The 67,541-nt window shown below is 34.3% G+C and overlaps 1 protein-coding gene across 1 annotated transcript; it reads left to right on the forward strand.

The window, feature by feature from the left end:
* Positions 1-2,192: 2,192 nt before the first annotated feature.
* fancc (FA complementation group C) lies at positions 2,193-29,390 on the forward strand. The gene is made up of 15 exons (XM_041041408.1): positions 2,193-2,324; positions 5,256-5,483; positions 9,194-9,281; positions 9,476-9,570; positions 14,976-15,083; positions 15,183-15,247; positions 15,876-16,040; positions 16,581-16,737; positions 20,342-20,397; positions 20,584-20,683; positions 21,926-22,001; positions 23,823-23,922; positions 26,267-26,441; positions 27,104-27,316; positions 27,923-29,390. The coding sequence occupies exons 2-15, from the start codon at positions 5,289-5,291 to the stop codon at positions 28,112-28,114; spliced, it is 1,785 nt and encodes a 594-aa protein (XP_040897342.1). The 5' UTR covers positions 2,193-2,324; positions 5,256-5,288; the 3' UTR covers positions 28,115-29,390.
* Positions 29,391-67,541: the final 38,151 nt, after the last annotated feature.

The following is a 67,541-nucleotide window of genomic DNA, read 5'->3' on the forward strand; positions in this document are numbered from 1 at the left end:
CACACAAACACACACACACACACACACACACACACACACACACACACACACACACACACACACACACACACACACACACACACACACACACAGAGCACCCTGCATGTGGAGAGATCTAGCCCTGGTTGACCTACATGTTGGCAGCCAGGGTGGAGCTGATGGTGAACCTGGACCAGTGCCTTATGAATTTAACTGCTGCCTTCACTGGACATTTACTGATGCAGACACCAACATAAATATGTTATGTGAAGGTACTTAAATCCAACGTCAGGAACAGTTTAACATATTCAGATAAAATGCAGATAATTAAGGTTAAGTGCGTGTTTATGTTCATGTATGTGTCAGTTTCAGGCCAAGGATGTAAATATTTTCACAGAGCCATAATTTTTTCATATTCCTCCACAGTTGTTTGAGGAGCACTTGATAAGAGATAAAAGGTTTACAAAATAATCTTACATTATAAAAGACAATCACACTGCACACATTTTTTAAAATGAATTTAGAAGCATAAAATATGAAAAATGAAATCTTTTTACTGTGAAATGTTAACTTTAGGCATAACTTCACTAACTCAATGCAAGATTAATAATGGCAGGAGATAATGTGAATGACACATTTCTTTTCCATATAACTCTGAATCGAAGTGTCTGCAAGTAAATATAAAGGTCTAACAGACCTCACATATGAATCTGAGAAAGCTAATAATGACTGCTTACAGTTTCAAGCAGATGTGGTGGAACATGTTTTAAAGGAAAACTTCAGAAAATTAAGAAAAAAAGATGCTGCACCTCACAGACATTGGTCCACACAGTTTCCATGTTCTATTTGGGAATCAGGCCACAAGCGCCAAACCATGAGAGCGGAAACCCACACTCACACAAACACACATGTTTGCACACACCTGTACACAGACTCCCGCCAACTCTTACACACACATCCACAGCGCTGGGTTTTCCTACCACAGAAATTCTGATGTCTAATGTGGAGCCACTAGACCACTTTAAACACATTCCCCATCGAACAGACTGCACTGCCTCACCGTAACGTTCATACTGTGCACACATACAGTGCATACCATGACATGTGTGAGTACATTCAGCGGTATTCAAGTAGTAAAGGCATGTATTAACAACCATAACCACACTTGACCACACGCAGACACATGTAGAAGAGGTATGTTCTCATTAGAGACACAGAATCAAAGTGTGTATGAACGCAGTACAAAAACCCACACTTTACTTGCATATAATCTCTTTCTCATGCAGGCACCCATGGACACATTCACACACACACACACACACACACACACACACACACACACACACACACACACACACACACACACACACACACACACACACAACATTACGTATGTTTGAACAACCGTTTCCTGGTGCAGTGTACTAGGCTGCTCTGGGTCTGGCTGGAGCCTCTGGGTGATTTGTCAGTTCGAGCCATGCAGGCCAGGAACCCCTCAAAGTTTGCTTTGGGTTCCAGAGGGACACGCTCCGGGACCCCTGAATTCCTGGCCATGGTATATGCACTCTGCTTCACCCTCTGCACCTTCACCCCTGAAATGTATGACACACATGCACACATTCATACAGATTGGAACATAAGCATATGCATGGAGTAGATGTTCATTTTCAAAAGTGGACACATTTGCACATTACATACACACAGCACAGTCATTGTTCCAGGCATTCACAAACTCCTTTTAACCCATGAACTGCTAATGAGTGGATGACAGATTAATCTCAAACAAAAGCCAGCTAGATAAGTCAAACTGTTATTTTAAAAATTTGTTATTTTAAACAATGGCAATGTGATAACACAGATGAAATCATTTTGTTACAACGTCTTTACTGTTTGTACTCCGTGGTGGTCAGGATATGGTTTAATACAGGTCAACCAAACAGATCTTTGTGTATGAGATACAGAATCTCACGCACATGATCATATTTGAATGGACTGCAAAATTATTTTACATCATTACTTTACATCAACAAATGTTTTGTTTCGGACTCGGAGCACTTCCTCCACGTCTGCAACTACTTGGCTCTCAATGCAGCCTTCCTCCTTAGCTGCTTCTACAGCCATGTTACTCAATTTCCCAGCAGGCACTGCCAGGAGGACGTTGACGCGACTCTCAGCCAATAGTCTTCTTCCGTACACGGAACTCCGAGAGAAGAGGGAAGTTCAGTTTGTTGATATCGCGGGAAGACAAGCTTCTCTTCTTGTCGGAAGACATAAAGAATGAATGGATATAGCTGATTTCTGCTCTGTGAAGACACTAGTTTAATGACCGAACGTCTTATTTACATGTAAGTCCGCACTTGAGGTTGCTGCTGTTACACGACTGTAGAGGGATACACTTGCTAACAAGCTAAAGACCTGAAACAACGGAAGCTCCTGGCAAAGACGGATGAAAATGATCAAAATGCAGAGTAGTGAGCGTAGTTCGACACCGTCTGACACAACAGCAGTTGTATTTTGAAGTTTTTTGGTATCTTTAAATTGAACTGATTTAGTGTTTCAGCGTGTGCAACTGCAGTAAAGCGGAGGAAATACTGGCATCGTGTGGTGTGGTGTTGTTGTTGCATTCAAACGTTTCTCTTAGGAAGGTTTGAACTCTATCCAGGAACACCTGGATAGAGTGAGATTTCTTGGAGCTGTCTAAGGTATAGTCATAAAAGAAAAGGTTTTGTTCAGCTCATTTAGGCTAATGCTATTACACGTCTTCGTCATTTGTTTCTACAATGCAACATTTGACACGTTCACTTGTAACCATTAATTAGTACACACCTGAATAAAGGGCACATAGGTTTACTGAATGGTATGGAAATAGTATGGAAATGATGTGAACCATATTCTGTGGCTTTCCTATTCATCAGATCTCAACTCAAAAACAGCAATAGAAGATTTTGGATCAACGTGTCAGGCACTGCTCTCGACCAGCATCATCGAAACACCAAATGAAGGAAAAAAACAATGGTGTTTCAACCCTCCACTGGAGTTATGGGGATTGATGATTGATTTGGAAAATAATAATCAGTTGCCATCTTTGTAAGGGTTTAGTGAGTAAGGTGTTGATTCTTCATGTCTCTGATCTCTGGTGAAACACCATTCCTTATTCATTCATTTAGTGTTTTGATTAAAGTGGTCAAGAGCAGTTTCTAAGATGTTGATCCAGAGTCTCCATTAGCTTTTAGTTGATGTCTGATAACTAGGAAAGCCACAGCATGTGGTTCACATCATTTTCTTACTCATCAAACGGTTCGGTGACCCTTTGTGCCCTGTATGGATGCATCTGTATTGGTTATATTTCTCCACTCATTTATTCATGTGGTTGCATGTGGACATGTGATAAATGTTTGATTTTAGGAACAAAATAATGGTGAAATATAAAATTACATTGGCCTAAATTAGCTGAACCAAACTGTTCAGCTATTATTGAGACAGCCCTTACATTTAATCCAGGTGTTCTTCTATAACATACTGAAGAAACATTCAGAAGTAAATTTGTAGAAAGTGATGTTTAACTGATTTGATTATACTGAAATAATGTCAACAATCTCATAATTGGTACAGCAAACTTACTCTTACCCAAAGTCCACAAGCTTAGTTTAACAAATCTTCAAAGATAATATTTGACCAGTCACATCTCGTTCCTGCTCCAGAAAGTGTTCAGCCAACACCAGGGCTGCTGCTGAGCGTGTTTGTGTACATGTACATATTTCTTTTCTGCCTGTGTGACATGCGTTTGCACTAACAACTTTGTGTAAGTGCAGTATATGTGTGTGTGCGTGTGTATATGTAACTGTGTGTGTGTGATGGAGATTGTGGACCGTCTGCTACTTAGGTATTCAGCAAGCGGTTCTTTTCCACTTGTGCTTTGCTGAAAACTAAGCCCCCAACACAAGTCAACAAGAAGCGTTTGTTCCTAATTTGGTTGGGCTTTTTTCCTCCCCGAAAATGAGTATTTATATATTCACATCAGCGAGCCATAGGGGCTTTCCAGCAGAGATGATGGCAAGACATTAAACAAATCGTGTGTAACGAGGTGATCATAAAACACAACCCTGTGGTGTCCCACACAGACCTGTCATTATGGCAAAAAACAACAAATACACACACACACCCACACACACCATTCTCAGGCTATATACAGACATGAAACACATCCTTGCACACACCCTTGTGATCTGCCCCCCCACGTTTTTCTTTCTATCATCATAAAAGGTGAAGAATGTACTGTTTATTTCTCAGTAGGCCATCATGGATCTGTGTGTGAGAAGGCTTGATCGCCTAGAGCTTAGAAATTTGATTGTTAGATTGCTGCCATTTTGCTTCAATTTATTTTCCACTTATTATTACTTCCACTTATTATTGCATTATCTGCCTCTGCTTTCATAGAAAGTGGTGGATGATGTGGGCCACACATGCACGTATTAAAGCAGAGCCCAGCAATTACATTGGCAGACTCATATTATTAAGTGATGATGGTTTATCCAGATATATTGGTATCACTGTTTAGTTTGGCAAAAAAATGCAAAGAGATATTTGATCCTCTTTCTTCTTAATTCAGTTTAACTAAAAGTTTAAAACTTAATTATGTAATTTAAGTTTTTTAATTTATGGTTATAATTTACTTAATAGTAAATGCACATTTAGTAATATTTATTTAGGGTATGAATGTCTTCATAATTTTTGTTAACAATCAAACTTTCTTACCAAAACACATTGTGTGTATCTTCAAATTCAAACATTTGCAAAGCTGTTTTTAAAAAAAAAAAATTTAAAATACTGCATTGTTTACATCCATGTTTACTAGATAGCAGTCTTCTTCACTGCCTTTGTTAGCACATTGCTGTGTTTCTTTGTGTGTGATTGTGTGCATGACAAATCAAATGGGACCCACTCTTAGAAACATTGCTCCAGAACTATTAGTAGTCAAAAAGTCCACAGGGCATCTTATATATTCTGTTTCATAAAAGGTCACCTTTGTTTCAGGCGAGGTGGCCCACCTCTACTACAGAACACCTTGGAAAACTGAATTTATTTAAAACGTATAGGGATGCTGATATAGTACATTGAAACATGTGAAGTCAAGATCACAATATAAAGTTTAACAATTTTCCAGCTCTAACAGTCACAAAATAAAAGTGATAAAGAACAGATAATAAGTTTCTTGTGTTTGTCTGCATAATCCTTGGACTTGTCTCATTGTTTATCTCACCTTGCATCTCTCTTAGCTCCTAAGTAGATTCACCGGGACAAGAAGCCCAATGTCTCAGTTGCAACCACTGATCCAGCTCCAACAAACGACAGAGTCCTTGCTGAATGTCCAGGAGATGCAGTTCTGGCTGGACAAAGCAGTGGCTTGGGGCCAGGCTGACAGTCCAGATACTCAGAAGGACACTGGCCCGCACTTGAGTAGACTAACCAGTTACCTCCGAGATCTGCTTACACATATCAACATGGTAAGCAGTTAGCGTGAAAAGCTGAGCTCATATCTTCACAGCCATTATTTTGTGAACTTTGTTACAATGCAAGGTAAGCTCTGTGATTTATATTCTTGAAAATTCAGGTTGTCTTGGTTCTGCGCTATTTTTTCCCAGATGCCTGTTAAGTCTAATTAAATGCTTTATCGCCAGTCTGTTTTACAGGCTCAACACACCTTGCCTAATAAATTAGAACCGATAATCACTTAGGCCGACCAGTCTAACAGCCGTCTGATTAATGAAGCACTAAGTTAATTCAAACACCAGCACGTCTGGTACACAGACACATACACATACACAAACACAAACACAAACACAAACACACACACACACACACACACACACACACACACACACACACACACACACACACACATACACAAACGCACACATGCTCACTCTCAGTCTGAGCCAGGGCATGAACAGTAAGTCCAACACTGGTAGAGTCCCACTAACAGAGGCTGCTCTGTGCTATGCAGAGGCTGTGTATGTGTGGCTGGCAGTTCTGCAATGTTGAGTTAGTCAGGTAATAGCCGCAATGGGACTTCCAGCGCTAACCTAATGTATCCCCGTATCAGGCCCAGCAAATTTGGGACGGGGGCAGAGGACAGGAGTGGTGTAGAACTGCGATTTCAGTGTTACTACAGCCAGACCTCCTCCTCCTAGCTCTTGCTCCTCAGGACTCTCTGTCTCGCTACTTTTTATAACCATTTTTCTCTCACACTTCTCCCCCACATAATATGCTCTTTTTCTCACATAAGAAATATATATATATTTTTTTAGTCTTACAGTCATGGTGTTTTTGCAGGTTTTAATTTGTGAGTCCCTAAAGTCCATATGTTTTACTGTAACACTCTGGTTAGAATGAGTCTCAGTGTCTCTGTCTGTTTTACTTTCTCTCTACTTCAGCGACTAGCTATATATTTTTATAGATTGAGCATTGACTGGCTATTATTTTTTTTCTGTCTATCTCCTCCTCTGTTAGCATTATTCGGGGGATACGTCATGCAGAGGTGTCAGTGTGTTTAGAATGATGGAACGGATTCAAAGAAAGAGAAAAGAATGGTATAGCTTAATTGGGTTTAAATTCTTTTTACTGGCAGTGGACTCATAAAACGCACGCCGAGGATAGCCTGCTTCTTGGCAGTATTTCGCATCCTTTGATGACTTAACTTTCCTGTGGCTTATGCCCTGAGATGAAAAATTCTACTAGTTATTATTAATTTCCAGGTTAACACATTTATGCAAAAGTGGAGGAAGTTCTCTGTTTGAGTAGCGCCTTTCTTTGTGAAATTGTTTGACATTTCTTTTGAGAGATTCACGTAAAGACCAAGACCACTCTCTTGTCTGTACATTGAATATGAACCTGAGGCCAGCAGCCAGTTCTCTTAGCTTAGCTTATCTTAGGATAGTTGAAAGAGAGGGAAGATATTCAATTTACTATATTGCAAGACAAGGAAAATCAGTTAATTGTTAGATTTTAGGACCTAAAATCCGACAAAAATCTATTATGTTTGCTTAGAAAAATGACCTAAAATGCATCATCACAACAGTTGCCAGTTACGTTTTTTTCTCAATTGACTGATTAATAGACTAATCCTTGCAGAGAGTTATCTGTGAAAATGTGCACTTGCCATTTAGTTGTACACCTATTCACCTTAAAAGTCTCCTACTTTTTTTTTTTTTTTTCAACTGTGGTTGCTACAGCAAAGATGGAGTATTACACCACTCCTCAAAGGAACTGTTAGATGGATGGGGAGTTTGGGGGATTCTGCAATGCACTCAAGTGTATATTTATGTTCTCACCATAGTAACTTCGCTATTTATTGTTAGGGCTACTCTGATTGTGGCTCAGTGATGTCAGGGACAGAAGTGTTTCCTCACTGCTCTCTTCATTGTTGTCTATAAACTTGCCCCATTTGCCTCCCTATCTAGTACATTATCAGTCAGTTCTGTCGGAGGTATCTGTCCCTAATCAACACAAGATACATGGTCTCAAAGCCCATTTATAATTAGGGACAATGTTGACAAGGCTTTGATGGTGATTTGGCCCTGGTAGTCAGTGATAATTGCTTTCTATTGCGATGGCTCATTCTTATAGGCCTTCCTGCAGGAACACAGCGCTGTACAGTTCCTATTGTAAATGAAAATTCCTTTTTAGCTACATCACTAACAAACAAATGCACATGTATACTCACACACAGGCAAAACGTTTACCATGTGTTGTTAGATTGATAGGAAGGCTGAGTGTGAGGGCTGTTTCCAGACAGCGTTGGCGGTGTTGTGGGGGGGTGGGGGGGGGGGGGGGGGGTATAGTGGCGGCATTAAGAGAAACTACTTGGCACATTACGATTCTGCTTTCCATTAATGGTGATCTCATCCACTTGAATGAGTCAAGTTAGACTCTTTGTCTGTCTGATGCTCTTTTTGAGTCTATAGACTTAAAGCTACCTTAACATTTCCTTTTTCTTTGCTCCATTACTGCTTTCTAATTGTTTCTGATGAAAAGAACAGCACTGATGCATTGTTACTAACACACGCTTGTAAATTTAAGTAATACGTCACTTCTTTGATGTGTATTCTTTATGTCCAACTGTAGTCATCATATTGTAAAATATAATGGGGTCTGTGTTGATTTATTAAAGCCAGGAAAGCAGTCAGGTGGAACAAAACAATATTGTACACCTGTGTTTTTACGGAGTTATGTTGAATCAGAAATTATTATGAAAGTCTTCATTCCACCTGACTTGAAGGTTTGTGTGTTCTGCACTGGACAAGCACAAAAAAAGGATTATGACATACTCTCCTCTTTTTCACATTGGCAAGATCCTTGATGTACTGGTTTTGGTATTCAGTCACACTCAAGATACTGTAAACCAAGTCTTGATTTTCCATTAATTTCAGCAAGCTGCCTTGATATACTATTGGAATCTTTCCAAACAATAACTCAAAATTTATACAAGTGAGGGTCATCTGGGGAAACTGAATGTTTTCAAAACTGAAATGTTCAGGATGTCAGGATTAAAGGTTAGTAAAGTTCTTAAATGCAGTGTCTGCCTCAGCTTGAAGCTTTGTGGATGTTTTAATTGGCTGTGAGGTTAAATAAATCACATGGTCTGCTGTTTTGAGGTGGATAAACAAGCACACACACACATACTTAAACTCTAACAGGTATGGCACCCTTGACCAGAGCCCTGTTCTGCACTCTGTTCTCTGTATCTCTCACTATGGACTCTGGTGAGAATAGTGACATGATCAAAACACAGGAAGCAAAGGTGATGCATGAGTAATGTACTGTACACCTGTGGATGTGCCTGCTATTGAACCGTCATTAAGTAGACTTGGGGATTGTTTGGATCTTCTGATGTTTGGTGTTGTGGCAATAGCTTATGAGGAAAAGGATAAAACAAACAAGGACGAAACAGATGAGGAGGTGTAAGTTTCTGTGATACAGTGAAACAATGAAAGAGACTTTTTTTTATTAGCTTCAGTCATGTTTGTTTATGTGCCAGATGGTTAAAAAAAACAGACATTACTATATGTGCCTTCCACTCAGAGGAATAACCCACTTAAGTTATAAGTTCAAGCTAGCAGTCTCATAGGCGTAAGAACACTCAAAATAAAAAAAAGCACATAGATCATTAAATCCATTATCTCTTGTCTGTGTCTATCTCTGATCTTTCCCTAAGAGTTCCACAACAGAAACCATGAAGAGGCTGCCCCTCCTAGGCCAGTTTCTTGGCCGACTGTGCTGGAATCCTTATGTCACTGCTGATGGTGAGTGCACCTTCTGGACGGCTTGTAACTCCATCAGTAGCGGAGTACAGTGGTTGGACCAGGTCCAGAGTAATGGTAGCCTATTAATCTGAAGCCAGGTTTTCAGAACTCCCAGACAAACAGAAGTAATAATGATGGTAACAACGCTGAGATCACGGTGTGTAATGCGTTGTGTGGTGCTGTGTTGCCTGCAGATACAAGCAGAAAGCTGCTGTTCCAGTGTCTGTGGGGACTGTACTCAGAGCAACCAAGCAATGCTGTGGAGAGAAAAGCCAACCAGTGGATACGGGTATGGACCTGACATTCTCTATCTCTCGTAATACAGAACTCAAGGTTAAATGATTAATGAGCCACAGAGACTCAGGGACATTAGGTAAACTTACAGTACAGACATTTTTATTTTTTTTTAATGAGGGAAAAGGTTAAACAGTGATCCATAATGGCTTTTACATACCACCTTCAACCTCTTATTGTAGCCATTTCAGTTTAAACTGAAATTCAGGGGTAAACAAGGTAGAAATACAGCTGGGATGCACTGGTGGCTGCAGGGTTTAGAGCCAATAATTTTTTTGTTGCCTCAGGCTGAAGAAAACGTTTTCTAACAAACCAAACCAAATGTTGTTGTATGCAAGTGCAAATTATGCAAATTGTATTATGATGTGTAATGTTAATATTTGACAATGGCAGCAGAAGCCTGGATCACCTGATACAGAGACTTTCAAAGCCAGATATGGACTCTGCTCCAGTGGGTCTACACAGAGATTTAAGACATAATCATAATTGATGAAAGCTGGAATAGGTGGAGATGAAAACTCATTCAGAAAATCATATATAATATTCAGAAATCAAGCTGTGGTTCTATCCATTCATAACATTATTTAGTTGTTACTGTATATTCTCTTCCAGCCATTCATCACATCTTCTCTCTATATTTTCCAGCCTGATCTGTTTGCTGTTTATGTCCTAATTAGTTCTGGACAGACTTGACATACAGATTAGTTGCCAATTACAGATCATCCCTTTAACAAACACTCTTAGAAGAATGTCTCTTTGACTGCCTTTGGGATGCTGAAGAGATTTTCTGTCTGATTTACTTTTAATAGGAGTTCTTTCGCCAGCTCTCTGTGTCTCCTCTCCAATGGGACATGGATGATGAATGAGGGAGATTGGGTCTCTGTTAGTCTAAGCCTTTTGTGCCCAAAACTGTAAAACATATCTTGAAAGCAAATTAAAATTGACTGTTTCACTGCCTCTTGTCACCAGAGAAGGATCAGCCTTTTATATTATGGTTAGTTGATCCTACTCACAGTGTGTTTTCAAGGCGCACACACAAAGGAGGGAAAGAGAACAGAGGGAAGTAAATATTCTGCAATTTTCAACTCTGAGAGGGTTCACACAGATGGCTTATAATAAACAATGTGGGACCTTCACATTTTTGCCAGATTAACTGTGTGTTTGTGTTCTTTTGATTAATTTCTCATCTAATAAAACATCTTGCTAATTAAAACAGTGCCTTGAAAGTAAACCTTGAATTTGCCAGATGGTCTTTGACCCATAAGAGGGGAAGCTGAGTGCATGTGTGCAAGGTACTGTTTGCATCTATATCTGTGTGTTTTTGTATGGGCATGTGTTTTTGTAGGCACTGTTGTATTTGCGTATCAATTTTATTTTTTGGGAAAATGTGGCTGTCATGGGTGTGAATGAAAGACAGCATGGTAACACTTGATAACTAAGATGTAACTACTTGTAATGGTCTTTTATTTTGAAATCAATTAGTCAGTTTAAGTTTTTAAGCAAAAATGTCCAAAAAGTCAGTGGTCCCAACTTCACAAATGTGAACATTTAGTGGATTCCTTAGTCTTCTGTGATTGTAAATTGATTAGAAAATTACATTTAAATTGATTAATTTAATTTAATTAACATTTAAAGACATCACCTAGGGCTTACAAACTCTCATGGGCATTTTTCTCTGTTGTCTGACATTTTGTACACTGAACAATTAATTGATTAATCAAGAGAAATTATTTGTCTGATTAAACAGTAATCAAAATAATAGCTAATTATAGCACCACATTGATACTGATCCTGATAGATGTTTAAAATCAGTCTGTGTTCATGCTGTGTTTTCAGCATTGTATAAAAGTAGTTAATTTTCATTCAGTGGTTTAAATCGGGTTCACTGGGGCCACTCATACTAAAATTGCATGCATGTATTTTATACTACAGGGCACTAGTTGAAAGTGTCCAAAGAGCACAAGTACAATAAACTGCAAAACCGACTCTGCAGCCTCTCCTCACTCTCCTTCTCTTCTCCTCCAAAGAAGCTTCCACTTCCCACAAATGACAGGAATGGCGGGAAGCACAAAAAAACCTATTCACCACAGCTCAGCCCGTCTGGGGGAGCAGGGCAGATGTATGGTTTTAGGCCAGAGATGGTCTGTCTCTGTGTCTCTCCCTGTGTCTGTGTTGTGTTGGAGTGCTTGTCCTGGAATGCAGAATGCTGCCTGTTTTCTGTTAGCCCCGTCTGATCTTGCTCCCCAACATTGTTTTCTTGCTGTCTCCATAATAGACTGAGGGTCTGGTGCTAAGTGCCACCTAAATACTGTGTTTGTGTAAGCTTATGCATGTGCTCCCATATGTTTGTCAGCATTTGTGCAAATACATGTGTTTTAATGCTACTGTATATACTTTTATTACCCACATGGATTTTTTTCCCCCCTTAAATTACGATAGCACACATATTTAGTAATTTTGCCTTGTCTCCCTCATGTGTTCACTTCATCCCTCCATGCCTGCTTTTCCTTTCCACATCTGAGTGTTCTCACTGGGTTTGATGAATGCTGGGTACAGCCACATAGCTGCAGGCTATGTCAGATAGTCATTAGCTCAATCGGTCTGTTTCTCGACATCCTGTACTAGCAGGGGGACCACACAGTGCTGCAGTAACATGGCATGATCTTTGAGGAGATGACAGATAAGTAGAGTATGAGAGTGTAATATTAGAGGGCCAGAGGATGGATACTTTGATAGCTTAATCTTTGATGTGTATCTGTACTGACTCAAACAGGGAGAACCACAGGTAGGCCCTGGAGCTGCTGTGGCTGCTTTATAGTTTTAAAACATATTTCTAAATCTTTTCTCACATTGGTTGCTCATATTATGTGATTTTATTTGAAGATGAAAGTGTCTTTGTCACCATAACACATCTTCATCTTCTCTTTCTTCTTGGGTGTTATCCCTTGACTCACTGACATTATCTTTTATATTTCTTCATTTCACTTCAAAGGACTAGTTTGAAATTTTGTAAACTTTGCTTATTTCACACCTTGTTTGTTTAATCCATACACAAACAGAAATATAAAAATGGCAGTTGGTGCTTTTACAGGAAAATTTACCTGGTTTAACTACTTCTTGGCTACCAACAGCCTTGGATGGTGTGATGGATGTATAAACTGTTTTTCTTTGGCTATACTTTGTCACTCCTTCCAAATTGTCTTTTTTTACATTTCTGTTTATGTACGAGTATGTATGAGATAATAAATGAAATACAGTGTCTTCATTTTTGAGCTTTAGATATACTGGCGGACATATTGAAGTCCGGGTTAGCTGTGATTCCATTCATTATGCTAAGCTAGGCTAATTGCCTCATCCATTATATTTTCAAACTATCCCTTTAATCTCACAGTTTTACATTTGGGATCAAAGTAATTGTAATTGTGTGATGGTATTTGGACAAAAATACGTCCAGACTTTGCAGTCAAATATAAGAGTTTTTCTTTGCCTTTATTTCAAAGCACCATTTGTGACCCACATGTAAACCAAAGGATAACTCCACCTAAAATAAATAAACACAGGACTGGAAACTAAACCAAACTTTATCTGAAAATCTGATTCTCATATTTGTATATTATTAAACACCTCAAATTCATGTGGTCAAAAAGAAATCTGGTGCTTAAATTGGGCAGGAAAAGGCCCATACTCTTATTGTAATGTACTCTGTGTCAGTGCACCAGGTTTGAGCTTATAGCTCCATTATTTTGCATGATCATCCTGCCTTCTTCTGCACTCATTTCCCTTATTTTATCTTCCCTCTTTATGTTTCAGCTGTTTTGACCATCTCAGGCTATACTTGAGTCTTTCATTGGTTTTGAGAGAATTCAATCATGGCCTAGTAATTGTTAACAGGCACCCATCAAAACCAACCCAAGTCTTTGCCTTGTGCATTTTTCTACATCCTCTGATTTTAATTTTAGATTTATAGAGGGATAATTTCTACGGCAGCAGCATGTCCAAGCCCCCAAAGCCAGCTCGGTTGCTGTTTTCTGTGAGAGAAAGATGACTTTTGACCTAAAGTATTTGCCATCCATCTATCCATTTGCCCTTCATCCCATTCCTCTGGTGACCACACCCTTTTTCCCCCGCTCCAAATGCAGCCATCGCAGCGCGTTCCAGTCCCTCTCTGCCATTCCTTCTAACCAACCTCTCTTCCATCTCTTATCCCCCAGCCCCACTGTGCCTCCTTACCATGGGTGGGATAAGTGTGATTGGTTTTGTATGTACTCAATGTGCTGGGTTTGAGGGTGCTCAGATGGTAGTGATTGGGGTTGTTTTGTGAGACTGTGTGGAGGGTAAGCATCTTAGCGTGCTGTAGGGCCTGGCCAAAGAAACCACACAGCTCCACCAACAGCACTGCAGCGCTCCTCTGCCTGAGATTTTATGTTTTTCCTCTCTCACTTCTTGTTTTTTGTCCTCTTTTTCTACATATTGTGCCTCTCTGTCTTTTTCTCTCCTCATCTCTTGTTGATCCCCTTTCATCTTTAGTTTGAAAGGGATTTGTACTTTTTTTATTCTACTCTTAGTGGTGTTGATGTTTCTCTATTTGGTTCATCTGAGTTGTAAAAACAGATGTGTGCTGAAGATGGCTGTTTCTGTTGGATGACACTTTCCAACTTGTACCAGTAAATCAACTTATTGTGGTTGAATAGAGACGACTGTTCTTAAGGTTTAAATCAATCCGTAATTCAAAATTATAGGTCTTTGGGTTTTCATTGCGCTTCTGAGTGAATACCAGTGAAGAAAATTCTTGTCAGACCTTGAGTTTATTAATCATTAGACTGCTGAATGCTGTGTGGCATCGTTTTATTTTTTTGAGAATGCCAACATTGAAAGTAAAATAAGTCAATGTTTCTCAACCTTTCTTCTGCACGTTGAGAAAAAAAACATTCCTTTTTGTAACTTTCCATTTTTTTGGAAGGGGTTTGAGAACAGCTCCTGTAACATTATAACTTATAGTATGAGTCTAGTGGTCCCTCTCTTTGTTCCCTCATTATGACTAGCGTTTTTCACAGATGAGAATCAGCTGAGTTTATTAGTCTCGTTTTATCAGTGTATGATGAGGCCCCTTCTGAAAAATCCTTGTAAAACACCAAGCCCCTCTGTAACAAAGAATGTTTATTTCTGAAGTTTCTCATATGCTGTCCATACATTCTCACTTACTGGAATGCCTGTTCTGCACTCATGTGGTTCAAATGATATGACGCCAAACAGAGTCATCCTATATTCCAGTAACTAATTAGCTTTGATGTTATGGATCTGGGGGTCTGGGCAGGTTGTATTAAAATCTTGTCCCCTGTTATGGATATACACACAAAGTGCCAATAATCTGCTTCACATTGTGCTGCCCCCCTCCCACAGAAAGTGTTGTGTCAGCTTGCAACAGAAGAAGATGATGCTGCAGCGCAGGTATTAATGAAGCACATGGGTGTACCACCTAAAGACTACCATCTCCAAGTCCTGAGAAAGGTACTGTTTCTTTATTCCTTTTAGTCTAAATCATTGATTTATACTACTGTATATGTAGCTATATGACACACGGTGTATGTGCTTTTTCCTGCTTTTCAGATGGTGGCATTGCTGCAGGAAAACATTGGAAAGAGCTGCAATTCTCTGGGAAACATAAATCAGAGGTACAACACAATAAAAACTAGGGCTGCAACTAATGAATATCTACATAACTGATTAATTTGCTTACCATTTTCTGATTTAATTGTTTGGCCTACGAAATGTCAAGAAAATTGTGATCAAGTATCATCATTTCAGTTTCCCAGAGCCCAAGGTGATATCATCACGTCTTGTTTTGTCAAACCAACAGGCCAAAAACGAAGACATTCAGTCTACAGTGATGTACAACAGTGAAAAGCAGCTAATTTTGACATTTAAAAATCTGGAACTGGAAAATGTTTGACATTTTTGTTTGAGAAAAACCCAAATGATAAACCAGTTATCAAAATCGTTGCTGTTTAAGTGATTAATTGGCTGATTTTTGGCAAATTATCAGCTCTAATAAAAAAAATAGCTTCCATTATAGATTAAGTCTGACCCACCAATATTATACTTAGTTTTCAGAGTGATACATAATAATAAGAATATACAAGTCTTAAGTCTATCTAAATCATTTTGTTTTTAGAAATACACAAACAGTGCCTTAAGCTGGAAAGGGTCAAAGCACATTAATCCTTAAGGAGGTATGGATTCCTATGTTTCCTAACTTTGGTAATATTTTGTCCATGTTCAACATTACGTGACTCCGTACAGGTGTTCATGTGACAGCATTCTGGCCACATCAGAGGCTTGTGTCCCTCTGGTCACTTGTCCCGAGGCTGCTCCTCTCATTGGTGCACTGCTACAGAAGTCAGCGACTTGTGTCAGAGCAGCTCTTAATGAAGATTTCCTGGATGCTCTGAGCTCTGCCTATTCAAGGTAGGGCTCCTAGAGGGGACTCAGGTGTGAAGTCCCTTTTAGACTAGAGCTGTGTGTGCAGCCACTCCCTGTTTACTAATATAGTGAACTTAATTTGTTTTATTTGAGTGTCAAAATTTGAGTGTGAAATTTATGGACTATGTAGCGCACTCAAACTTTCCCACAACTGAGCAGTTCATGGCATGTACGCTACTTTCTGCTAACAATTCCATACTGCAATGCATTGTATTTTACAGTTGTGAAAATTACAGTGGTGGGTTGCTACAGCTGTTGATGATGATGCAAAGTGATCATAACTCATAAATATCCAAAATCTCAATTTACTGCTCAGTATGGAGTAAAGTGTAGAGTATTTATTATATAGAGAGAAGTGATTGAGTGATCAGAGGAGGGGTTTCAGACACAGATGATGACATACTTTTGACAAAGCCATATCCAAACATGTAATCCAGCATGTAGAATAAATATATCCAGTGATATGAGATATGTAAAATGATGTGGTATGATACAAATTTATCAGTGTTGTTTTTTTTTTCCCAGCCAGAGCTTGCCATTGGAGGAGCAGGCAGTTGTCAGTCTGTGGTATCACAGCCTGTCCAGCCTGGAAGAGGCAGTGCTCAGTCTGCTGGAGTCTGTTCTTACCAGCACAGGGTCAACACCACAGAAGCTGGAGCAGCAAGTAGCACAGTCACTATTGGTGGGTAATTTTTACAATGACAGCAGGATAAAGTCATGATTTTCACAGATGTGATCAGATTCAGCTAAGCACTGAAGGACCCAGTTCAAAAATTGTTTAATTAACAGTCTAAAACCCAAAGATATTTAGTTTACAATGATATAAAACAGAAAACAAGAGTAAAGCATTTCAGAAACTGGAATCTGTGCTGTTTTTGCCCTTAAAAACAGACTGAAACAATTAATCAGTTATCAAAATAGCTGTTGATTAATTTCTGTTTATCATCTTATCGGTTAATCTACTAATCGTTTCCGCTCTCCTTTATAGGTGAAATGTCTTATTTTGTTTCAAACCAGCCTGTGGAGCCCATGGTTTAAATTTTATATTACAACTCATTTACCTCTATGAGCAATTCCATGGCAGCACCTCGCAAACTACTATGGGAAGGAAGGATTCTATGGTAGCCAACCCAAAAGGCCAAACTGCATTGTACATGGAAATGATCAGTATTGGTAGTAAAGTGTGCAGAAAATGAATAGTATGTCATCTGTGAAACCGTTAAATTACTAATGATGGCTTCATTTTTTCATCACAGTCTGAGATGATGCGACATTGCACTATGGTATTTTATGCAATTTTACTGCTGCGTGAATTGGCAGCGTTTAAGACTGTTGATAAATTGTTGACATATTGCTGCTGTTAAATGGGTTTGTTATGTACATATTTTGACTCATCTGCCCTGAATTATAGAGTCTCACATCAGAAATCACTGCTCACTCCATATGTTTTTAACTCCTAATGAACAGCTCTGTAAACTGTGAAACCAAACAGTTTGAATATAAGCCCTCCTCATTTTAATTGTGAGATATAGAGTTGTAGTGTTTTCATATGCATAGTTCTTGGAAGCATTCCATCGCTTTTTTGGTGGATCTTTATTGACTGTGTTTGCCTGGCTAACTCACACCATTTGGCTTTGCTCTGCATGCATCTCACATCATTTGGCTAGCTCTAAACCACATCTCACATCATTTGGCTTGTGCTACACAGCCTTTACTGTGCTCTGTAAGTACTGAACTCTCCGTCCTTGGCCACTGCTCACTTCATATAACTTAAGATCATGCCCAGTTCAAAAGTCAGAAGTGATTTTTGATTTATAGATTGTTGCAACTAGCTATTGAAGGCGATGTGCTCATTACTACACTGCAATCACAAAATAACAATAGTTGTCTTCCTTTCTCTTTGCCAACAAGGGCAGCTTTTTATACTGCAATAACATGGAACGTTGGACAAATTAGTGCGACCACTGGGATAAGCAAGGATAACCATAATAAAGTTAAATGTGACACTGAAAGTAGACATTTCAAGCAAACTCAGACAAAACTCTGAAATTAGACACAAGATATGTCTACCAGAATTTAGACCTATCTCTGTAGTAATTATTCACTGAGTAAGCATGACTTAAAAATAAAGTGGAGGGAAGTAGATTAATGTATGTAGACATGCGTTCTACAAATTGTTTGCGCCAAAGGTCTGTGCCCAACATAAAGCACCTTGTGTGCACAGTTATGAATGGCATCCTGTTTACCTAAGTTCCTGATTGCATTGCCCTTGGTAGCTATACATGTCAAAGAAACTCGAGTGGGAAACAAAAATGTACATGCCATTTTGCCTCATGTTAACTTTGGTAAAGTTTGTCAGTTGTGTCACTCTTGTTTTCCCAGAGTGATGGTCCACTTGAGCTGTGTACATAACAGGCTAGCAATGCACACTTCTTTAGTTTAGGGACTGTTCTCAAAAATTAAGATAGATTGGAACACACTGGTGTATGAATTACTAACTCTGCATGCACAGGAATATGCCTGGCTGTTGATTGCACTTGATTTTGTAGGAGCTACTATGTTGGTAAGAGGAGTTCTGTAAACAATCAGACTAATTCTGTGTATGGGTGTATGAGAGACTGGCAGAGAGACCACTTCTCTTTCCCATCATGGATCTTTTGTTTACCCTCTCATCCATCTCTGATTGACCTCTGTTTTTATCACCTTGCTAGTTCACACAAACACGTATGCATACAAACCCTAACACACACATGCCTTTAGTCACTATGCTTTTGTTTATGATATTACATCTGGTGTAGTGTGTCTGTCATTAAGAGCGTGGGCGGCAAACGTTTAGGTTTCACTTGGCCTTCAAGTTGTTTGGATGTCAGATGGGTGTTTCATGCGAGTGTCTGTGGAGACGAGTCTCTGTTGCTGTACATGTGTTCAAGCAAAAAAAACCCCCAAAAAAACGAGGGGCGTTTGAGCAGACTGGCTTGTCTCTCTCCTCGCCTCCCTTTCACTCACTTGTTTAAACTGCAATCAAAAATGGGAAACATGAAATTAGGCTCACATTCCTCGTTCCCAATAACAATAAATACTCACTTCCTGGGCCTGACTGCCAAAAACAGGATGTTTGTTGTGTGCTGTAATTGACCCTCCTTGAAGTGTTAGTGGTAAGGTATGGAGGAGGACGCTAAAAAAACCCATCTGTTTTCACTAGGGGGAATCATGACAGTTCCCACACATGCATGCATGCTGGCATGCAACCCACGTACGCAGATGCACACTGACATACATGAACCATATGCCAGCGTATTGCTGTTGTCCAGCCAAACAGTTACATGTAAAACAAGTTATGTTTGATTAATGCAGTTTTCTTGCCTGAGAGGACAAAAAAAGAAACACATGTCAAAACTGAGAATGAAAACATGTTGGGACATTGTAATGACACCATATAAACACTGGGTGGGGCTGTTTGTTCTTACTGTGGCTGTAATTGGTCTGGTATTCTTACATTTAGTCAGTGGTGCAGTTTCAAGTGTACCTGGACTGGAGGGAAAATGCCCCTTTATAAACCCAGGCTGTAGCTTACATATACTAATATAATGCCGTTGTAATGTACCATTTACAATTTTTAAGTACTCACACCAGTGGCAGCTTTTAAATTGGCTGAGTAAAGTAAATGAATAGAAAAGCTTGCTCATGTCTGATTGGGGCTCTCCTTTTAATGTTTCTATTTCTATATTATACCTCATGATTAAAGCCTGTAAGGTCGACTACATGCTCTCCTCCTAAAGTGAAGCACACATCCCTATATAAGAGTGTGGGAGGGGGGTGCAAGGAAGAATAATTAGGGACTAGAAGATATAAAAAAAGGGAGAGGGAGGCAGACATGAACAGTACAGCTGTTAAATGTTTGCACTGGGGCGTTTTAGAATGTGTTAAATCCAAAACACATGATGAGTGTGCATTAGGAGAAGATGAGAGAGTAAGTGGGGGTGTGCGAAGGAAGGGCTGACAGAGTGGTGAACTGAGTGGTTAATGGGGAGAGAGTGAGAACAAGGATAAACTGAGGCACCAGAGCAGCGAGGTTAGAAGACGATGCATCAGTGACACCCAGAGGTCAGTATTTTGGGTAAATGATTCTGCACTCTTTAATTGGTTATAATAGAAGCAGATCTGTCTCATCTCATGGTTAAGATCAGTATTTTCTGTACAATCTGGATTGTCTGTGTTGTATATTAGTATCTGTGAAGCAGTGTAACGCTATTGACTTGTAAGATTTGTGTTTTTGTGTCTTTCAGCCTAAAGCGTGTGCTCAGCACTGCTCGATATTCTTGGTAGTAAATGACATCTTCAGGTGAGTGCTGGTTTGTCGTTTGAAGATTGCTGTGATGGTCGTGTGTGTGTGTTGTTGTATGTTGTTAAATTGTATGTATGCTGCTGAAGTAGGTATTTCTGCATGTGTGTTTGCAAATTCTATGGATGTGTTGTGATTGTGTACACCATTTTTGTGCCTGTGTGTTTGTGTGTGTGTTTCCGGCAGGTCCATCCTTAAGCAAGCTGAAGGAAATGAGTGTGTTAAGTCTCTTGTCCAAACCTTTACCAGCTGTTTCCTCAGGGAACTGGCACTGCTGCAGCCTCAGGTATGCCCTGTCTTTGTCCTTGTTTCTTGTATGGGTTGCAACTAATGACTGTCAATTAATCTGCCTATTATGGATTAATCAATTGTCCAAAACCCAAACCCCATATTCAGTTTAGTGTCAAGTAAAACAAAGAAAAGCAGCACATTCAAAAAGTCTCCTCAATTCATTATTACATGGAGAGAGAAAATAAAAATCCACGTTTTCTTGTCACCACACTCCACCACTCTGTGTTGTTTCCTGCATTAGGTGCAACTTCTGTGATGAAAGCCAAAACATTGAAGTCTAGTGTAGTTACAACCAGAAGACACACAACACTTACCATATCTTAACCTAATCCTTTGCTGTGTCAGGGCTCAGTGTCACAGAAGATAGGACTTCACCAACTGTAATAAATTCTTAAGTTTATAACTTTAGAAGTCACCACTGATTCTTATCCACAATGTTCCCTGGAAGTGAATGAATGGTCACTTTTATGCTGCAGGCTTAGGTGCACACACAGGGTGATGAACAATTTCCTCCCCTCTGCAGGCAAAATCACTTAACATTTGATGAATCCTCCACATCGTTATCACTTGATCTCCAGTCAGGATCTCACTGCTCAACACTACACACACCACAGTTCACACCTCTGCCTCTTAGACAGTAAATGTGAATAGCTCTTAAATCAACTATTCTCATGTAATAACTTTGTATTTATAAAACACCTGCAATGTATAGATATCACTGTGAACTGTGACGCTGATGCGTCGCTATGTACTTCTCAACTTTTGCTAAAGCTCTCAGCCCCCACAGATTCTGTCAGATGTACATGAGTCTGTTGTTGTTTAGGGTTCCTCCATCAACACATCCTGTGTGACTACAGGGAATTGTTTGGCATTCACTTGTCAGCCATTACTGTCAAAATTCCAGAAAACAGATAGGTTACTAGGTAGGTGTGATGTATTACCTGCTACACGGTTTTGTGAATATGGCTTCACTCCTTTTCACCTCTATTAACCAGTAGATGGCAGTGCTACAATGTATTTACAGGAGACTCTGTTTTAATGGCTGTAGTCACACTGCAGTAAACTCTACCCATTACACGCTACATTACACATTAGCACCTACTGTATCAGCCTTACACAGCCTCCCATTCAAAATGTCATTTTTCAGGCTTTCAGAGCACAGTGATGTATGAGTTCAAGGTAAATATGATTTACATTTATGAAGCAACAGTAAAAATTGTGCTTTGTGTTGTTTCAGAGGTGTGTGTCTTTGAAGGCGTTCTTCCCACAGTTACCTCAGAGTCTGTTGGTTTCCCTGCTGACCCTGCCGTCAGGTAAGTGTGTGCAGATACACCTATGCTGTGTGTGTGTGTGTGTGTGTGTGTGTGTGTGTGTGTGTGTGTGTGTGTGTGTGTGTGTGTGTGTGTGTGTGTGTGTGTGTGTGTCTTTGTCTGCTTTTGGATGTTTCACTCTGACACAATGCACAAACCCTTGTATTGTGAGTAAGGGTGTATTCAGGCATTCTTTAACGGTGTGTAAACAGTTTTCCTGCTGCAGAATGAATGAGCTCTTGTGCGTCTTGTTCTTGCTAATCAATAATAGTTAGTTAACAACTTTGTTCATGTCTAATATAAAAGCTAACATGACGTGGGACGGAAGGGTGGCTTACAAATTCTCAAAATGAATAAAGTGTCATTTCTCATGTGGAATCTATACAGAAGTTTAATGAGTTGGCTGCTTTGTACAAGCCAGTATTTATTGTGAGTAACTGAAACCATTGATCGTCTTACTCAAACACACTTATACACTTTTTTATTCTTCTCATTAAGGCGAATCAATATTAACTTTACTGAATATGTATTACCAGTGTTGTATGGGAATCTTTACTCATGAAGGGATGCACAGTAGGTGAATGCAGGGGCACACTGAAGCAGTGCTTATCAGCGTGTGCCCAGACTGGCCTGTAGGCAGAAATGATTTACATGAATGGAGCCATTTAGGGACACACTGGAGCCCAGCCAGAACTCTGAGTTAATTATTGCTGTGTGTGTGTGTGGTGAAGGGCAATTTTTCACCGGAGATTGAATGGAAATGGTACTGTGAAAAGTAGAAGATTTGAGGTTTTATCATGATTTGTGCTCCCTCTGAAAAAGTTATAAATTAAGAGTCAGCAGTGAATTGTTAAAACAAAGCCTGGGTGGAAGAACTGGAATCAAGATATCAGGCGTTTGAAATATTTGTTAGTTTGTTTGTTTGTCAGTTAGGTGGGGTTTTAGTGCAAAACGAGGTTTGTGGTCGCAAAGTTATTTTGACAGAACAATGCATTATGTGACAAACACCACTCTGGCCCTTTAAGCAGTTAAAAATAATAGCTGGAAAACAGGAAAAAGTAATTGCAAGCAGTCACAGAAGTTCATCCAGTTCTGCTTGGGAAATACTTGTGCCTGATATTTGGAAAGTTGTCCGTTAAAGTTATTTCACATGCAAAATTTTCCGGGGGTACCCTCTGGACAGCAGTAACTTCTCTTTTTGTGTGTGTGTGCGTGTGTCTTATTTGAATGTATTCTTCATCTTAACATCAGAATGGTTAGATATTTTGGGAAATACTCGTTTTTGCCGAGAGTTAGATGAGAAGATGAGAAAGGAGAAGACAAGTTAGCCTGTCAACAGGAAAATAAATCTGCAAACAACTAACTTACTAATCAAGAAAATAACTGGCTAATTAATCAGTAATAAAAATAATTGTTATAGCTCTTATGTAAAAAAGTTGTGGTGTTGCCTGGAGTTAACATGATGGAACTAGTTCTTGGTCCAAAGCAGTGACCTCTTGGAGTCTTGTAGTCACCTTGACTTCCCTCTTGGTACAGATTAAAACCAGCATGACATAGGTACATTTCTGTGTTTTCAGTCTTTGCGCTAAGCTAACCGGCTGCTGGTTGTAACTTCATATTTACCCTACACATACGACTGTGTTATCAGTCTTCTTATCTATCTCTTAGAAAGTAAACCAATTTATTTCCCATAATGTTGATTCCTTTTACGCTGACTCGATAGCTGGCTTTGAATCTTGTGAATCCTAATTGATTGTAGAAGGTGTGTGTTTGTGTTTCAAGTAATCATTATGTGTGTGTGTGTGTCTGAATATGTTCTTGCAGAAATGCCTCGAGAGGCTTGGAGACATCACTTGAACTGGCTCAGCAGCTCATTACAGAAACTGACAGAGGAGGAAGAGGAAGGAGACAGCAGTGGCACCAGGTTAGAGTGAGAAAGGCTCGTAGAGAGAATGTGTTAATGCGTGTCTTCTTACACCACCCCACAGAATGCCTGTGTGGTGTTCTTATTTCCATTAGCTGCTGTTGAGGAGGTGGTTAGTCAGATATTTTCCTCTTTCATCACAGCAGAGAGGTCCTGGTGCACTGCGTGGCTCCTCCATTCGCTCATTAGAGGCTATTAGATTGGGAAAGAGAGAGCTGTGGAGAAAACAAGTGTTGGAAAGCCCAATAAGAGGGAGAAAAGGAATGCAGAAGAAGAACCAGAGAAGCAGGGAGAAAGTGGACAGAGGAAAAAGATACCATATCAGCATGAAACAGAGAGAAGCGTAGGGTGAGCAGCCTTGGTTGGACGGATTTAGAGGAAAAGAGGATAGGGGGTGCGGATAAAAAGCAGAAAGGAGTTGATGTCCTAGAGATGGAGACAGCTGACTTGATACCCTCCAGCTGCAGTTTTTAACAGGGCCCATTATCCCCACCTCCGCTTCTTTCTGGATCTCCATGCAAAATTCCCAAAACATTGTTCTGAGCCAGCGGTGGGAAAGTAGTATGCTGTGTTACTCAGAGCGAAGATGCAGCTGCCAGGGCACTGCAGAGGGCTGCTTCTGGTTGTATTTGGGAGCCAATGGGAAAGAAGGGAGATGAGGAGGAAAGCTCTAATGATGGTATTAAGGAAATTTGAGAGTGATCTTTATCACTCTTCTAACTTCAAGTGATAGTCTCACTGTTGCAGCTGTGTAGCTTTGTTTCACACTCTTTCTGCCCAAATCTCAGTCCATCTTACATTCTTGCACACTTCTTTTTTTTTTTTTTAACATTTTACAGTAATCCATGACAATCGTGTTCTTTTTATTTCAGTACTTAAATTTTAATTTCAGACCAGGAAGTATTTGGCATTTTTGCTTGAAGAACTTGAAAGGCTTACCAGTTATTAGTGATTAGAAATCTTAGCTCTAGTCACGTCCATGATTTTGCCATCCCACTTTCTGTGCCCTGCCATCCCTCTCTCATTTCTGGCAGGACTGCGTTCCACATCTTGCCAAGATAGGGTGAACAGACATTGAAGTATTATAAATGTAAATAGATATGGATCGTAAAGAGGTTCTCTCAAGGAAGACAAAGTTTCGGTCTAAATTTAGGATGGATTTTAGGGTGGAAGTGCCAAAAAAGCATAAAACTGATGCACACTATTGTTTTCTAATTTGTTTTTATGTGATTAAGTATCACCCGTTGAAAGAGCCAATCACAGCTGCCCCTCAGCGTGATATCACCGCTGGGAACAAAAAATGAGATTCAGTATCTAACTGAATCAGATCTGTATAAAAGCTTTGTCTGTCTTTGATCATCCAGAGCTCCTGTCAGTTGGGGGCGGGGACTAATATTATTGGCAGCCACTCAGAGTTGTGGCTCATTAATAAAACTCTTGTGATGTAAATTACCCCAGACAGTCTGTTATTAGAGGGTTTGTGTGGCGCACCAGAAACCAAGTGGTTTTATGAAAACTTTGGTGACACAATATCATAATTTGTTTCATAGAAAAACACTAATCAATGCAATTTGTCAAAATGTATTAAAGTACCTCACCCCTTCTAAAAGTTTTTTTTTTTCCTTTTCTTTTTTTAAACCATTTGGACAACGTGTAAATGATTCGGCCAACAATTATCTGTTGTATTTTGCAATAGTTTGGGGCAGCACTTGGAGAAGGAGAAAGTTGTTCTCTCACACTGACCTTGGAAAAACTGAGGATGGGATGGACTGAGTGCCAGGCTATTTAGGAACTAAATTACCACCCAAATCACCTCATTTTATAGATATTAAAACCTGTTTATAGCGCTGTTAGCCTCATAGACTTGGGAAGTCCCAGTGTAAGACTGTTTGTAATCTAGCATTACAAATTGAAGCTGAAAAAAGAGAACTGATTTGAAAAAACTCTTTTTTTCAGCCACTGCTTGTAGAACCTTCACCTATAGACTGAGTTTCCTCAGTTGTAATGTAGATTTCTGAAAAAAAAAACCCCAAAAAAACCAAACAACCATGCATCTGGACTTTGTGGTAAGATTTTTTTTAAAATGCTGTTTCCAAGGTCAAGAATGATTTTTTTTAACCTCAATATAATTGATGATTTTTCCAATAAATTATTCAGTCCTTTTTTTTAATTGCAGGCCATACAGCATGTGTTAATGTAATAATGTCCTCTGGTGTGTTGCACTGTCATTTGTCACTTCCACAGCAGCAGCACAGAAGAACCCTACAGATCCCGTGAAGCTGAGTCAAACCAAGTCAGCTCGTTACCTGTAGTCCTGAGTGTTGTTTCTCCTCCTGTTTCACAGGGGACACCACAAAGTGTTTGAGGCCTGGTTCCTGCTTGTTCAGTGTGCCCACTGGGTCAAGGTGACTGTCCAGCTGCTGGGGACCTCAGGGCCAGAAGACTGTGGCCCCCTCCTGTGGCTGCTGACCTTCTACCACCATCCCACCAACAGGGGGCACCACAGAGCTCTACAGCTGGTAAGATTGTCCTCCAAAAAAAGGCATATTAATTCATTTCGTTTTTTAGCCATGCTACTAACGTGTCTTTAGGGATTTCAACTGCTGGATGGATCGGCATGAAAATTTTGACAAGAGAAAGTAGTGGATATATACTCTCAGATAGTCTGTCTGTAGCATGTGGCGTATCATAACTCAGCAACATCACAATGTGGATGCTCTGTTATTTGCCCCTAGCAGGTGTGTTGTCGCTGAAAGCCACACAACAAAAACAGAGAAAGAGAAATAACACATTAAAGAATAAATTATGGATGACCCCCGTCTGAGAGGGAGAGAGTGAGACAGTGGCGAAGAGGGAGGGAGATACAGATGAGGGAGGGGAGCTGGGTGAAAAGGGCGATGTAGTATTGATTTCTCAGTGAGTGTCTGGCCAGCTGGCCTGAGTTTCATCTCTCTGTCTCCTGTTTGTCCGCCTCCTCTCATAACCCTGGGAGACTCGCTTTGGTCGCCGCCATCTCTCCCATTACAATCTCATGTCCAACTCACACAGGGTTTTCTTTGTTCATCGTTTGTGAATTACAAATTTATTGAGTTTTATTTGCAGGAAGGATACTTAAAGTGATTCTTCAGTGTTGTCTATAAATAAACACCTGCTTTAATTTAACATATTAAACTGTTTCCAGGTGCATGCCAAAGAAGCATGGGACCACCTACACTCCCTTTTCTCAGTCTTAGCTCGTCCACTGCCCGTTGACCACCTGCAGTCACTGGTCACTCTGCTGTCACCACAACCTCTGCAACCATCGCTGTCTCCATTATTGATCCTCAGCCTCTTAGCCAGCTTTGCTGTTTTCTTCCAACAGTCGCTGAGTGGTTCAACACAGATTTTCCAAACGGTGAGGAAACAGTGTTTTCGTATACACATTTTTTTAGGTCTGTGATGTACATTAAAGGTTCCATTAAAGTGAAAGCAAAGAGTGTAGCATCTGTATTATGTTTTTAAAATGCAAAATTCAAATAGATGTAACATGTAATGCACAACTGTCCTCACACTTTGGACAGTTGTGTTATTCTTTGGATTGGATTGTTTATGACAGAAAAAAACAAAGCAAACCACACTTTTTCTTTATTTTTGGCTAAATGTTTGTTGAATTCTGCTGTAATAATAGATATTCCTCAGGCAATTACTGGTAATTGTGGGTTTTCAACATACACCAGATTTGTTTTTGTTTTTGTTGGTCAACTCTAATTGCTTAGATGTGGATATATATATATGAAATACACAAGCATGAAATCAGTTTCTAGAAGTTTAATTTAAAGTACATTGTTTAGGATAATCTAGTTTGCTGTTGAATTTAATATATCTCAAATAATAAGTCTCTTTTTGACACAATACCTTTTCAGATACCAGTTTTCCTTTTTCTGGTTAAGCATTTTGGCCCGGTCACAAGCAATATCTTTTTTGTCTTTGTGTGTGTGTATGTGTGTGTTGGTCTGTCCAGGTGGTGGCTCGGTCTGGTCGGGTTGATGAAGCAGCGTGTGTTCTCAGCTCACTGGAGCTCGGACTAAATAAAGGAAGCTGCTTAGCAAGCGACACTAACAGAGTTCATCTAAGGATCAAGGCACTTCAGAACACACTAACACATATGCATGCAGCATGGAGCCCTGCTGAGCACCAAGCACACACACTCTGAAGCAGGTGAAAGCGCATTCCCACGCACACACACGCATTAATACAAATAACCACGCAACAGTGAGTTCATCCTCAGCTCAGGGTTTTTTCAGGGCACGCTTGCAGAATGACAAATAGCCACACTCTTGTGTATATATGCTGGGTACAATGACAAGAGTGTGTCAAAACAGCACAGCGAGGACAGATTATGTGGAGAGGATACAATTATGTGCAGACACACACACACACACACAACACAACTACAAGGCCCACAAGGACACTTGAGGAGTGACAGATCACACTGCTAAGAAGCAGCAGCGCGTACAACGTGTCAGAGTCCTCCCACTCATATAATTGTCTCACAAAATAAATCCTTCACGCTACACATGCTGACTGCAAGACATTTAGGTTTGAAGGAAAGAAAAACCAAATGCCAGTTATCTTTGTATAGTTCTCTCTCTCTCTCTCTCTCTCTCTCTCTCTCTCTCTCTCTCTCTCTTGTGTGAAAATGTTTAAATGAGAGCCATGTTCCAACAGTGCTGAGTATATGATAAAATGTGAATAATGGAATGTAATGTCACTTATTTCTGTATTTACATTTTCTGTGGTTTTCATTGTTTATAAAGTCATGATTTCCGACATTTAAAATTATTATCGGAGTGTAACATTTGCGAATGCCCGGCTTATGCTTTTACATTAATTCATTACAGCGTGAAGGTTCATTTTTATTATTGATTAATCTGTTGATGGCATTGATTAAAAATCTAATTATTGCAGATCTGAAGTGTTTAAAAATATAAATATAAACAAAATAGATTTACATTTTTTATTGTGATCTTTGTGTGAATGATTTAAGTTTGGTATCATTCAGGATTATTGATATTTTATTTTGAATTTGATGTACTGTGTTGCTCACTCTTAAAAGTAAAAAAGTGAGTTAAAGTTAGGAGCTAGAGTTCCACATGAACTCTGTGCCTTCTTTTTTCACTCAAAAGTCCCAAAAAGATTTCCCTTCTCTTGTCATCTGAAGAGAGTAGAAAGATGTATTTCTGTTCTATAAATTATTACTGATCAGCAGATATTACAGTCAATGCAACAAACACCTGTCTGACCCTGTAAATGTACAATTTTTTGTGTAGCATCACACATCAGTAAACTGTAAAGAAAACTTTTTTACTACAGAAATCAAATTTTCTTCTCTGCTTTCTGAACAAAAAATGTGCTTGGACTTTTTTTTTTTTTAATGAATGCATGAAACAACCAATGTTTAATTCAGTAAAAAATAAATAAATAAAAAAGATGTGCATGAATTACAATCTGGTTCTGATATTTGTATATAGTTTGTATACAAAATAAATGTAATTCGCTTCTTGCACAATAACCCTGACGTTAGAACTTGAGCATGTGGGCCAGTACTTTGGTCAAAACTACCGGTGATATAACAGCGATCGAGTTTCGATCGATTTTATTTTATTTACATAGCAGTACCCATGTAGCTAACATTTAGGTCAGTTGTCCTGTATTTGTTTTAGAATTATCAGTTGTTTTTTTTCGTTTGACGCTTTTAGTTTCTTCTGGTCGAGAAAAGTGAGCTCTTTTTTCAGGGTGCCATGTTTTTTTGTTTTGTTCATACGCTCCTCAACTAAAAAGCGTCAAACGTTGAAAAAAACATCTGATAGTTATAAAATATCTACAGGACAACTGACCTAAATGTTAGCTACATAGCTACTGCTATGTAAATAAAATATCTCTCTGTTAATGTAACTCGATCGCTGTTGTCTCTTCTCCAGTCCTCTATCTGTATCAGCAGCGACCATAAATTGGCAATTAAATCATAAGCCAGCGGCAAAATATGCTAATACATGCTAATTAGTACAAATATCCAGGTAAAATAGTGAGAAATTTACTTACCAAGAAAACTGCAACACAAACTCCTCGACGATCGGTTAATACAGTCTACACTACAACAAGCCATACTGTCACAAAAACCTATCCAAACATTGGCAAACAAACACGGACACTGCAGCCACTGTCAACCGCTGGGGGTAGCCTGAGGGCTCTGGATGTAGCCGCCTAGCCCAGCCGTTTTTTATGACATTTTGAGGTCTTACAAAAATTTGACTTTTTTTTGTCATTTTTTGACGCCTTACGGCCGTATGACGTTTTTTATGACATTTTGAGGTTTTACAAAAATTTGACTTTTTTTATCATTTTTTGACGCCTTACAGCCGTATGACGTTTTTTATGACATTTTGAGGTCTTACAAAAATTTGACTTTTTTTTGTCATTTTTTGACGCCTTACTATAGTATGACGTTTTTTATGACATTTTGAGGTCTTACAAAAATTTGACTTTTATTGGCATTTTTTGACGCCTTACTATAGTATGACGTTTTTTATGACATTTTGAGGTCTTACAAAAATTTGACTTTTATTGGCATTTTTTGACGCCTTACAGCCGTATGACATTTTTTATGACAATTTGAGGTCTTACAAAAATTTGACTTTTTTTGTCATTTTTGACGCCTTACTATAGTATGACGTTTTTTATGACATTTTGAGGTCTTACAAAAATTTGACTTTTTTTTGCATTTTTTGACGTCTTACTATAGTATGACGTTTTTTATGACATTTTGAGGTCTTACAAAAGTTTGACTTTTTTTGTCATTTTTTGACGCCTTACTATAGTATGACGTTTTTTATGACATTTTGAGGTCTTACAAAAGTTTGACTTTTTTTGGCATTTTTTGACGCCTTACTATAGTATGACGTTTTTTATGACATTTTGAGGTCTTACAAAAATTTGACTTTTTTTGTCATTTTTTGACGCCTTACAAAAGTATGACGTTTTTCATGACATTTTGAGGTCTTACAAAAATTTGACTTTTTTTGTCATTTTTTGACGCCTTACTATAGTATGACGTTTTTTATGACATTTTGAGGTCTTACAAAAGTTTGACTTTTTTTGGCATTTTTTGACGCCTTACTATAGTATGACGTTTTTTATGACATTTTGAGGTCTTACAAAAATTTGACTTTTTTTGTCATTTTTTGACACCTTACAAAAGTATGACGTTTTTCATGACATTTTGAGGTCTTACAAAAATTTGACTTTTTTTTGTATTTTTTGACGCCTTACGGCCGTATGACGTTTTTTATGACATTTTGAGGTCTTACAAAAATTTGACTTTTTTTGGCATATTTTGACGCCTTACGGCCGTATGACATTTTTCATGACATTTTGAGGTCTTACAAAAATTTGACTTTTTTTGCATTTTTTGACGTCTTACGGCCGTATGACGTTTTTTATGACATTTTGAGGTCTTACAAAAATTTGACTTTTTTTGTCATTTTTTGACGCCTTACTATAGTATGACATTTTTTATGACATTTTGAGGTCTTACAAAAGTTTGACTTTTTTTGTCATTTTTTGACGCCTTACTATAGTATGACGTTTTTTATGACATTTTGAGGTCTTACAAAAATTTGACTTTTATTGGCATTTTTTGACGCCTTACAAAAGTATGACGTTTTTCATGACATTTTGAGGTCTTACAAAAATTTGACTTTTTTTGTCATTTTTTGACGCCTTACTATAGTATGACGTTTTTTATGACATTTTGAGGTCTTACAAAAATTTGACTTTTTTTGTCATTTTTTGACATCTTACGGCCATATGACGTTTTTTATGACATTTTGAGGTCTTACAAAAATTTGACTTTTTTTGTCATTTTTTGACATCTTACGGCCATATGACGTTTTTTATGACATTTTGAGGTCTTACAAAAATTTGACTTTTTTTTGTATTTTTTGACGCCTTATGGCCGTATGACGTTTTTTATGACATTTTGAGGTCTTACAAAAATTTGACTTTTTTTGGCATTTTTTGACGCCTTACAGCCGTATGACATTTTTCATGACATTTTGAGGTCTTACAAAAATTTGACTTTTTTTGTCATTTTTTGACGCCTTACGGCCGTATGACGTTTTTTATGACATTTTGAGGTCTTACAAAAATTTGACTTTTTTTGTCATTTTTTGACGCCTTACTATAGTATGACGTTTTTTATGACATTTTGAGGTCTTACAAAAATTTGACTTTTTTTGTCATTTTTTGACGTCTTACGGCCGTATGACGTTTTTTATGACATTTTGAGGTCTTACAAAAATTTGACTTTTTTTGTCATTTTTTGACGTCTTACGGCCGTATGACGTTTTTTATGACATTTTGAGGTCTTACAAAAATTTGACTTTTTTTGTCATTTTTTGACGCCTTACTATAGTATGACGTTTTTTATGACATTTTGAGGTCTTACAAAAATTTGACTTTTTTTTTGTCATTTTTTGACGTCTTACTGTAGTATGACGTTTTTTATGACATTTTGAGGTCTTATAAAAATTTGACTTTTTTTGGCATTTTTTGACGCCTTACAGCCGTATGACCTTTTTTATGACATTTTGAGGTCTTACAAAAATTTGACTTTTTTTGTCATTTTTTGACGCCTTACAATAGTATGACGTTTTTCATGACATTTTGAGGTCTTACAAAAATTTGACTTTTTTTGTCATTTTTTGACGCCTTACTATAGTATGACGTTTTTTATGACATTTTGAGGTCTTACAAATATGACTTTTTTTTTGCATTTTTTTGACGCCTTACTATAGTATGACGTTTTTTATGACATTTTGAGGTCTTACAAAAATTTGACTTTTATTGGCATTTTTTGACGCCTTACAGCCGTATGACATTTTTTATGACAATTTGAGGTCTTACAAAAATTTGACTTTTTTTGGCATTTTTTGACGTCTTACGGCCGTATGACGTTTTTTATGACATTTTGAGGTCTTACAAAAATTTGACTTTTTTTGTCATTTTTTGACGCCTTACTATAGTATGACGTTTTTTATGACATTTTGAGGTCTTACAAAAATGACTTTTTTTTTGCATTTTTTTGACGCCTTACTATAGTATGACGTTTTTTATGACATTTTGAGGTCTTACAAAAATTTGACTTTTATTGGCATTTTTTGACGCCTTACAGCCGTATGACATTTTTTATGACAATTTGAGGTCTTACAAAAATTTGACTTTTTTTGTCATTTTTTCACGTCTTACGGCCGCATGACGTTTTCTATGACATTTTGAGGTCTTACAAAAATTTGACTTTTTTTTGCATTTTTTTGACGCCTTACTATAGTATGACGTTTTTTATGACATTTTGAGGTCTTACAAAAATTTGACTTTTATTGGCATTTTTTGACGCCTTACAGCCGTATGACATTTTTTATGACATTTTGAGGTCTTACAAAAATTTGACTTTTTTTGTCATTTTTTGACGCCTTACTATAGTATGACGTTTTTTATGACATTTTGAGGTCTTACAAAAATTTGACTTTTTTTTTGCATTTTTTGACGCCTTACGGCCGTATGATGTTTTTTATGACATTTTGAGGTCTTACAAAAATTTGACTTTTATTGGCATTTTTTGACGCCTTACAGCCGTATGACATTTTTTATGACATTTTGAGGTCTTACAAAAATTTGACTTTTTTTGTCATTTTTGGACGCCTTACTATAGTATGACGTTTTTTATGACATTTTGAGGTCTTACAAAAATTTGACTTTTTTTGTCATTTTTTGACGCCTTACAAAAGTATGACGTTTTTCATGACATTTTGAGGTCTTACAAAAATTTGACTTTTTTTTGCATTTTTTGACGCCTTACTATAGTATGACGTTTTTCATGACATTTTGAGGTCTTACAAAAATTTGACTTTTTTTTGCATTTTTTGACGCCTTACTATAGTATGACGTTTTTTATGACAATTTGAGGTCTTACAAAAATTTGACTTTTTTTGTCATTTTTTGACGTCTTACGGCCGTATGACGTTTTTTATGACATTTTGAGGTCTTACAAAAATTTGACTTTTTTTGTCATTTTTTGACGCCTTACTATAGTATGACGTTTTTTATGACATTTTGAGGTCTTACAAAAATGACTTTTTTTTTGCATTTTTTTGACGCCTTACTATAGTATGACGTTTTTTATGACATTTTGAGGTCTTACAAAAATTTGACTTTTATTGGCATTTTTTGACGCCTTACAGCCGTATGACATTTTTTATGACAATTTGAGGTCTTACAAAAATTTGACTTTTTTTGTCATTTTTTCACGTCTTACGGCCGCATGACGTTTTCTATGACATTTTGAGGTCTTACAAAAATTTGACTTTTTTTTGCATTTTTTTGACGCCTTACTATAGTATGACGTTTTTTATGACATTTTGAGGTCTTACAAAAATTTGACTTTTATTGGCATTTTTTGACGCCTTACAGCCGTATGACATTTTTTATGACATTTTGAGGTCTTACAAAAATTTGACTTTTTTTGTCATTTTTTGACGCCTTACTATAGTATGACGTTTTTTATGACATTTTGAGGTCTTACAAAAATTTGACTTTTTTTTGCATTTTTTGACGTCTTACTATAGTATGACGTTTTTTATGACATTTTGAGGTCTTACAAAAATTTGACTTTTTTTGTCATTTTTTGACGTCTTACTATAGTATGACGTTTTTTATGACATTTTGAGGTCTTACAAAAATTTGACTTTTTTTTGCATTTTTTGACGTCTTACTATAGTATGACGTTTTTTATGACATTTTGAGGTCTTACAAAAATTTGACTTTTTTTGTCATTTTTTGACGCCTTACTATAGTATGACGTTTTTTATGACATTTTGAGGTCTTACAAAAATTTGACTTTTTTTGTCATTTTTGGACGCCTTACTATAGTATGACGTTTTTTATGACATTTTGAGGTCTTACAAAAATTTGACTTTTTTTGTCATTTTTTGACGCCTTACAAAAGTATGACGTTTTTCATGACATTTTGAGGTCTTACAAAAATTTGACTTTTTTTTGCATTTTTTGACGCCTTACTATAGTATGACGTTTTTTATGACATTTTGAGGTCTTACAAAAATTTGACTTTTTTTGTCATTTTTTGACGCCTTACGGCCGTATGACGTTTTTTATGACATTTTGAGGTCTTACAAAAATTTGACTTTTTTTGGCATTTTTTGACGCCTTACTATAGTATGACGTTTTTTATGACATTTTGAGGTCTTACAAAAATTTGACTTTTTTTTGCATTTTTTGACGCCTTACGGCCGTATGACGTTTTTTATGACATTTTGAGGTCTTACAAAAATTTGACTTTTTTTGTCATTTTTTGACGCCTTACGGCCGTATGACGTTTTTTATGACATTTTGAGGTCTTACAAAAATTTGACTTTTTTTGGCATTTTTTGACGCCTTACTATAGTATGACGTTTTTTATGACATTTTGAGGTCTTACAAAAATTTGACTTTTTTTGTCATTTTTTGACGCCTTACTATAGTATGACGTTTTTTATGACATTTTGAGGTCTTACAAAAATGACTTTTTTTTTGCATTTTTTTGACGCCTTACTATAGTATGACGTTTTTTATGACATTTTGAGGTCTTACAAAAATTTGACTTTTATTGGCATTTTTTGACGCCTTACAGCCGTATGACATTTTTTATGACAATTTGAGGTCTTACAAAAATTTGACTTTTTTTGTCATTTTTTCACGTCTTACGGCCGCATGACGTTTTCTATGACATTTTGAGGTCTTACAAAAATTTGACTTTTTTTTGCATTTTTTTGACGCCTTACTATAGTATGACGTTTTTTATGACATTTTGAGGTCTTACAAAAATTTGACTTTTATTGGCATTTTTTGACGCCTTACAGCCGTATGACATTTTTTATGACATTTTGAGGTCTTACAAAAATTTGACTTTTTTTGTCATTTTTTGACGCCTTACTATAGTATGACGTTTTTTATGACATTTTGAGGTCTTACAAAAATTTGACTTTTTTTTGCATTTTTTGACGTCTTACTATAGTATGACGTTTTTTATGACATTTTGAGGTCTTACAAAAATTTGACTTTTTTTGTCATTTTTTGACGTCTTACTATAGTATGACGTTTTTTATGACATTTTGAGGTCTTACAAAAATTTGACTTTTTTTTGCATTTTTTGACGTCTTACTATAGTATGACGTTTTTTATGACATTTTGAGGTCTTACAAAAATTTGACTTTTTTTGTCATTTTTTGACGCCTTACTATAGTATGACGTTTTTTATGACATTTTGAGGTCTTACAAAAATTTGACTTTTTTTGTCATTTTTGGACGCCTTACTATAGTATGACGTTTTTTATGACATTTTGAGGTCTTACAAAAATTTGACTTTTTTTGTCATTTTTTGACGCCTTACAAAAGTATGACGTTTTTCATGACATTTTGAGGTCTTACAAAAATTTGACTTTTTTTTGCATTTTTTGACGCCTTACTATAGTATGACGTTTTTTATGACATTTTGAGGTCTTACAAAAATTTGACTTTTTTTGTCATTTTTTGACGCCTTACGGCCGTATGACGTTTTTTATGACATTTTGAGGTCTTACAAAAATTTGACTTTTTTTGGCATTTTTTGACGCCTTACTATAGTATGACGTTTTTTATGACATTTTGAGGTCTTACAAAAATTTGACTTTTTTTTGCATTTTTTGACGCCTTACGGCCGTATGACGTTTTTTATGACATTTTGAGGTCTTACAAAAATTTGACTTTTTTTGTCATTTTTTGACGCCTTACGGCCGTATGACGTTTTTTATGACATTTTGAGGTCTTACAAAAATTTGACTTTTTTTGGCATTTTTTGACGCCTTACTATAGTATGACGTTTTTTATGACATTTTGAGGTCTTACAAAAATTTGACTTTTTTTGGCATTTTTGGACGCCTTACTATAGTATGACTTTTTTTTATGACATTTTGAGGTCTTACAAAAATTTGACTTTTTTTGTCATTTTTTGACGCCTTACTATAGTATGACGTTTTTTATGACATTTTGAGGTCTTACAAAAATTTGACTTTTATTGGCATTTTTTGACGCCTTACAGCCGTATGACATTTTTTATGACAATTTGAGGTCTTACAAAAATTTGACTTTTTTTGTCATTTTTTGACGTCTTACTATAGTATGACGTTTTTTATGACATTTTGAGGTCTTACAAAAATTTGACTTTTTTTGTCATTTTGTGACGTCTTACGGCCGTATGACGTTTTTTATGACATTTTGAGGTCTTACAAAAGTTTGACTTTTTTTGTCATTTTTTGACGCCTTACTATAGTATGACGTTTTTTATGACATTTTGAGGTCTTACAAAAGTTTGACTTTTTTTTGCATTTTTTGACGCCTTACTATAGTATGACGTTTTTCATGACATTTTGAGGTCTTACAAAAATTTGACTTTTTTTGGCATTTTTTGACGCCTTACAAAAGTATGACGTTTTTCATGACATTTTGAGGTCTTACAAAAATTTGACTTTTTTTTGTCATTTTTTGACGCCTTACTATAGTATGACGTTTTTTATGACATTTTGAGGTCTTCCAAAAATTTGACTTTTTTTTGTCATTTTTTGACGCCTTACAAAAGTATGACGTTTTTCATGACATTTTGAGGTCTTACAAAAATTTGACTTTTTTTTGCATTTTTTGACGCCTTACTATAGTATGACGTTTTTTATGACATTTTGAGGTCTTACAAAAATTTGACTTTTTTTGTCATTTTTTGACGCCTTACTATAGTATGACGTTTTTTATGACATTTTGAGGTCTTATAAAAATTTGACTTTTTTTGGCATTTTTTGACGTCTTACGGCCGTATGACGTTTTCTATGACATTTTGAGGTCTTACAAAAATTTGACTTTTTTTTGCATTTTTTTGACGCCTTACTATAGTATGACGTTTTTTATGACATTTTGAGGTCTTACAAAAATTTGACTTTTATTGGCATTTTTTGACGCCTTACAGCCGTGTGACATTTCTTATGACAATTTGAGGTCTTACAAAAATTTGACTTTTTTTGTCATTTTTTGACATCTTACGGCCGTATGACGTTTTTTATGACATTTTGAGGTCTTACAAAAATTTGACTTTTTTTGTCATTTTTTGACGCCTTACTATAGTATGACTTTTTTTTATGACATTTTGAGGTCTTACAAAAATTTGACTTTTTTTGTCATTTTTTGACGCCTTACTATAGTATGACGTTTTTTATGACATTTTGAGGTCTTACAAAAATTTGACTTTTATTGGCATTTTTTGACGCCTTACAGCCGTATGACATTTTTTATGACAATTTGAGGTCTTACAAAAATTTGACTTTTTTTTGCATTTTTTGACGCCTTACGGCCGTATGACGTTTTTTATGACATTTTGAGGTCTTACAAAAATTTGACTTTTTTTTGCATTTTTTGACGCCTTACGGCCGTATGACGTTTTTTTATGACATTTTGAGGTCTTACAAAAATTTGACTTTTTTTGTCATTTTTTGACGCCTTACGGCCGTATGACGTTTTTTATGACATTTTGAGGTCTTCCAAAAATTTGACTTTTTTTGGCATTTTTTGACGCCTTACAGCCGTATGACATTTTTTATGACAATTTGAGGTCTTACAAAAATTTGACTTTTTTTGTCATTTTTTGACGTCTTACTATAGTATGACGTTTTTTATGACATTTTGAGGTCTTACAAAAATTTGACTTTTTTTGGCATTTTTTGACGTCTTACTATAGTATGACGTTTTTTATGACATTTTGAGGTCTTACAAAAATTTGACTTTTTTTGTCATTTTTTGACGTCTTACGGCCGTATGACGTTTTTTATGACATTTTGAGGTCTTACAAAAGTTTGACTTTTTTTGTCATTTTTTGACGCCTTACTATAGTATGACGTTTTTTATGACATTTTGAGGTCTTACAAAAATTTGACTTTTTTTGTCATTTTTTGACGCCTTACAAAAGTATGACGTTTTTCATGACATTTTGAGGTCTTACAAAAATTTGACTTTTTTTGTCATTTTTTGACGCCTTACGGCCGTATGACGTTTTTTATGACATTTTGAGGTCTTCCAAAAATTTGACTTTTTTTGTCATTTTTTCACATCTTACGGCCGTATGACGTTTTTTATGACATTTTGAGGTCTTACAAAAATTTGACTTTTTTTGTCATTTTTTGACGCCTTACTATAGTATGACGTTTTTTATGACATTTTGAGGTCTTACAAAAATTTTACTTTTTTTGTCATTTTTGGACGCCTTACTATAGTATGACTTTTTTTTATGACATTTTGAGGTCTTACAAAAATTTGACTTTTTTTGTCATTTTTTGACGCCTTACTATAGTATGACGTTTTTTATGACATTTTGAGGTCTTACAAAAATTTGACTTTTATTGGCATTTTTTGACGCCTTACAGCCGTATGACATTTTTTATGACAATTTGAGGTCTTACAAAAATTTGACTTTTTTTGTCATTTTTTGACGTCTTACTATAGTATGACGTTTTTTATGACATTTTGAGGTCTTACAAAAATTTGACTTTTTTTTGTCATTTTGTGACGTCTTACGGCCGTATGACGTTTTTTATGACATTTTGAGGTCTTACAAAAGTTTGACTTTTTTTGTCATTTTTTGACGCCTTACTATAGTATGACGTTTTTTATGACATTTTGAGGTCTTACAAAAGTTTGACTTTTTTTGGCATTTTTTGACGCCTTACTATAGTATGACGTTTTTTATGACATTTTGAGGTCTTACAAAAATTTGACTTTTATTGGCATTTTTTGACGCCTTACAGCCGTATGACATTTTTTATGACAATTTGAGGTCTTACAAAAATTTGACTTTTTTTGTCATTTTTTCACGTCTTACGGCCGCATGACATTTTCTATGACATTTTGAGGTCTTACAAAAATTTGACTTTTTTTTGCATTTTTTTGACGCCTTACTATAGTATGATGTTTTTTATGACATTTTGAGGTCTTACAAAAATTTGACTTTTATTGGCATTTTTTGACGCCTTACAGCCGTATGACATTTTTTATGACATTTTGAGGGCTTACAAAAATTTGACTTTTTTTGTCATTTTTTGACGCCTTACTATAGTATGACGTTTTTTATGACATTTTGAGGTCTTACAAAAATTTGACTTTTTTTTGCATTTTTTGACGTCTTACTATAGTATGACGTTTTTTATGACATTTTGAGGTCTTACAAAAATTTGACTTTTTTTGTCATTTTTTGACGTCTTACTATAGTATGACGTTTTTTATGACATTTTGAGGTCTTACAAAAATTTGACTTTTTTTTGCATTTTTTGACGTCTTACTATAGTATGACGTTTTTTATGACATTTTGAGGTCTTACAAAAATTTGACTTTTTTTGTCATTTTTTGACGCCTTACTATAGTATGACGTTTTTTATGACATTTTGAGGTCTTACAAAAATTTGACTTTTTTTTGTCATTTTTGGACGCCTTACTATAGTATGACGTTTTTTATGACATTTTGAGGTCTTACAAAAATTTGACTTTTTTTGTCATTTTTTGACGCCTTACAAAAGTATGACGTTTTTCATGACATTTTGAGGTCTTACAAAAATTTGACTTTTTTTTGCATTTTTTGACGCCTTACTATAGTATGACGTTTTTTATGACATTTTGAGGTCTTACAAAAATTTGACTTTTTTTTGCATTTTTTGACGCCTTACGGCCGTATGACGTTTTTTATGACATTTTGAGGTCTTACAAAAATTTGACTTTTTTTGTCATTTTTTGACGCCTTACGGCCGTATGACGTTTTTTATGACATTTTGAGGTCTTACAAAAATTTGACTTTTTTTGGCATTTTTTGACGCCTTACTATAGTATGACGTTTTTTATGACATTTTGAGGTCTTACAAAAATTTGACTTTTTTTGTCATTTTTTGACGCCTTACAAAAGTATGACGTTTTTCATGACATTTTGAGGTCTTACAAAAATTTGACTTTTTTTTGCATTTTTTGACGCCTTACGGCCGTTTGACGTTTTTTATGACATTTTGAGGTCTTACAAAAATTTGACTTTTTTTTGTCATTTTTTGACGTCTTACTGTAGTATGACGTTTTTTATGACATTTTGAGGTCTTATAAAAATTTGACTTTTTTTGGCATTTTTTGACGCCTTACAGCCGTATGACCTTTTTTATGACATTTTGAGGTCTTACAAAAATTTGACTTTTTTTGTCATTTTTTGACGCCTTACAATAGTATGACGTTTTTCATGACATTTTGAGGTCTTACAAAAATTTGACTTTTTTTGTCATTTTTTGACGCCTTACTATAGTATGACGTTTTTTATGACATTTTGAGGTCTTACAAATATGACTTTTTTTTTGCATTTTTTTGACGCCTTACTATAGTATGACGTTTTTTATGACATTTTGAGGTCTTACAAAAATTTGACTTTTATTGGCATTTTTTGACGCCTTACAGCCGTATGACATTTTTTATGACAATTTGAGGTCTTACAAAAATTTGACTTTTTTTGTCATTTTTTGACGTCTTACGGCCGTATGACGTTTTTTATGACATTTTGAGGTCTTACAAAAATTTGACTTTTTTTGTCATTTTTTGACGCCTTACTATAGTATGACGTTTTTTATGACATTTTGAGGTCTTACAAAAATGACTTTTTTTTTTGCATTTTTTTGACGCCTTACTATAGTATGACGTTTTTTATGACATTTTGAGGTCTTACAAAAATTTGACTTTTATTGGCATTTTTTGACGCCTTACAGCCGTATGACATTTTTTATGACAATTTGAGGTCTTACAAAAATTTGACTTTTTTTGTCATTTTTTCACGTCTTACGGCCGCATGACATTTTCTATGACATTTTGAGGTCTTACAAAAATTTGACTTTTTTTTGCATTTTTTTGACGCCTTACTATAGTATGACGTTTTTTATGACATTTTGAGGTCTTACAAAAATTTGACTTTTATTGGCATTTTTTGACGCCTTACAGCCGTATGACATTTTTTATGACATTTTGAGGTCTTACAAAAATTTGACTTTTTTTGTCATTTTTTGACGCCTTACTATAGTATGACGTTTTTTATGACATTTTGAGGTCTTACAAAAATTTGACTTTTTTTTGCATTTTTTGACGTCTTACTATAGTATGACGTTTTTTATGACATTTTGAGGTCTTACAAAAATTTGACTTTTTTTGTCATTTTTTGACGTCTTACTATAGTATGACGTTTTTTATGACATTTTGAGGTCTTACAAAAATTTGACTTTTTTTTGCATTTTTTGACGTCTTACTATAGTATGACGTTTTTTATGACATTTTGAGGTCTTACAAAAATTTGACTTTTTTTGTCATTTTTTGACGCCTTACAAAAGTATGACGTTTTTCATGACATTTTGAGGTCTTACAAAAATTTGACTTTTTTTTGCATTTTTTGACGCCTTACTATAGTATGACGTTTTTCATGACATTTTGAGGTCTTACAAAAATTTGACTTTTTTTTGCATTTTTTGACGCCTTACTATAGTATGACGTTTTTTATGACAATTTGAGGTCTTACAAAAATTTGACTTTTTTTGTCATTTTTTGACGTCTTACGGCCGTATGACGTTTTTTATGACATTTTGAGGTCTTACAAAAATTTGACTTTTTTTGTCATTTTTTGACGCCTTACTATAGTATGACGTTTTTTATGACATTTTGAGGTCTTACAAAAATGACTTTTTTTTTGCATTTTTTTGACGCCTTACTATAGTATGACGTTTTTTATGACATTTTGAGGTCTTACAAAAATTTGACTTTTATTGGCATTTTTTGACGCCTTACAGCCGTATGACATTTTTTATGACAATTTGAGGTCTTACAAAAATTTGACTTTTTTTGTCATTTTTTCACGTCTTACGGCCGCATGACGTTTTCTATGACATTTTGAGGTCTTACAAAAATTTGACTTTTTTTTGCATTTTTTTGACGCCTTACTATAGTATGACGTTTTTTATGACATTTTGAGGTCTTACAAAAATTTGACTTTTATTGGCATTTTTTGACGCCTTACAGCCGTATGACATTTTTTATGACATTTTGAGGTCTTACAAAAATTTGACTTTTTTTGTCATTTTTTGACGCCTTACTATAGTATGACGTTTTTTATGACATTTTGAGGTCTTACAAAAATTTGACTTTTTTTTGCATTTTTTGACGTCTTACTATAGTATGACGTTTTTTATGACATTTTGAGGTCTTACAAAAATTTGACTTTTTTTGTCATTTTTTGACGTCTTACTATAGTATGACGTTTTTTATGACATTTTGAGGTCTTACAAAAATTTGACTTTTTTTTGCATTTTTTGACGTCTTACTATAGTATGACGTTTTTTATGACATTTTGAGGTCTTACAAAAATTTGACTTTTTTTGTCATTTTTTGACGCCTTACTATAGTATGACGTTTTTTATGACATTTTGAGGTCTTACAAAAATTTGACTTTTTTTGTCATTTTTGGACGCCTTACTATAGTATGACGTTTTTTATGACATTTTGAGGTCTTACAAAAATTTGACTTTTTTTGTCATTTTTTGACGCCTTACAAAAGTATGACGTTTTTCATGACATTTTGAGGTCTTACAAAAATTTGACTTTTTTTTGCATTTTTTGACGCCTTACTATAGTATGACGTTTTTTATGACATTTTGAGGTCTTACAAAAATTTGACTTTTTTTGTCATTTTTTGACGCCTTACGGCCGTATGACGTTTTTTATGACATTTTGAGGTCTTACAAAAATTTGACTTTTTTTGGCATTTTTTGACGCCTTACTATAGTATGACGTTTTTTATGACATTTTGAGGTCTTACAAAAATTTGACTTTTTTTTGCATTTTTTGACGCCTTACGGCCGTATGACGTTTTTTATGACATTTTGAGGTCTTACAAAAATTTGACTTTTTTTGTCATTTTTTGACGCCTTACGGCCGTATGACGTTTTTTATGACATTTTGAGGTCTTACAAAAATTTGACTTTTTTTGGCATTTTTTGACGCCTTACTATAGTATGACGTTTTTTATGACATTTTGAGGTCTTACAAAAATTTGACTTTTTTTGGCATTTTTGGACGCCTTACTATAGTATGACTTTTTTTTATGACATTTTGAGGTCTTACAAAAATTTGACTTTTTTTGGCATTTTTTGACGCCTTACTATAGTATGACGTTTTTTATGACATTTTGAGGTCTTACAAAAATTTGACTTTTATTGGCATTTTTTGACGCCTTACAGCCGTATGACATTTTTTATGACAATTTGAGGTCTTACAAAAATTTGACTTTTTTTGTCATTTTTTGACGTCTTACTATAGTATGACGTTTTTTATGACATTTTGAGGTCTTACAAAAATTTGACTTTTTTTGTCATTTTGTGACGTCTTACGGCCGTATGACGTTTTTTATGACATTTTGAGGTCTTACAAAAGTTTGACTTTTTTTGTCATTTTTTGACGCCTTACTATAGTATGACGTTTTTTATGACATTTTGAGGTCTTACAAAAGTTTGACTTTTTTTTGCATTTTTTGACGCCTTACTATAGTATGACGTTTTTCATGACATTTTGAGGTCTTACAAAAATTTGACTTTTTTTGGCATTTTTTGACGCCTTACAAAAGTATGACGTTTTTCATGACATTTTGAGGTCTTACAAAAATTTGACTTTTTTTTGTCATTTTTTGACGCCTTACTATAGTATGACGTTTTTTATGACATTTTGAGGTCTTCCAAAAATTTGACTTTTTTTTGTCATTTTTTGACGCCTTACAAAAGTATGACGTTTTTCATGACATTTTGAGGTCTTACAAAAATTTGACTTTTTTTTGCATTTTTTGACGCCTTACTATAGTATGACGTTTTTTATGACATTTTGAGGTCTTACAAAAATTTGACTTTTTTTGTCATTTTTTGACGCCTTACTATAGTATGACGTTTTTTATGACATTTTGAGGTCTTATAAAAATTTGACTTTTTTTGGCATTTTTTGACGTCTTACGGCCGTATGACGTTTTCTATGACATTTTGAGGTCTTACAAAAATTTGACTTTTTTTTGCATTTTTTTGACGCCTTACTATAGTATGACGTTTTTTATGACATTTTGAGGTCTTACAAAAATTTGACTTTTATTGGCATTTTTTGACGCCTTACAGCCGTGTGACATTTCTTATGACAATTTGAGGTCTTACAAAAATTTGACTTTTTTTGTCATTTTTTGACATCTTACGGCCGTATGACGTTTTTTATGACATTTTGAGGTCTTACAAAAATTTGACTTTTTTTGTCATTTTTTGACGCCTTACTATAGTATGACTTTTTTTTATGACATTTTGAGGTCTTACAAAAATTTGACTTTTTTTGTCATTTTTTGACGCCTTACTATAGTATGACGTTTTTTATGACATTTTGAGGTCTTACAAAAATTTGACTTTTATTGGCATTTTTTGACGCCTTACAGCCGTATGACATTTTTTATGACAATTTGAGGTCTTACAAAAATTTGACTTTTTTTTGCATTTTTTGACGCCTTACGGCCGTATGACGTTTTTTATGACATTTTGAGGTCTTACAAAAATTTGACTTTTTTTTGCATTTTTTGACGCCTTACGGCCGTATGACGTTTTTTTATGACATTTTGAGGTCTTACAAAAATTTGACTTTTTTTGTCATTTTTTGACGCCTTACGGCCGTATGACGTTTTTTATGACATTTTGAGGTCTTCCAAAAATTTGACTTTTTTTGGCATTTTTTGACGCCTTACAGCCGTATGACATTTTTTATGACAATTTGAGGTCTTACAAAAATTTGACTTTTTTTGTCATTTTTTGACGTCTTACTATAGTATGACGTTTTTTATGACATTTTGAGGTCTTACAAAAATTTGACTTTTTTTGGCATTTTTTGACGTCTTACTATAGTATGACGTTTTTTATGACATTTTGAGGTCTTACAAAAATTTGACTTTTTTTGTCATTTTTTGACGTCTTACGGCCGTATGACGTTTTTTATGACATTTTGAGGTCTTACAAAAGTTTGACTTTTTTTGTCATTTTTTGACGCCTTACTATAGTATGACGTTTTTTATGACATTTTGAGGTCTTACAAAAATTTGACTTTTTTTGTCATTTTTTGACGCCTTACAAAAGTATGACGTTTTTCATGACATTTTGAGGTCTTACAAAAATTTGACTTTTTTTGTCATTTTTTGACGCCTTACGGCCGTATGACGTTTTTTATGACATTTTGAGGTCTTCCAAAAATTTGACTTTTTTTGTCATTTTTTCACATCTTACGGCCGTATGACGTTTTTTATGACATTTTGAGGTCTTACAAAAATTTGACTTTTTTTGTCATTTTTTGACGCCTTACTATAGTATGACGTTTTTTATGACATTTTGAGGTCTTACAAAAATTTTACTTTTTTTGTCATTTTTGGACGCCTTACTATAGTATGACTTTTTTTTATGACATTTTGAGGTCTTACAAAAATTTGACTTTTTTTGTCATTTTTTGACGCCTTACTATAGTATGACGTTTTTTATGACATTTTGAGGTCTTACAAAAATTTGACTTTTATTGGCATTTTTTGACGCCTTACAGCCGTATGACATTTTTTATGACAATTTGAGGTCTTACAAAAATTTGACTTTTTTTGTCATTTTTTGACGTCTTACTATAGTATGACGTTTTTTATGACATTTTGAGGTCTTACAAAAATTTGACTTTTTTTTGTCATTTTGTGACGTCTTACGGCCGTATGACGTTTTTTATGACATTTTGAGGTCTTACAAAAGTTTGACTTTTTTTGTCATTTTTTGACGCCTTACTATAGTATGACGTTTTTTATGACATTTTGAGGTCTTACAAAAGTTTGACTTTTTTTGGCATTTTTTGACGCCTTACTATAGTATGACGTTTTTTATGACATTTTGAGGTCTTACAAAAATTTGACTTTTATTGGCATTTTTTGACGCCTTACAGCCGTATGACATTTTTTATGACAATTTGAGGTCTTACAAAAATTTGACTTTTTTTGTCATTTTTTCACGTCTTACGGCCGCATGACATTTTCTATGACATTTTGAGGTCTTACAAAAATTTGACTTTTTTTTGCATTTTTTTGACGCCTTACTATAGTATGATGTTTTTTATGACATTTTGAGGTCTTACAAAAATTTGACTTTTATTGGCATTTTTTGACGCCTTACAGCCGTATGACATTTTTTATGACATTTTGAGGGCTTACAAAAATTTGACTTTTTTTGTCATTTTTTGACGCCTTACTATAGTATGACGTTTTTTATGACATTTTGAGGTCTTACAAAAATTTGACTTTTTTTTGCATTTTTTGACGTCTTACTATAGTATGACGTTTTTTATGACATTTTGAGGTCTTACAAAAATTTGACTTTTTTTGTCATTTTTTGACGTCTTACTATAGTATGACGTTTTTTATGACATTTTGAGGTCTTACAAAAATTTGACTTTTTTTTGCATTTTTTGACGTCTTACTATAGTATGACGTTTTTTATGACATTTTGAGGTCTTACAAAAATTTGACTTTTTTTGTCATTTTTTGACGCCTTACTATAGTATGACGTTTTTTATGACATTTTGAGGTCTTACAAAAATTTGACTTTTTTTTGTCATTTTTGGACGCCTTACTATAGTATGACGTTTTTTATGACATTTTGAGGTCTTACAAAAATTTGACTTTTTTTGTCATTTTTTGACGCCTTACAAAAGTATGACGTTTTTCATGACATTTTGAGGTCTTACAAAAATTTGACTTTTTTTTGCATTTTTTGACGCCTTACTATAGTATGACGTTTTTTATGACATTTTGAGGTCTTACAAAAATTTGACTTTTTTTTGCATTTTTTGACGCCTTACGGCCGTATGACGTTTTTTATGACATTTTGAGGTCTTACAAAAATTTGACTTTTTTTGTCATTTTTTGACGCCTTACGGCCGTATGACGTTTTTTATGACATTTTGAGGTCTTACAAAAATTTGACTTTTTTTGGCATTTTTTGACGCCTTACTATAGTATGACGTTTTTTATGACATTTTGAGGTCTTACAAAAATTTGACTTTTTTTGTCATTTTTTGACGCCTTACAAAAGTATGACGTTTTTCATGACATTTTGAGGTCTTACAAAAATTTGACTTTTTTTTGCATTTTTTGACGCCTTACGGCCGTTTGACGTTTTTTATGACATTTTGAGGTCTTACAAAAATTTGACTTTTTTTTGTCATTTTTTGACGTCTTACTGTAGTATGACGTTTTTTATGACATTTTGAGGTCTTATAAAAATTTGACTTTTTTTGGCATTTTTTGACGCCTTACAGCCGTATGACCTTTTTTATGACATTTTGAGGTCTTACAAAAATTTGACTTTTTTTGTCATTTTTTGACGCCTTACAATAGTATGACGTTTTTCATGACATTTTGAGGTCTTACAAAAATTTGACTTTTTTTGTCATTTTTTGACGCCTTACTATAGTATGACGTTTTTTATGACATTTTGAGGTCTTACAAATATGACTTTTTTTTTGCATTTTTTTGACGCCTTACTATAGTATGACGTTTTTTATGACATTTTGAGGTCTTACAAAAATTTGACTTTTATTGGCATTTTTTGACGCCTTACAGCCGTATGACATTTTTTATGACAATTTGAGGTCTTACAAAAATTTGACTTTTTTTGTCATTTTTTGACGTCTTACGGCCGTATGACGTTTTTTATGACATTTTGAGGTCTTACAAAAATTTGACTTTTTTTGTCATTTTTTGACGCCTTACTATAGTATGACGTTTTTTATGACATTTTGAGGTCTTACAAAAATGACTTTTTTTTTTGCATTTTTTTGACGCCTTACTATAGTATGACGTTTTTTATGACATTTTGAGGTCTTACAAAAATTTGACTTTTATTGGCATTTTTTGACGCCTTACAGCCGTATGACATTTTTTATGACAATTTGAGGTCTTACAAAAATTTGACTTTTTTTGTCATTTTTTTCACGTCTTACGGCCGCATGACATTTTCTATGACATTTTGAGGTCTTACAAAAATTTGACTTTTTTTTGCATTTTTTTGACGCCTTACTATAGTATGACGTTTTTTATGACATTTTGAGGTCTTACAAAAATTTGACTTTTATTGGCATTTTTTGACGCCTTACAGCCGTATGACATTTTTTATGACATTTTGAGGTCTTACAAAAATTTGACTTTTTTTGTCATTTTTTGACGCCTTACTATAGTATGACGTTTTTTATGACATTTTGAGGTCTTACAAAAATTTGACTTTTTTTTGCATTTTTTGACGTCTTACTATAGTATGACGTTTTTTATGACATTTTGAGGTCTTACAAAAATTTGACTTTTTTTGTCATTTTTTGACGTCTTACTATAGTATGACGTTTTTTATGACATTTTGAGGTCTTACAAAAATTTGACTTTTTTTTGCATTTTTTGACGTCTTACTATAGTATGACGTTTTTTATGACATTTTGAGGTCTTACAAAAATTTGACTTTTTTTGTCATTTTTTGACGCCTTACTATAGTATGACGTTTTTTATGACATTTTGAGGTCTTACAAAAATTTGACTTTTTTTTGCATTTTTTGACGCCTTACGGCCGTATGACGTTTTTTATGACATTTTGAGGTCTTACAAAAATTTGACTTTTTTTGTCATTTTTTGACGCCTTACTATAGTATGACGTTTTTTATGACATTTTGAGGTCTTACAAAAATTTGACTTTTTTTGTCATTTTTTGACGTCTTACGGCCGTATGACGTTTTTTATGACATTTTGAGGTCTTACAAAAGTTTGACTTTTTTTGTAATTTTTTGACGCCTTACTATAGTATGACTTTTTTTATGACATTTTGAGGTCTTACAAAAATTTGACTTTTTTTGTCATTTTTTGACGCCTTACTATAGTATGACGTTTTTTATGACATTTTGAGGTCTTACAAAAATTTGACTTTTTTTGTCATTTTTTGACGCCTTACTATAGTATGACGTTTTTTATGACATTTTGAGGTCTTACAAAAATTTGACTTTTTTTGTCATTTTTTGACGTCTTACGGCCGTATGACGTTTTCTATGACATTTTGAGGTCTTACAAAAATTTGACTTTTTTTTGCATTTTTTTGACGCCTTACTATAGTATGACGTTTTTTATGACATTTTGAGGTCTTACAAAAAATTGACTTTTATTGGCATTTTTTGACGCCTTACAGCCGTATGACATTTTTTATGACAATTTGAGGTCTTACAAAAATTTGACTTTTTTTGTCATTTTTTGACGTCTCACGGCCGTATGACGTTTTTTATGACATTTTGAGGTCTTACAAAAATTTGACTTTTTTTGTCATTTTTTGACGCCTTACTATAGTATGACGTTTTTTATGACATTTTGAGGTCTTACAAAAATTTGACTTTTTTTGTCATTTTTGGACGCCTTACTATAGTATGACTTTTTTTTATGACATTTTGAGGTCTTACAAAAATTTGACTTTTTTTGTCATTTTTTGACGCCTTACTATAGTATGACGTTTTTTATGACATTTTGAGGTCTTACAAAAATTTGACTTTTATTGGCATTTTTTGACGCCTTACAGCCGTATGACATTTTTTATGACAATTTGAGGTCTTACAAAAATTTGACTTTTTTTGTCATTTTTTGACGCCTTACTATAGTATGACGTTTTTTATGACATTTTGAGGTCTTACAAAAGTTTGACTTTTTTTGGCATTTTTTGACGCCTTACTATAGTATGATGTTTTTTATGACATTTTGAGGTCTTACAAAAATTTGACTTTTTTTGTCATTTTTTGACGCCTTACAGCCGTATGACCTTTTTTATGACATTTTGAGGTCTTACAAAAATTTGACTTTTTTTGGCTTTTTGTGACGTCTTACGGCCGTATGACGTTTTTTATGACATTTTGAGGTCTTACAAAAATTTGACTTTTTTTGTCATTTTTTGACGCCTTACTATAGTATGACATTTTTTATGACATTTTGAGGTCTTACAAAAATTTGACTTTTTTTTGCATTTTTTGACGCCTTAGGGCCGTATGACGTTTTTTATGACATTTTGAGGTCTTACAAAAATTTGACTTTTTTTGGCATTTTTTGACGCCTTACAGCCGTATGACATTTTTCATGACATTTTGAGGTCTTACAAAAGTTTGACTTTTTTTGGCATTTTTTGACGCCTTACTATAGTATGACGTTTTTTATGACATTTTGAGGTCTTACAAAAGTTTGACTTTTTTTGGCATTTTTTGACGCCTTACTATAGTATGACGTTTTTTATGACATTTTGAGGTCTTACAAAAATTTGACTTTTTTTGTCATTTTTTGACGCCTTACAAAAGTATGACGTTTTTCATGACATTTTGAGGTCTTACAAAAATTTGACTTTTTTTTGCATTTTTTGACGCCTTACGGCCGTATGACGTTTTTTATGACATTTTGAGGTCTTACAAAAATTTGACTTTTTTTGTCATTTTTTGACGCCTTACTATAGTATGACGTTTTTTATGACATTTTGAGGTCTTACAAAAATTTGACTTTTTTTGTCATTTTTTGACATCTTACGGCCGTATGACGTTTTTTATGACATTTTGAGGTCTTACAAAAATTTGACTTTTTTTGTCATTTTTTGACGTCTTACGGCCGTATGACGTTTTTTATGACATTTTGAGGTCTTACAAAAATTTGACTTTTTTTGGCATTTTTTGACGCCTTACTATAGTATGACGTTTTTTATGACATTTTGAGGTCTTACAAAAATTTGACTTTTTTTTGTCATTTTTTGACGTCTTACTGTAGTATGACGTTTTTTATGACATTTTGAGGTCTTATAAAAATTTGACTTTTTTTGGCATTTTTTGACGCCTTACAGCCGTATGACCTTTTTTATGACATTTTGAGGTCTTACAAAAATTTGACTTTTTTTGTTATTTTTTGACGCCTTACTATAGTATGACGTTTTTTATGACATTTTGAGGTCTTACAAAAATTTGACTTTTATTGGCATTTTTTGACGCCTTACAGCCGTATGACATTTTTTATGACAATTTGAGGTCTTATAAAAATTTGACTTTTTTTGTCATTTTTTGACGCCTTACTATAGTATGACGTTTTTTATGACATTTTGAGGTCTTACAAAAATTTGACTTTTTTTTGCATTTTTTTGACGCCTTACTATAGTATGACGTTTTTTATGACATTTTGAGGTCTTACAAAAATTTGACTTTTATTGGCATTTTTTGACGCCTTACAGCCGTATGACATTTTTTATGACAATTTGAGGTCTTACAAAAATTTGACTTTTTTTGTCATTTTTTGACGTCTTACGGCCGTATGACGTTTTTTATGACATTTTGAGGTCTTACAAAAATTTGACTTTTTTTGTCATTTTTTGACGCCTTACTATAGTATGACGTTTTTTATGACATTTTGAGGTCTTACAAAAATTTGACTTTTTTTGTCATTTTTGGACGCCTTACTATAGTATGACTTTTTTTTATGACATTTTGAGGTCTTACAAAAATTTGACTTTTTTTGTCATTTTTTGACGCCTTACTATAGTATGACGTTTTTTATGACATTTTGAGGTCTTACAAAAATTTGACTTTTATTGGCATTTTTTGACGCCTTACAGCCGTATGACATTTTTTATGACAATTTGAGGTCTTACAAAAATTTGACTTTTTTTGTCATTTTTTGACGCCTTACTATAGTATGACGTTTTTTATGACATTTTGAGGTCTTACAAAAGTTTGACTTTTTTTGGCATTTTTTGACGCCTTACTATAGTATGATGTTTTTTATGACATTTTGAGGTCTTACAAAAATTTGACTTTTTTTGTCATTTTTTGACGCCTTACAGCCGTATGACCTTTTTTATGACATTTTGAGGTCTTACAAAAATTTGACTTTTTTTGGCTTTTTGTGACGTCTTACGGCCGTATGACGTTTTTTATGACATTTTGAGGTCTTACAAAAATTTGACTTTTTTTGTCATTTTTTGACGCCTTACTATAGTATGACATTTTTTATGACATTTTGAGGTCTTACAAAAATTTGACTTTTTTTGTCATTTTTTGACGCCTTACAAAAGTATGACGTTTTTCATGACATTTTGAGGTCTTACAAAAATTTGACTTTTTTTTGCATTTTTTGACGCCTTACGGCCGTATGACGTTTTTTATGACATTTTGAGGTCTTACAAAAATTTGACTTTTTTTGTCATTTTTTGACGCCTTACTATAGTATGACGTTTTTTATGACATTTTGAGGTCTTACAAAAATTTGACTTTTTTTTGTCATTTTTTGACATCTTACGGCCGTATGACGTTTTTTATGACATTTTGAGGTCTTACAAAAATTTGACTTTTTTTGTCATTTTTTGACGTCTTACGGCCGTATGACGTTTTTTATGACATTTTGAGGTCTTACAAAAATTTGACTTTTTTTGGCATTTTTTGACGCCTTACTATAGTATGACGTTTTTTATGACATTTTGAGGTCTTACAAAAATTTGACTTTTTTTTGTCATTTTTTGACGTCTTACTGTAGTATGACGTTTTTTATGACATTTTGAGGTCTTATAAAAATTTGACTTTTTTTGGCATTTTTTGACGCCTTACAGCCGTATGACCTTTTTTATGACATTTTGAGGTCTTACAAAAATTTGACTTTTTTTGTTATTTTTTGACGCCTTACTATAGTATGACGTTTTTTATGACATTTTGAGGTCTTACAAAAATTTGACTTTTATTGGCATTTTTTGACGCCTTACAGCCGTATGACATTTTTTATGACAATTTGAGGTCTTATAAAAATTTGACTTTTTTTTGTCATTTTTTGACGCCTTACTATAGTATGACGTTTTTTATGACATTTTGAGGTCTTACAAAAATTTGACTTTTTTTTGCATTTTTTTGACGCCTTACTATAGTATGACGTTTTTTATGACATTTTGAGGTCTTACAAAAATTTGACTTTTATTGGCATTTTTTGACGCCTTACAGCCGTATGACATTTTTTATGACAATTTGAGGTCTTACAAAAATTTGACTTTTTTTGTCATTTTTTGACGTCTTACGGCCGTATGACGTTTTTTATGACATTTTGAGGTCTTACAAAAATTTGACTTTTTTTGTCATTTTTTGACGCCTTACTATAGTATGACGTTTTTTATGACATTTTGAGGTCTTACAAAAATTTGACTTTTTTTGTCATTTTTGTGCCTTACTATAGTATGACTTTTTTTTATGACATTTTGAGGTCTTACAAAAATTTGACTTTTTTTGTCATTTTTTGACGCCTTACTATAGTATGACGTTTTTTATGACATTTTGAGGTCTTACAAAAATTTGACTTTTATTGGCATTTTTTGACGCCTTACAGCCGTATGACATTTTTTATGACAATTTGAGGTCTTACAAAAATTTGACTTTTTTTGTCATTTTTTGACGCCTTACTATAGTATGACGTTTTTTATGACATTTTGAGGTCTTACAAAAGTTTGACTTTTTTTGGCATTTTTTGACGCCTTACTATAGTATGATGTTTTTTATGACATTTTGAGGTCTTACAAAAATTTGACTTTTTTTGTCATTTTTTGACGCCTTACAGCCGTATGACCTTTTTTATGACATTTTGAGGTCTTACAAAAATTTGACTTTTTTTGGCTTTTTGTGACGTCTTACGGCCCGTATGACGTTTTTTATGACATTTTGAGGTCTTACAAAAATTTGACTTTTTTTGTCATTTTTTGACGCCTTACTATAGTATGACATTTTTTATGACATTTTGAGGTCTTACAAAAATTTGACTTTTTTTTGCATTTTTTGACGCCTTAGGGCCGTATGACGTTTTTTATGACATTTTGAGGTCTTACAAAAATTTGACTTTTTTTGTCATTTTTTGACGCCTTACGGCCGTATGACATTTTTTATGACATTTTGAGGTCTTACAAAAATTTGACTTTTTTTTGGCATTTTTTGACGCCTTACTATAGTATGACGTTTTTTATGACATTTTGAGGTCTTACAAAAATTTGACTTTTTTTGTCATTTTTGGACGCCTTACTATAGTATGACTTTTTTTATGACATTTTGAGGTCTTACAAAAATTTGACTTTTTTTGTCATTTTTTGACGCCTTACTATAGTATGACGTTTTTTATGACATTTTGAGGTCTTACAAAAATTTGACTTTTTTTGTCATTTTGTGACGTCTTACGGCCGTATGACGTTTTTTATGACATTTTGAGGTCTTACAAAAGTTTGACTTTTTTTGGCATTTTTTGACGCCTTACTATAGTATGACGTTTTTTATGACATTTTGAGGTCTTACAAAAATTTGACTTTTTTGTCATTTTTTGACACCTTACAAAAGTATGACGTTTTTCATGACATTTTGAGGTCTTACAAAAATTTGACTTTTTTTGGCATTTTTTGACGCCTTACGGCCGTATGACGTTTTTTATGACATTTTGAGGTCTTCCAAAAATTTGACTTTTTTTGTCATTTTTTGACATCTTACGGCCGTATGACGTTTTTTATGACATTTTGAGGTCTTACAAAAATTTGACTTTTTTTTGTATTTTTTGACGCCTTACGGCCGTATGACGTTTTTTATGACATTTTGAGGTCTTACAAAAATTTGACTTTTTTTGGCATTTTTTGACGCCTTACGGCCGTATGACATTTTTTATGACATTTTGAGGTCTTACAAAAATTTGACTTTTTTTTGTATTTTTTGACGCCTTACGGCCGTATGACGTTTTTTATGACATTTTGAGGTCTTACAAAAGTTTGACTTTTTTTGGCATTTTTTGACGCCTTACTATAGTATGACGTTTTTTATGACATTTTGAGGTCTTACAAAAGTTTGACTTTTTTTGGCATTTTTTGACGCCTTACTATAGTATGACGTTTTTTATGACATTTTGAGGTCTTACAAAAATTTGACTTTTTTTGGCATTTTTTGACGCCTTACAGCCGTATGACATTTTTCATGACATTTTGAGGTCTTACAAAAGTTTGACTTTTTTTGGCATTTTTTGACGCCTTACTATAGTATGACGTTTTTTATGACATTTTGAGGTCTTACAAAAGTTTGACTTTTTTTGGCATTTTTTGACGCCTTACTATAGTATGACGTTTTTTATGACATTTTGAGGTCTTACAAAAATTTGACTTTTTTTTGCATTTTTTTAACGCCTTATATAGTATGACGTTTTTTATGACATTTTGAGGTCTTACAAAAATTTGACTTTTATTGGCATTTTTTGACGCCTTACAGCCGTATGACATTTTTTATGACATTTTGAGGTCTTACAAAAATTTGACTTTTTTTGTCATTTTTTGACGCCTTACTATAGTATGACGTTTTTTATGACATTTTGAGGTCTTACAAAAATTTGACTTTTTTTTGCATTTTTTGACGTCTTACTATAGTATGACGTTTTTTATGACATTTTGAGGTCTTACAAAAATTTGACTTTTTTTGTCATTTTTTGACGTCTTACTATAGTATGACGTTTTTTATGACATTTTGAGGTCTTACAAAAATTTGACTTTTTTTGCATTTTTTGACGTCTTACTATAGTATGACGTTTTTTTATGACATTTTGAGGTCTTACAAAAATTTGACTTTTTTTGTCATTTTTTGACGCCTTACTATAGTATGACGTTTTTTATGACATTTTGAGGTCTTACAAAAATTTGACTTTTTTTGTCATTTTTGGACGCCTTACTATAGTATGACGTTTTTTATGACATTTTGAGGTCTTACAAAAATTTGACTTTTTTTGTCATTTTTTGACGCCTTACAAAAGTATGACGTTTTTCATGACATTTTGAGGTCTTACAAAAATTTGACTTTTTTTTGCATTTTTTGACGCCTTACGGCCGTATGATGTTTTTTATGACATTTTGAGGTCTTACAAAAATTTGACTTTTTTTTGCATTTTTTGACGCCTTACGGCCGTATGACGTTTTTTATGACATTTTGAGGTCTTACAAAAATTTGACTTTTTTTTGCATTTTTTGACGCCTTACGGCCGTATGACGTTTTTTATGACATTTTGAGGTCTTACAAAAATTTGACTTTTTTTGTCATTTTTTGACGCCTTACGGCCGTATGACGTTTTTTATGACATTTTGAGGTCTTACAAAAATTTGACTTTTTTTGGCATTTTTTGACGCCTTACTATAGTATGACGTTTTTTATGACATTTTGAGGTCTTACAAAAATTTGACTTTTTTTGTCATTTTTGGACGCCTTACTATAGTATGACTTTTTTTATGACATTTTGAGGTCTTACAAAAATTTGACTTTTTTTGTCATTTTTTGACGCCTTACTATAGTATGACGTTTTTTATGACATTTTGAGGTCTTACAAAAATTTGACTTTTTTTGTCATTTTGTGACGTCTTACGGCCGTATGACGTTTTTTATGACATTTTGAGGTCTTACAAAAGTTTGACTTTTTTTGTCATTTTTTGACGCCTTACTATAGTATGACGTTTTTTATGACATTTTGAGGTCTTACAAAAGTTTGACTTTTTTTGGCATTTTTTGACGCCTTACTATAGTATGACGTTTTTTATGACATTTTGAGGTCTTACAAAAATTTGACTTTTTTTGTCATTTTTTGACGCCTTACAAAAGTATGACGTTTTTCATGACATTTTGAGGTCTTACAAAAATTTGACTTTTTTTGTCATTTTTTGACGCCTTACGGCCGTATGACGTTTTTTATGACATTTTGAGGTCTTACAAAAGTTTGACTTTTTTTGGCATTTTTTGACGCCTTACTATAGTATGACGTTTTTTATGACATTTTGAGGTCTTACAAAAATTTGACTTTTTTTGTCATTTTTTGACACCTTACAAAAGTATGACGTTTTTCATGACATTTTGAGGTCTTACAAAAATTTGACTTTTTTTGGCATTTTTTGACGCCTTACGGCCGTATGACATTTTTTATGACATTTTGAGGTCTTACAAAAATTTGACTTTTTTTTGTATTTTTTGACGCCTTACGGCCGTATGACGTTTTTTATGACATTTTGAGGTCTTACAAAAATTTGACTTTTTTTGGCATTTTTTGACGCCTTACAGCCGTATGACATTTTTCATGACATTTTGAGGTCTTACAAAAGTTTGACTTTTTTTGGCATTTTTTGACGCCTTACTATAGTATGACGTTTTTTATGACATTTTGAGGTCTTACAAAAGTTTGACTTTTTTTGGCATTTTTTGACGCCTTACTATAGTATGACGTTTTTTATGACATTTTGAGGTCTTACAAAAATTTGACTTTTTTTGTCATTTTTTGACGCCTTACAAAAGTATGACGTTTTTCATGACATTTTGAGGTCTTACAAAAATTTGACTTTTTTTTGCATTTTTTGACGCCTTACGGCCGTATGACGTTTTTTATGACATTTTGAGGTCTTACAAAAATTTGACTTTTTTTGTCATTTTTTGACGCCTTACTATAGTATGACGTTTTTTATGACATTTTGAGGTCTTACAAAAATTTGACTTTTTTTGTCATTTTTTGACGTCTTACGGCCGTATGACGTTTTTTATGACATTTTGAGGTCTTACAAAAGTTTGACTTTTTTTGTCATTTTTTGACGTCTTACGGCCGTATGACGTTTTTTATGACATTTTGAGGTCTTACAAAAATTTGACTTTTTTTGTCATTTTTTGACGCCTTACTATAGTATGACGTTTTTTATGACATTTTGAGGTCTTACAAAAATTTGACTTTTTTTTGTCATTTTTTGACGTCTTACTGTAGTATGACGTTTTTTATGACATTTTGAGGTCTTATAAAAATTTGACTTTTTTTGGCATTTTTTGACGCCTTACAGCCGTATGGCCTTTTTTATGACATTTTGAGGTCTTACAAAAATTTGACTTTTTTTGTCATTTTTTGACGCCTTACAATAGTATGACGTTTTTCATGACATTTTGAGGTCTTACAAAAATTTGACTTTTTTTTGTCATTTTTTGACGCCTTACAATAGTATGACGTTTTTCATGACATTTTGAGGTCTTACAAAAATTTGACTTTTTTTGGCATTTTTTGACGCCTTACTATAGTATGACGTTTTTTATGACATTTTGAGGTCTTACAAAAATTTGACTTTTTTTGTCATTTTTTGACATCTTACGGCCGTATGACGTTTTTTATGACATTTTGAGGTCTTACAAAAATTTGACTTTTTTTTGTCATTTTGTGAGGTCTTACTATAGTATGACGTTTTTTATGACATTTTGAGGTCTTACAAAAATTTGACTTTTTTTGTCATTTTTTGACGCCTTACTATAGTATGACGTTTTTTATGACATTTTGAGGTCTTACAAAAATTTGACTTTTTTTGTCATTTTTTGACGCCTTACTATAGTATGACGTTTTTTATGACATTTTGAGGTCTTACAAAAATTTGACTTTTTTTGTCATTTTTTGACGTCTTACGGCCGTATGACGTTTTCTATGACATTTTGAGGTCTTACAAAAATTTGACTTTTTTTTGCATTTTTTTGACGCCTTACTATAGTATGACGTTTTTTATGACATTTTGAGGTCTTACAAAAATTTGACTTTTATTGGCATTTTTTGACGCCTTACAGCCGTATGACATTTTTTATGACAATTTGAGGTCTTACAAAAATTTGACTTTTTTTTGTCATTTTTTGACGTCTTACTATAGTATGACGTTTTTTATGACATTTTAAGGTCTTACAAAAATTTGACTTTTTTTGTCATTTTTTGACGCCTTACAATAGTATGACGTTTTTCATGACATTTTGAGGTCTTACAAAAATTTGACTTTTTTTGGCATTTTTTGACGCCTTACTATAGTATGACGTTTTTTATGACATTTTGAGGTCTTACAAAAATTTGACTTTTTTTTTGTCATTTTTTGACATCTTATGGCCGTATGACGTTTTTTATGACATTTTGAGGTCTTACAAAAATTTGACTTTTTTTTGCATTTTTTGACGTCTTACGGCCGTATGACGTTTTCTATGACATTTTGAGGTCTTACAAAAATTTGACTTTTTTTGGCATTTTTTGACGCCTTACTATAGTATGACGTTTTTCATGACATTTTGAGGTCTTACAAAAATTTGACTTTTTTTTTGCATTTTTTGACGCCTTACGGCCGTATGACATTTTTTATGACATTTTGAGGTCTTACAAAAATTTGACTTTTTTTGGCATTTTTTGACGCCTTACTATAGTATGACGTTTTATATGACATTTTGAGGTCTTACAAAAATTTGACTTTTTTTTGTCATTTTTTGACATCTTATGGCCGTATGACGTTTTTTATGACATTTTGAGGTCTTACAAAAATTTGACTTTTTTTTGCATTTTTTGACGTCTTACGGCCGTATGACGTTTTCTATGACATTTTGAGGTCCTACAAAAATTTGACTTTTTTTGTCATTTTTTGACGCCTTACTATAGTATGACGTTTTTCATGACATTTTGAGGTCTTACAAAAATTTGACTTTTTTTGTCATTTTTTGACGCCTTACTATAGTATGATGTTTTTTATGACATTTTGAGGTCTTACAAAAATTTGACTTTTTTTTGCATTTTTTGACGCCTCACGGCCGTATGACATTTTTTTTTAAAATTTTGAGGTCTTACAAAAATTTGACTTTTTTTTGCATTTTTTGATGCCTTACGGCCGTATGACATTTTTTATGACAATTTGAGGTCTTACAAAAATTTGACTTTTTTATTCATTTTTTGACGCCTTACTATAGTATGACGTTTTTCATGACATTTTGAGGTCTTACAAAAATTTGACTTTTTTTGGCATTTTTTGACGCCTTACTATAGTATGACGTTTTTTATGACATTTTGAGGTCTTACAAAAATTTGACTTTTTTTGTCATTTTTTGACATCTTACGGCCGTATGACGTTTTTTATGACATTTTGAGGTCTTACAAAAATTTGACTTTTTTTGTCATTTTTTGACATCTTACGGCCGTATGACGTTTTTTATGACATTTTGAGGTCTTACAAAAATTTGACTTTTTTTGTCATTTTGTGAGGTCTTACGGCCGTATGACGTTTTTTATGACATTTTGAGGTCTTACAAAAATTTGACTTTTTTTGTCATTTTTTGACGTCTTACGGCCGTATGACGTTTTTTATGACATTTTGAGGTCTTACAAAAATTTGACTTTTTTTGTCATTTTTTGACGCCTTACTATAGTATGACGTTTTTTATGACATTTTGAGGTCTTACAAAAATTTGACTTTTTTTTGTCATTTTTTGACGTCTTACGGCCGTATGACGTTTTTTATGACATTTTGAGGTCTTACAAAAATTTGACTTTTTTTGTCATTTTTTGACGCCTTACTATAGTATGACGTTTTTTATGACATTTTGAGGTCTTATAAAAATTTGACTTTTTTTGGCATTTTTTGACGCCTTACTATAGTATGACGTTTTTCATGACATTTTGAGGTCTTACAAAAATTTGACTTTTTTTGTCATTTTTTGACGCCTTACGGCCGTATGACGTTTTTTATGACATTTTGAGGTCTTACAAAAATTTGACTTTTTTTGTCATTTTGTGACGTCTTACGGCCGTATGACGTTTTTTATGACATTTTGAGGTCTTACAAAAATTTGACTTTTTTTTGTCATTTTTTGACGTCTTACGGCCGTATGACGTTTTCTATGACATTTTGAGGTCTTACAAAAATTTGACTTTTTTTTGTCATTTTTTGACGCCTTACTATAGTATGACGTTTTTCATGACATTTTGAGGTCTTACAAAAATTTGACTTTTTTTGGCATTTTTTGACGCCTTACTATAGTATGATGTTTTTTATGACATTTTGAGGTCTTACAAAAATTTGACTTTTTTTTGCATTTTTTGACGCCTCACGGCCGTATGACATTTTTTATGACATTTTGAGGTCTTACAAAAATTTGACTTTTTTTTGCATTTTTTGACGCCTTACGGCCGTATGACGTTTTTTATGACATTTTGAGGTCTTACAAAAATTTGACTTTTTTATTCATTTTTTGACGCCTTACTATAGTATGACGTTTTTTATGACATTTTGAGGTATTACAAAAATTTGACTTTTTTTGTCATTTTTTGACGCCTTACTATAGTATGACGTTTTTTATGACATTTTGAGGTCTTACAAAAATTTGACTTTTTTTGTCATTTTTTGACGCCTTACTATAGTATGACGTTTTTCATGACATTTTGAGGTCTTACAAAAATTTGACTTTTTTTGTCATTTTTTGACCCCTTACTATAGTATGATGTTTTTTATGACATTTTGAGGTCTTACAAAAATTTGACTTTTTTTGGCATTTTTTGACGCCTTACTATAGTATGACGTTTTTTATGACATTTTGAGGTCTTACAAAAATTTGACTTTTTTTTTGTCATTTTTTGACATCTTATGGCCGTATGACGTTTTTTATGACATTTTGAGGTCTTACAAAAATTTGACTTTTTTTGGCATTTTTTGACGCCTTACGGCCGTATGACGTTTTTTATGACATTTTGAGGTCTTACAAAAATTTGACTTTTTTTTGTCATTTTTTGACGCCTTACAATAGTATGACGTTTTTTATGACATTTTGAGGTCTTACAAAAATTTGACTTTTTTTGGCATTTTTTGACGCCTTACTATAGTATGATGTTTTTCATGACATTTTGAGGTCTTACAAAAATTTGACTTTTTTTGGCATTTTTTGACGCCTTACTATAGTATGACGTTTTTTATGACATTTTGAGGTCTTACAAAAATTTGACTTTTTTTGTCATTTTTTGACGCCTTACTATAGTATGACGTTTTTTATGACATTTTGAGGTCTTACAAAAATTTGACTTTTTTTGTCATTTTTTGACGCCTTACAGCCGTATGACATTTTTTATGACAATTTGAGGTCTTACAAAAATTTGACTTTTTTTGGCATTTTTTGACGTCTTACGGCCGTATGACGTTTTTTATGACATTTTGAGGTCTTACAAAAATTTGACTTTTTTTGTCATTTTTTGACGCCTTACAATAGTATGACGTTTTTCATGACATTTTGAGGTCTTACAAAAATTTGACTTTTTTGTCATTTTGTGACATCTTACGGCCGTATGACGTTTTTTATGACATTTTGAGGTCTTACAAAAATTTGACTTTTTTTTGCATTTTTTGACGCCTTACTATAGTATGACGTTTTTTATGACATTTTGAGGTCTTACAAAAATTTGACTTTTTTGTCATTTTTGGACGCCTTACTATAGTATGACTTTTTTTATGACATTTTGAGGTCTTACAAAAATTTGACTTTTTTTGGCATTTTTTGACGCCTTACGGCCGTATGACGTTTTTTATGACATTTTGAGGTCTTACAAAAATTTGACTTTTTTTTGTCATTTTTTGACGCCTTACAATAGTATGACGTTTTTTATGACATTTTGAGGTCTTACAAAAATTTGACTTTTTTTGGCATTTTTTGACGCCTTACTATAGTATGATGTTTTTCATGACATTTTGAGGTCTTACAAAAATTTGACTTTTTTTGGCATTTTTTGACGCCTTACTATAGTATGACGTTTTTTATGACATTTTGAGGTCTTACAAAAATTTGACTTTTTTTGTCATTTTTTGACGCCTTACTATAGTATGACGTTTTTTATGACATTTTGAGGTCTTACAAAAATTTGACTTTTTTTGTCATTTTTTGACGCCTTACAGCCGTATGACATTTTTTATGACAATTTGAGGTCTTACAAAAATTTGACTTTTTTTGGCATTTTTTGACGTCTTACGGCCGTATGACGTTTTTTATGACATTTTGAGGTCTTACAAAAATTTGACTTTTTTTGTCATTTTTTGACGCCTTACAATAGTATGACGTTTTTCATGACATTTTGAGGTCTTACAAAAATTTGACTTTTTTTGTCATTTTGTGACGTCTTACGGCCGTATGACGTTTTTTATGACATTTTGAGGTCTTATAAAAATTTGACTTTTTTTGGCATTTTTTGACGCCTTACAGCCGTATGACCTTTTTTATGACATTTTGAGGTCTTACAAAAATTTGACTTTTTTTGTCATTTTTTGACGCCTTACAATAGTATGACGTTTTTCATGACATTTTGAGGTCTTACAAAAATTTGACTTTTTTTGTCATTTTTTGACGCCTTACTATAGTATGACGTTTTTTATGACATTTTGAGGTCTTACAAAAATTTGACTTTTTTTGGCATTTTTTGACGCCTTACAGCCGTATGACCTTTTTTATGACATTTTGAGGTCTTACAAAAATTTGACTTTTTTTGTCATTTTTTGACGCCTTACAATAGTATGACGTTTTTCATGACATTTTGAGGTCTTACAAAAATTTGACTTTTTTTGGCATTTTGTGACGCCTTACTATAGTATGACGTTTTTTATGACATTTTGAGGTCTTACAAAAATTTGACTTTTTTTGTCATTTTTTGACGTCTTACGGCCGTATGACGTTTTCTATGACATTTTGAGGTCTTACAAAAATTTGACTTTTTTTGGCATTTTGTGACGTCTTACGGCCGTATGACGTTTTTTATGACATTTTGAGGTCTTACAAAAATTTGACTTTTTTTGTCATTTTTTGACGTCTTACGGCCGTATGACGTTTTTTATGACATTTTGAGGTCTTACAAAAATTTGACTTTTTTTGGCATTTTTTGACGTCTTACGGCCGTATGACGTTTTTTATGACATTTTGAGGTCTTACAAAAATTTGACTTTTTTTGGCATTTTTTGACGTCTTACGGCCGTATGACGTTTTTTATGACATTTTGAGGTCTTACAAAAATGTGACTTTTTTTGGCATTTTTTGACGTCTTACTATAGTATGACGTTTTTTATGACATTTTGAGGTCTTACAAAAATTTGACTTTTTTTTATCATTTTTTGATGCCTTACTATAGTATGACGTTTTTTATGACATTTTGAGGTTTTACAAAAATTTGACTTTTTTTTGTCATTTTTTGACGCCTTACTATAGTATGACGTTTTTAATGACATTTTGAGGTCTTACAAAAATTTGACTTTTTTGTCATTTTTTGACATCATACTATATTATGACGTTTTTATGACATTTTGAGGCCTTACTAAAGCATGACTTTTTGGGCATATTTTGACGTCATACCGCAGTATGACGTTTTTTATGACATTTTGAGGCCTTACTGAAGTATGATTTTTTTTGCCTATTTTGAAGTCATACAGCGGTTTGACGTTTTTTATGACATTTTGAGGCCTTACTAAAGTATGACTTTTTTTGGCATATTTTGACTTCATACCATGGTATGACGTTTTTTATGACATTTTGAGGCCTAACTAAAGTATGACTTGTTTTGGCATATTTTGAAGCCTTACTATAATATGACCAGTTTTATGACATTTTGAGGCTATACTAAAGTATGACTTTTTTTGGCATATTTTGAGGCCATACTAAAGTATGACTTTTTTTTGGCCTATTTTGAAGTCTTACTATACTATGACTAATTTTATGACATATTGAGGCCATACTATTTAACCCTGTGAGACCTGAACTATGAAAGAATGGTCAGAAAATTCTAATTTTTCAAATATGAACTCTTTATTTGTCCCTTTGACAAAATGTAAAAAAAAAATAATGAAAAAAATAAATTCTAATTATATTTTTTGTTTGTATCACACATGTCAAAACATTTGGAAAAGTGAGGGGGGTCCACCAGGAGTCAGTATACGAGCATAAGAGTTCATCTAAAAGGGTTAAATGCAAAGTTTATGCTTGATGGTGATGCAATGAGTCCCAGAAATGTGGGTATCATATATGATACGTACGGGCTCACAGGGTTAATTTAATCAATAATAATGTAAAAATATGTACAAAATTAATTATTTATATATGTTTATTATATATATAACATGCCTTCATTTACTCCACATAGAAAATAAATTATAAAAAATACAAAAAATACAAAAAACAATTACTTACAATTCAACTTTTAACAATATTAAACTTTCAGCTTTTTTCTTTTAAACAAATTTTAAACAAACAATTCTCAGGTGCCTGTGGAGCCAGCTCTATATGAAATTCTCTTCTTGCAGACTCTACACTCTGCCTTTGAATTATCAATATAATTGAAATGGTTCCAGATTTTGCTTCTTTTCCTGGTGTCACTCATTTTCTTATCTATACATTTCTAATACGTCGATGTTTTCTTTTCTTGCAGCCCCTGGCTCTCTATCTCTCTGCCCCTCCTGCTCTCCTGTTCATGTGCTACAGCTGCTGCGAGTGTAACTACCGCCTCTCCCCCCTCTACTCAGCGCAAACACAGGCCGCAAACACATATTGATCAATCACGTGCGGCTTGAAGAAAAAGTGAAAATGAAAAAAAAAACATTTTCTTTTGAAAGTTGATCCCATGGAGCTTGGTTTGTAGTCCCTGCCCTCTGCTTTTGATTAACACTTCATTTGACCATCCAGGAAGATCTATGGCCCCCCCACAGCCAGAAATAGCCAATGAGCGACTCTATCACATTATAGTACACCCCGTACTCTTACGCTTGTCGTTTCTGCCTATCATATCTTATGCTGAATCTGATCTAATGACCGTGTAGCCAATGAAATTCCAGTCACGGGGACTTGTCACATGTTGGGGTTGTGGAAGGAGGAGGGGCTACAAGACCGTGCGTAAACAAATATACTGGATGTCAGCTAGTCTTGCGTACGTGCGTAAAAACAGTAGTGATTTTCTTATGGCTCAGCTCACTAAAAAGTGCCAGTTCTTTCAGCTCCCCAGGGGCCCCGCAGATTTTTTGTTGCTTAAATTCATTTATTCACAAAATTAAAATCACGTGTAAAATGAATTAATTTTCCTGCGGTCACTCATTTTGTCACCTTCTCTGCGTGTTGTCTCTTTAGAGGCTGTTCTCTCTCTCTTTCTCTCCTGTGTCTGTAACCCCCGCTACCACCCCCCCGCTCAGTGCGGGCACGACTCACGTCAGGTAGTTGACCAATCACGTGAACGGAAAAAAAAAACAAAAACAAAGCGGCTGCGGCTCTTGTCGTTCAAAGAGCCACGACACACTAAAAGGTTGCGGCTGCCCAGTCCACACCGAAATTCTACGGTGGTTATCTATCTATCCATCTGGGGAGGTGGAGGAAATATGTAAACAGTTTGCTGTGAATAGTGTGTGTTTCATTCACATAAAGGTGATTTCTGACCATCTAGCACTTTTTCTGACTCATTTATTTTAATTAACATGTTTAGTTTCAATAGAATAATGAGCATTCAATGTGTTTTTTCTTCCATAACTTTATTTCTGTACTACTTATTGTGAATATGAATATTAATGTGAATATTAATA

The sequence above is a fragment of the Toxotes jaculatrix genome, chromosome 7 (assembly GCF_017976425.1).
Source record: "Toxotes jaculatrix isolate fToxJac2 chromosome 7, fToxJac2.pri, whole genome shotgun sequence".
NCBI lineage: Eukaryota > Metazoa > Chordata > Actinopteri > Toxotidae > Toxotes > Toxotes jaculatrix.

What these genes read in the sequence shown, in the direction of transcription:
- fancc (XM_041041408.1), top strand. Translation starts at nt 5,289, where the DNA reads ATGTCTCAGTTGCAACCACTGATCCAGCTCCAACAAACGACAGAGTCC. An exon ending in TGCTTACACATATCAACATG is followed by an intron (nt 5,484 to 9,193) that starts GTAAGCAGTTAG and finishes TCTTTCCCTAAG; the next exon opens with AGTTCCACAACAGAAACCAT. An exon ending in CCTGCTGACCCTGCCGTCAG is followed by an intron (nt 22,002 to 23,822) that starts GTAAGTGTGTGC and finishes ATGTTCTTGCAG; the next exon opens with AAATGCCTCGAGAGGCTTGG.